The sequence below is a fragment of the Ixodes scapularis genome, unplaced genomic scaffold (assembly GCF_016920785.2).
Source record: "Ixodes scapularis isolate PalLabHiFi unplaced genomic scaffold, ASM1692078v2 PGA_scaffold6__148_contigs__length_123643588, whole genome shotgun sequence".
NCBI classification, from domain to species: Eukaryota; Metazoa; Arthropoda; class Arachnida; order Ixodida; family Ixodidae; genus Ixodes; species Ixodes scapularis.
Window position 1 is genome coordinate 3,529,768 of NW_024609881.1, and position 72,089 is coordinate 3,601,856.

General features: G+C 46.2%; 2 protein-coding genes across 2 annotated transcripts; one reads left to right on the forward strand and one right to left on the reverse strand.

Moving 5' to 3' along the window:
- Positions 1–4,606: 4,606 nt before the first annotated feature.
- On the forward strand, positions 4,607–6,695 carry LOC121838346. The gene is made up of 3 exons (XM_042294540.1): positions 4,607–4,782; positions 4,873–5,879; positions 6,688–6,695. Exons 1-3 carry the CDS (start codon positions 4,607–4,609, stop codon positions 6,693–6,695), a joined length of 1,191 nt encoding a protein of 396 aa, XP_042150474.1.
- An 18,592-nt stretch (positions 6,696–25,287) lies between these two features.
- Positions 25,288–57,526, reverse strand: LOC115308652 (myelin transcription factor 1-like protein). Its single transcript, XM_042294541.1, has 4 exons — positions 57,509–57,526; positions 57,180–57,399; positions 41,350–41,675; positions 25,288–25,891 (listed from the first exon to the last, which is right to left on the reverse strand). Exons 1-4 carry the CDS (start codon positions 57,524–57,526, stop codon positions 25,343–25,345), a joined length of 1,113 nt encoding a protein of 370 aa, XP_042150475.1. The 3' UTR covers positions 25,288–25,342.
- Between the last annotated feature and the right edge of the window lie 14,563 nt (positions 57,527–72,089).

Sequence of the window (72,089 nt, forward strand, 5' to 3'; positions counted from 1 at the left end):
ACGGGCTCGAGTGCAACGGAGTAGGAATCCTCTTAGGATTGGAGCACTACTGGGGATGCGTTACGGGAAGAGTCCGTCGACTGAGCGAGAACCTGACGGCAGTGGAGACCACCCTTGGTTGGGCAGTACATGGACGCTCCCAGGCGACTGCAGCTGTTGTCAACTGTTCCCAAGTGATCGTCCTCAGAGCTGCCGTGAGCGACCAGGAGAACACGGCTGTCCTGAGAGGATTTTGGGAGCTTGAGAGTGTGGGAGTTGTGGACGCAGAGGTCTAGGATCACTCCGATAGCGACATCATGCAGCGCTTTGAGAGAAGCATCACCAAATCTGATCGAAGATACGAAGTGAGCCTTCCTTGGAAACCTGATGTAAAGCTTGATTGCAACCGAGAGATGGCTTGGAAGAGACTCGAAAGCCAACGAAAGAGGCTGAGCAAGAATCCTGAGCTCATGCAGAGATATGATCAGGCAGTCCGGCTTTACGTCGAGAACGGAATGGCTGAGAGGGTCGAGAGAGAAGATATCTCGGGTGAACGCGTGTACTACATGCCCCACCAGGCTGTTCTGCGAGAAGGCAGCAGTACGACGAAGATGAGAATCGCATTCGACTCGTCTTCCCACAGACCGAACTGCAAGTCACTAAACGACAACCTGGAGAGCGGTCCGAACCTAAACCCAGACCTTGTTAGCCTGCTACTCAACTTCAGGCAACACCCGGTGGCACTGGTTGCGGACGTCGAAAAGGCCTTCCTCCAAATTGGAGTAAACCCGGAGGATCGCAATGCTCTGCGGTTCCTCTGGTACAAAGAACTTCCTCAACCGAACCAAACAACTCCGGAGGTGAAAGTCTGGCGTATGACGAGGGTCATTTTTGGAGCCACGTCCAGACCCTTTCTGTTGGCCGCGACCCTACGACATAATTTCAAAGAAATGGAGAGCGCATTCCCCAAGACAGCAGAGCGACTGGGTAGATCGGTCTATGTTGACAACCTCTTGACGGGCGCGGAAAGTGAAGAGGACGCGCGGACATTCTGCCACGAGGCGATCGAGATATTTGGAGCAGCGGGGATGAAGCTCCATAAGTGGGGCTCCAATAGCGCAGCCCTGTCGAAAATGCTTGAAGACAAGGGTCCCGATGAGAGACCATTGGGACAACAGACGGGTGTGTTGAAGGTATTCGGTCTGACGTGGAAGCCGAATGAAGACAGCCTTTCCTTTTCGGCAAAAGACGTGATTGAGTTTGCCCGCCAACGAAGAAACTCCAAGCGTTTCGTGCTCCAGACGACAGAAAGACTGTATTACCCCCTTGGTTTCCTCTCCCCCTTTGTGGTGCGAGCCAAGACCTTGTTTCAGGAAATCTGGAAGCTGAACCTGGCGGTGGGACGTTACACTGCCGGAAGAGCTGATGAGTGGCTGAAACAACTGGTGCGACGAGCTCACCACAGTTCAGCAAATTAACGTGCCCAGATTCTACGACAGCGAGCTGAAGGGCAGCGTTGTACATAGAACGTTGCACGTGTTCTCTGATGCCAGCACCTCCGCATACGGATCCATGACCTTCATCTGCTCAACGAATGACACCGGAGTAACGACCGCGACACTCTTACTTTCTAAGTGCCGCGTGTCACCCCTGAAGGAAATCTGCCTTGCTAGATTAGAGCTCATGGCATGCCTGATTGGATCGAGACTGTTTAAGTACGTAAGGACATACCTCGATATCAAAGTGGATGAAGTCTACTTCTGGACGGACTCCATGATCGCTCTGCATTGGATAAGGGGAGAGCCATGCAGGTGGAAGACGTTCGTGAAAAATAGAGTAGAAGAAATTCAAGCAAACAGCGAGAAGGCAATGTGGCACCACTGCCCGGGGGAAGAAAATCATGCCGACCTGAGGACACGAGGGCTGTCCGCAGATCGATTGTTGTCTGCACCGCTCTGGTGGAGCGGACCAACTTGGTTGCTACAGCCCGCGACAGAGTCGCCTGGGGAAAGTGACGAGGAGCTTTCCCACGACCGGCTCGAGGAAAGGACTCCAAGAGCAGAGCTTTTCGAGGTAACTGCAAATGTACCGGAAGAGTTGCTCGACATCTCAAGATTCAGCTCGGCCTTGAAACTTCACAGAACAACGGCCTGGATTTTACGGTTCATCTATAACCTCAGATCGTCAGAAAAAAGGATGGGACCACTGACAGCCGAGGAGATCCACGTAGCGCAAACACATTGGATAACGAGAGCACAAAGATCAGCGTTTGCCTCCGATATTGATTGTACAGCAAAGAGAATGTCGCCCCCACCTGGGTCGCTCTTGCGTGACTTTCGCACTTTCATCGATGAAGAGGGATTGCTGAGGATCAGCGGTCGACTCCAGTCATCGAACCTGACGCAGGAAGAACGCCGCCCCATTGTACTGCCTAAGGAGCATCGATACTCAACGTTGCTGACTGCCGACGCCCATCGCCAGGTACTGCACGCGGGAGCCAGGGACACTGTCGTGCAGCTGCGCGAGAAGTACTGGATCCTCCGCGGAAGACAGCTGGTAAAGAAAGTAATGCGGGCGTGTGCGACCTGCCAGCGATTCAACGCGACTCCTGCGAGTGCTCCAACGGGACCCTTGCCGGTGGATCGTACAACGCGAGCGGACCCGTTTGAAGTAGTGGGCACAGACTTTGCGGAACCCTTGTATGTTAAAGCGAACGACCTAACCAGCAAATGTTACATGCTGTTGTTTACATGTGCTGTCACCCGAGCGGTTCATTTAGAGTTAGTGCCAGACATGTCGACAAAGAGCTTTCTGTATGCCTCTTGCAGATTTGTGTTGCGGAGAGGGGTATGCCGCGTCATTTATTCAGATAACGCTTTGACATTTAAGCGGGCCTCAAAAGAGCTAAGTGAACTGTGGAAGACACTTCGACACCCTGATGTGATTCAGCATTTTGCCAATGCTGGCATAGGGTGGCGATTTATTGTCGAACGCGCGCCATGGTGGGGAGGTTTTTATGAGAGGCTCGTGCGCTCAGTATAGGTGTCATCGAGGAAGGTGATCGGAAAGAAATGCCTGGGCGCGGAGGAATGGGCCACGGTTCTCACCGAAATTGAAGCCGTGGTGAATTCGAGACCATTGACCTTTGTATACAACGAGGTTGGAGAGGGCGACCCTCTCACGCCGGCGAGTTTTCTAATGGGTAGACGGCTGACGGCGCTGCCGGCGGCCGGGGGAGAGCCGCTCGCTTCGACACCGGAAACACTTCGCGGTCTGTGGCGAAAGCGAAAACGGATCCTAAATTTATTTTGGGGGACGTGGGGGGCGGCATGCCTCCGAGAACTGAGGTCTGCTTATGCTAGTCACCAAAAGCAGTCCCCTCCGCCCCGATTGGGCCAGTTGGTCCTGTTGAAAGAGCCACTTCGACGACTGCTTTGGAAGATTGGAAAGGTTGAGAGGGTATTTCATGGACGCGATGCAAGGGTTCGTTCATGCGAGATTCGCGTACATCGCGGTACAATATTGCCAAGGCCAGTGCAACTAATCTACCCCCTAGAAATGACGGAACTCTAGAATGTGCTCGTGCCCATTCGGTGGGAAGCAGGGGGGTAAAGGTGGGTGAGGAGGAGTGGCATATCTCGTGCGCCGACATCCTGGGTCCCGAGTGAACGATCGCGAAAGAGAGCGACAGAACACGAGAGAAAGAAAGCAACGTTGCCAGCTGAAGGACGACAGTCGCAATGGTAAACGCGAAGACTGAAAACTCTCAGCAATATAAACAGTGATAATTTAATGTTTTAAACTAAATTCTGAGCTATTCTAACGCTTATAAAAAGCAATAAAGTCATTACGCTGCATTAACTTTCCTTCCGTCGAAATCTCCAAAGTCTGGTGGTTGCGCGGTTTCGTATTCCTCAACCGCGCCCCCCCCCCCCCCCCCCCCGCGCCCCACCGGCGAAGCCGGGTATCTGGTTTAGTTTAGCGTTGACTCTAGGCCGTACATGTGCGCGTTATGCAAAAAGAAAGCTTCGAAAGGAACGCGAATATCTTTCCACCGGTAAGTTTGTGGATTGTTGAAGTTCATGAAACTGCTCTGATGATATATTTATGAAATCGAAGGCAGTTGGTAACCATGTGGGACCCCGAGGGTCTGCCTGCATACTCCGCCGCTTGCGGCAGCCAGAATGCATGGGAAAATGGCGGACCTTTTCCTCTAGAGTTAGTATGCATGATCTCTATGGTAGGAAGTGTGTTGGAACTTTCGCGAGAACGGCATCGGATTCCCTCTGCGGAAAGGATGCACGAGAGGAGCGAGCTGAACCTTACACAACGGCTTGCCTCGGCGGAGACGATTTACGATCACGCGCGGGGGCGAGCTGTAAACTTTGTCGGCCCCACATGGGTGGGGCCGACACCAAACGGCTCCCTACGATGAACGGCATCCATTGAGACCACACAAGTCCACAAGTCCCGGTGAGCCCACCACTTTTAACATTATCAGACTCCTAAGACACAAACCGAAGCCCGCCCAGCTAAGCCAAACGACAAGCACGGCGGCCGGCTCCGCCCGCGCCATCAGAGCGCAGCTCTCGACCCGGCAACAGGCGGACGCTTGCCCCTAACCATCATGGAAAGTAGTCAAGCATTATCCCAGCGCCAACCGACCAACCGAGAGGAAAATGAACGCGCGGCCGATCTCAATGGGAACCCCAACCCAAACAACGACGAGTCACCCAGTAAAGATGCCTCGCATCAACAACAGGAGGAAACAAATAACTTCTCTTGGACGGACGTAGTCAGCAGGTGAGCCCGAAGACAACAACTTCAATCCGAGAGGGAAAAGGCCACTGCTGCCGAGAAAGCACCCAACCACTCCTCAAATCCCCGTCGGAGAGCAGGTGATCCCGGCTCCCCCTACACTCAGGAGAACCGGAGCCGCCGAGCACAAACACAAACGCTGCACCGAAAAAGGCTACCACCCCTCCCTATCGACGACTACAAAGTGGTCATCCGGCCGAGAGACGGTCTCAACCTCGGAGCCTGGAGTACGGACAAGCTCACACGAGCCATCCTCGTGGCATCTAAACTCTCGTCCACCGAAACGTCCGATATCACTATAAGAATCCGCCGTGACCAGAACCTGGCGATCATCAGCACCCCAAGACTAGAGACATCCTCCCGCATACAAGCAATCTCGGCGCTAACTCTCGAAACCAGGCAATACGAAGTCACAGCATACCTGGCAGTCCCCGACAATTCATGCAGAGGCATCATCTCCGGTGTAGACACCAGACCGACAGCCGAGACACTCACTGAGGAATTACGTGCCCCCGGGACCAACATCTTGTACGCCAGAATGATGGGACAGACTAACACTGCCATCATCACATTTGAGGGACTCAAGGTACCCTACTACGTGTACCCGTCGGGCGGTGAATACCCATGCAGACCCTACCAACCAAGAAAACAAATATGCGGCGTTTGCCTGGGCCTAGGACATCGCACCGACGTGTGCCCGCAACCGGAGAAGAGCCGATGCACCACCTGCGGAACACCTGGCGGTGCCATGGAAGATCACGAGTGCAAACCCTACTGCATAAATTGTGGCGGTGAACACCCAGCGGTCGACCCGCGCTGCCCGGCCCGACAGAGAGGACCATACAACAAGAAACACGTCCAACAACACCAACAAATGCAAGGACGACAGAAATCACCCCTACCACCGCCACCGCCCCCACCGCCCCCACCAAGAAGTGCAGACCCTCAATGGCCGAAACTACAAAGCAAAACCTGGGAAGATCCTAATCCCTTCATCTTCCTGGCCGACTCCACACCGCAAGATTGCCACGAGCCCAGCCCACCCACAGGACACCCGAAACACGTCGGCAGGAATAACGGCCGTATTCTTAAACGGGCCTCGACTCGACACTCTACCTCGACTCACTGGAGTGGAGGAAAGCAGCTCGCCCCCATTTGAGGAGCCATCGGGCTTCACAGACGCGCCTCGGCGTTTCCTCGGCTGAGGAGCTCCTCGAGAACACTTCCTCCACTCGAGGAAGCTCGAGGAGACGTGAAAGGCGTCTGGTTACGAGGTTGTAGTAAAAACGAAGTTGAAAACAGTATTTTGGTGTGAATTATGAACATATTAGTTCATTTTATTTGAAGGGACACATTTTACTAACATTGAATTGGGAGTCTGCAAGATTTCTGCTTCGCAGCGCGCATGTTTTATGCGTTGCTGCCGGTTTTCGGACAAACAGCCACAAGCGTTCTCCAGTCTGGCAACGGTGGCGGCCGCTCTCCAGCTTTTGCGTCGTAGAGGCAGCTGTAGCTCGCTACCGTCGTTCGTCTCTGCGTCTCGCCCGTTCTTCGCCGTCTCACCTCGTCGCACCGCTTATCTGCTTCGCTGTCCCCGCCTAGAACGAGCATTTTCACCCTTCCTCTTTTTTCAGAGTCCTACTAGAGTGCCTTGCCCTACAACGATGTCGTTCAACGAAGGTGACAAGAAGGGGCGAGTGGTTCCACAAAGGAGGGGAGCTTCTTCGTCGTTCTACTAACAACTCCCCGAAAGAAGCTAAAATTGACGCGTAGAAGAGTCTGCACCAAGTATAAGCGCCAGCCGCATGTCCGCCCACGAGTGTTGGGACAACGGTAAACCCAAGTGGAAGAAAACAGACGCCGAGAAGAATCAGGGAATCCACGCAACAGGTGTGTAAGCAATTTCTATATTCGGGCACAATAACGCAACGGGTTCGCAAGATCACATGACAGGACGTGTGTACTAAATAACTCTGCAAGGGACTTTGCTGTGGCCACCTGCAGCTAGTCAAGCACGTTACTGTCGAGGCCGTAGGTGGGCAGTGACGGTGAATTCTCGCTATCTTTGGTGATTCTTGTGCCGACATCGACATCTTACTTTGCGTGCTGTGCTATATCCAAGCGAAAATTACGCTGCGAACATTCTGGTTGCGCCACACTACCTTAGCCTCCGGCCCCTTTCTTGAGATTAGAGAGGCAACCTGGACGTATAAAGAAGAACGCGACGCACGAACTGACACTAGTGCACGTAGAAGTTACGCTAAGTAGGAGTTTCGACTATGTCAATTAGACCTAGCACCTCATCTCCTTGTGTGCTAATCTTTTGAAGAAAAAAAATCTTGTGCTGGTTTAATTAACCACCAGCTCTCATTTTTCAATTGTAACCTCCTAAGAAATGCCATTATGTGAACATGAGACTTGCTGGAGTCCTGTTGTTGACAGATGTCTTTTTTCAGGTGTCCATGTTAGTGTGCAACCATTGTCATTTATTTGCGAGGTTAACCAGCGCATTGTACTGGCATGATTAAGCTGGCACAAATTTAATATGGGTAGAAGTATACATTATTGATTTGAAAAGTTGTGTGTCTACAATATGACTGTTGTCGATGATCACATTAAGCTACTCCAGTATTTTCCATGCATATCAAGAAACAGCACAGGTATGACATCACTTGTTTCGCATTTATTTCTTCCAGTTAAGTGTCGAACAACAAATTGTACCGCATAAGTTGTAGTATGATTCGTTTTTCTTTTTGCGTTGTGCTCTGTACATCTCAACTCATGGATGCTGTCACAGGATATTCTTCGGCCTTTCATTGCAGGAGGGGGCACTGGTGTCGCACCCGCTGAACAATGAGCCCGTCCCTCCATCTTGTGGGGCACTGGTGTCCCACATGGCAATGCGGCTGCCAAGCCCGTACAACAGTGGCAGCGCCCGCGCTGGTTGGCCGGTGCTCTCAATGCTGCCAGCCGCCATTCCCGAAGGCACAGTGAACGAGCATGACGACTGGCATGATGCTTGTAAGTTTTCGATTGCATTTGCTACGCACCCATGATGGTTAGTTGCTACTTGATCACACAGCTTCCAATGTTTATTTATAAAAAAACCTGTCTATGCTCTTCCGTTTATTATTTCGATTTTGGCATGCTGTCTCGTAGGAACGCTAAAAACTGTCACAATGAGCCACATTTTCATGAATGCGACTTGTTAGGGGTGCCACGTAGGAACACAGTAAATTCCTTGGGTCTGAATAATGACATGTTTATTGACGAATACACCACACGTGTGCCTGAGGGCCCACAAGGTCCGAGATAACAGCGCTGTTTCTTTTGACGGTATCACCATTTGGAGTCTGCCCTGCCGCTACTGACAGTATCACGGAAAGGAAAGGGTCACAACAAGGAAGGAAGACTTTTATGTTTACCAACAGTTGGCATTTAACATTTCTGTAATGAGGTCGTTGTGAGTTTCTACCAGTTCTCCGGTGTCTTCACCGTGTTTGTAACACTCGGCGTCAATGTGTTGTGCTTGCCTAGATTCACCTGCCTCACCGCTGCTGGACTGGGGTGGCATCATGGAGGTTGCGGTTGCTGCGCCACCAACCAAGCCCCCGCCTCCTCTACCTCCTCAGCCGCCACGTGTGGTTGTCCGAGTGAAGACAACTAAAGGCCGCACCAACTGGAGGAGCTGCACCTGCTGCAGGTGTAGCTACGTCAGTGTCAGGTTGCCTATTAACAGACGCAGGCCCAGGTTTTCCATCAGCAGCAGCGTAACAAGCTGGTTCGAGCTTGAGCTGCTTCAGCTCAACAAACTAATCGCGCTGCAACAACTGCTTGTTCTCGGGGCCCAGCCACAGTCAGTAGGCTGATTTATTCGATTTGTTTCATCTTCCTCTTTAGTAATTACAGTGTTTTACATTCTCTTTTATTTTTAAGAATGCTTCATTTTGCTTGCTTCATTTTATCCCTGACCTGAAGTTGTTACAAGTATTGACCGTATCTCGTTCAGTAAAGCCTACCATTTTTCTAACTTGTTTCTCGATTGGCTATTTGTAGTGAACATTTTATGCAAAAGGGTAGTTACGTCAGCTTTAAATCTATTCTTCTAAAACTTATAAAGTAACCGAGTATTTCTTTTTCTTACTAATTACATTGTTTGTATGTTTAGACAATGGGAAGTTAGTCAGCCCCAGTGAGCAACTTATCTCCACTGTAGACGAGATATTCAGCCAGTGTCGTACCACAGCTATCCTGGGGTCTTTAACTTAAATCACAGTAGTGATACACAACTGCATGCTATTACAATGTTCATCCACATCGATACAGGCAGAGGCAGAGATTGAACTCAAGATTCCTATGTTCAGCTGTGCGAGCTTTCACTCCACGTGCTCCAAGCTGTGATCCGTTAATGCAGTCGACCACCGATCCCCTTGATGGAAATTAGGAATCTGTTTGAATGTACAGCCAGGTGTTTCCTAAACATTGCCACTGTTATTTATGTAATGTCCCTTTCATTATTGTGTAGTCCATGTGCAGCCTCGCTCATTAAATGCTGCTGTCCCAGAGTTTTGCCATAGTTTTCATTGAGTTAAGACGTCTCATTTCCTGTCCAGGGGTTTGTGCCTCGCAATCCTCTATGAACTTGCACCGCCTACCAGAGTAATGTCGACACCACATTGACGAGGCTTGCCCACTGCCTTTTCATTGCGGAGGTGGCGCCGTGTCACAGAGCTTTCGGTTGCTTGTCCAAAGATCCCCCAGGTGGTCAAAATTAATCCTCAGTTCTCTGCTGGGGCGTGCCAGACGCCCGTCGTTGGTTTGGCACGTAAAACCTCCAAATTTGACTTCACTGCCCTTTCACTGCACACTACTACAGTGCCGACGTAGCAATTGGGCCCAAGTTTGCAGCTGACCACACAGTGATACAGTAATTGAGCAGCGGTTCCAGCTAAACCCTGGTACGGTGCTCACCTCATGCATGCTCGCATTCAGTAATACGTAGTGTGATGCCGTCAGTTTGAGTGCATGGGCCCTGCATGCTTGTGTAAGTAACTGTTGGGTAGGACATCCTTGACTGCATAACATCCGAAGGTGTCCTCACAAGGAATTGCTGCGCTATTGTAATATTTATTCTAACCGAAAGCTCTTTATGTGGGGTCACAGCTGCAAGACATTATTTCAGACATTCTCATGTATAAGTTTATTTCGAACAAATGTGCACTGAACAACTCGCTGAAAAGTCTCGAGTCTGTCACGGCAAAATTTTGAGTTATTTTAATGTAATTACCTGAAGCTTCTTACTTTCTTTGTATCCTGCTACCCCCCTGCTTTGTGTGATGACAAATATTGAATTGTTCTCGAGCAATATGTTTCCACAACAAAGAGGGCAAGTTGGTCTTGCTTCTTTTGGAAGATTGATAAAACAGCAACCACCAGCATAGTTTCAAACACTGTCGTCCAGCGGAAACCTGAGCAGAACAAAGACATTGCAACAATCTGTGGTGACCAACTAGCTGAGAAACCGGCGGATTTGTTTCGGTTCAAATTAGAAAGTGTGTGGCCATAGTATTAGGTTGATTTGTTTCTGGCCCGATTGCATTCTGAGCTTTAACATGGCCAGTGACTTGATTCTTCGGTGACCTAAGCTAAAAAGGACATGCTCTGCATTCAGTTGCTACTGGAAACACCACACGAGTTGAGCCCGCACCCATGCCCCGTTGAATCTGTCCACGGGGTCTGGAGTCGATGGGAGATGAGACTGCCTTCAGCATCGTCAGTGGGGGGTGGGACTGGTAGAGTGGGAAGTGGCTCGTTCTGCAGGTGGGCCAAGTTTTGCAGTGCAAGTCCACCAGTGATCATCACAGCTGACCATTCAGGCTTGTGCTGCTAGCACATGTCGAGGCACGGAAAGTGCCTAGGCCTGCTGCTCTGAGTTCCTAGTCCAGAAGTGGGCCTTTTGGTACCTACATAAGACAAAAATGAAGAACAATACAGCACAATTATTGTTTGAATAGAAAATGTGGGACTAGTTTGTGGAGTAGTGTATGTCCGATTAATGCTCAGACTACTGTTTTCGATCGAAAGTGCTGTGTATGATAACACTCTTCTTCAGGTGTACACACACAGCTTTTTGTCGTGAGTGGATAATGTCCCTTCGCGCACATCTTAAGCTTCAGAAAGTATCTTTTAGATGGCTGCAGGCATTAGTCCGGTTCGGATGGTATGCTGTACGATATGGACTTTGGTACTATAGTTGTATTTTCAGTACACTCTGCTGCTTGCCGAAGGATGTCAAGCTGCGAATGGTGTGGTATTGGTGTATGTTTCCTACATTATTGTATATTTCTGTGGACTCGTAAGCTGCGGTCTCATTTAAGCAACAAATGCCAAGAACCAACAAACAACCAACCTCGATGAACAACAAATGTTATTGAGCAGTGGGTGTTCGCCGTGCAGTTTGGTTTACACGGCACAAGCACATGCAGACACAAAAACTGTTTACATATGGGATTGCTGTAGTTAACAATTGCACAGACAACTTAGTGAATGCCACCAAATGAATGCTTTCATGTGTATGTAGAAAGTAAACATTCGCTCATCATTTTCAGTTTTAATTTAATTTTATTTTACGTTTTCATGTCTGAGAATCTGACGATCAAAAAGGTTGATCTGGGATGAGGCTGTGTTACAACACACATTGGCTCATCCCACATTCACTGGAAATGTGCTTTGGTCATGATCATTCTTGCAAGGAGGGTGCGCTCGGGCCGCTACTATCATTGTGCTCGGTAACCCGATAGAGAGTTGGTTTTATTTTAACGTATTTCTGTGCTCTCACAAGAGTCGGCAACCGTTTATTGACATTTTTTTTTCTTCATAAGAAGGGGAGTACGTTCACGCTCGGTCGTGCAAATTGTCGCCGGATACAGATTTGTTTTAAAGTTTTGATTGATATCGTTACGTCAGAGTTTAGACCTACGATATCGCATCTCAGCGTACAGTTTGATTAATTAAGTTTGGGTAACGCAAACAACAGGGGTGAACTTACCTGCACGTTGATGGAGAAGTATCCATTTCTGTTTCGAGAGCACTTCCACATCGGGACCGCCGGGTCCTCTTATAAATGCACCCAGTCGCCCCTGGAAACTTCATTTCGCAGCAGCCCCGCACGAACGCATTAAAGTTCGCTGCGCCTTGCGGGAGCTTCACCGAGCGGGTGAAAATGGTCCGTGCGAGGAGCCGCGAAACTCGCTCCGCAATCCGGCACACAGTCGGCTGCGGCATGTTCACATGGTTCCCGTAACAACTTGGAACGTCCTGGTACCATAAAAGCTCAAAGCAACGAGGAGCTGCAGCATCGTTGAGGGCGGCAGGCCCTGAGTACTCGCGCTCCTGGCAGAGACAGCAGAGTGCTCGCCGGTCGCCTTCGTGAAGCGGAACCGCACAGGAAATCCGCAGTCACTGAAGTGTTCCAGCGGGTTCAGGCGTTCTCTGAAACTTCGTCTCGTCACACGTCTCGATTCGCTGTCGCCTGCGTCGTCGTAGAGGATCTCTTCTGCGCTTAAAACGAAGTGCACGAACTCCGCGAACGACTCGCCGGCCGCCATGACACCCCAAACTCAAGTCGAGGAGCGGCTCGAGGAAGCGACAGAGCTACCTTGAGATTCTCGAGGAAAGAGTCGAGTATTTCCTCGAGTCGAAGAGCGTTTGGAGTGGAGGTCGGTTTATGAAGCGAAAAACCGGCCTCGAGTGGAGTTTCGAGTCGAGTTTGAGTCGAGTTCGAGTCAAGGCCCGTTTATGAATTCGGCTGTAAGTCCCGTTCCAGCTCGAGGTCACAAAGTCGGCCCCGGACATACGGAAAGACGCAGCGAACGGACCAAAGGGGAAAACAGAAACCCACCCTCCCCGGGGATGACCGCAACGAAACGAAGGTAAGCTGGGCAGCGCAGCCTCCTAACCCTCCCTACGTCCCCACACTCGCAGACGCTCCCTCCCCCCACACACCAGTACCGGACCCTATACGGGATATCATCACAAAGCGAACAATCATGACAGCAACCGACACGCAGACGACAGCACAACCAGATTCAGACACGTTCGCAAAGACCAAGGAGCATTTTGCCCAATCCCTACAGAGTTTCCGAAGAGAAATTCAAGAGGAGTTAAGGAACTTCCGAGAAGAAATCAGGGCCCTTACCAGACAACCCATAGAAGAGCTCAAGGAAGCACTCCGACAGACACCACGCGAGGAGAAACTCGCACCCGCCGAAAAAATACGGCAGGAAATAACACAGGACATACAGGAAATGAAACAACAAATAATACAGCAGATTGCTCTACAACTCCCCCAACTCATCCACGCCGCTCTAACAGACCACCGAATCAAGCTCTCTCAGGCAGAGCCGAACCTCCCGTTGCACACGGACACACACGGTGAACGCGATCATCGTGAAGCGAGACGAGTACACTCTTACCACCGACCGACTACCGAAGCCTCCTGTGTCCCTGCTGTAGCGGCACAATCCGACGTCTCTCAACGCCAGCCCCAACACGAAGACAAACACTAGGAAACAAAACAAAAAGCACTCTCCCCCTACCGCCCCCGTGATCTCTACGCGAATCTGGCAATGGAACTGTAGAGGGTACCGACGCAAACGCGGAGCCCTCACACAATACCTCAGCACCCACACACAACGCCCCGACGCCATAGCCATACAAGAAACCAATTGCGCCCCCAACCTGTCCGGATACGAAACATATGTGCAGAATACAATCCACGGAGATACACCGCGAGTAGCGACTCTGGTCGCTACTCGCGGTGTATCTCTGTCATACACATCCCCGTCATAGACCATACCATGGACAGAAATGTAGACATCCCACATGTTCTTCTGGAGCTCCTCCCCCAGAAACGCCGAGGAACCAGCCTCTTCATACTGAATATTTATAGTCCCCCCAAGAGTGGCAAGAGAGACACCTTCGACAACATCTTCCTCGACGCGATTCAAATAGCCCGACCACGAGAAAACACCTTTCTTATAGTGGGGGATTTCAACGCGGCACACCCAGCCTGGGGCTACGAACATGAGACAGTAAAGGGACGGAAGTTAGCTACGACTATATCTAGGAACCAGCTAACCCTCCTGACCGAGCCTGACCAACCGACAAGGCTGGGTAACAGCGTAAACCACGACAAGAGCCCGGACCTAACGCTCGTGCGAGCAAAAAAGCCATGTACCTGGACAAACCTCCAAGAAAACCTGGGGAGCGACCATTACATTCTTGAGACTGAGATCCAGACCCAGATCGGCCGAGGCCACGGACGCACACAACGACTCATAAACTGGGACGCCTTCCGACAGCTAAGACCACCCCCGGAGGGGGAAACAGCAGAAGCACACCCACCCCTAGCGCAATGGATCCAGGAACTTAAAAATGACATTGACAAGGTGACTACGCAGGTGAAAACCACAAGTGCAGCCCCAGTTATAGACCCACATCTACTCCACCTGTGGGAAGCTCGCAGGGGACTCACCCGGAGATGGAGAACTCGCAAACACAACCGAAAACTCCGAAAACGGATAGCAGAGATCACCTTAGAGGCAGAACAGTATGCCGAGGAACTCACACAAACCAACTGGTACAAACTTTGTGATCAGCTCCAAGGAACCCTCGGAACCAAACGGGCCTGGACGCTTCTCCGAAGTCTCATAGACCCAACAAAAACCAAGGCGGCAACATCCCACGCAATCACCAAATTCACCGAGAAACACGAAAGGAAAATGAGCTATGGGACGCTCTCAGAGAACGTTACTTAGCAACTGGCCCTAAACCCAAATACTCCTCATACCCGCACAAAGAAGCCACGCATCCCCTTGACACAGACATCACCGAATCCGAAGTCCGAAGCCCACTTACAAACCTAACCCGGAGCACGACACCAGGTAAAGACGGCATTAGATACAAAATGCTTAAAAATCCCGACGACGGATCCATCACCGCCCTTACGGCTTATTATAACGAGGCTTGGAACACTGGTACGCTGCCACAAGATCGGCGACATGCAGACATAACCCTCATACCCAAGCGGGGCAAGCCACTCTCCCTCGAGAATCTTCGCCCCATATCTCTCACGTCATGCATAGGAAAACTCTTGGAGCACATAGTCCTTAAACGACTCCAACCACACCTGGAAGCCATCAACTTCTTCGCAGAGACCATGTTCGGCTTCAGGAAAAACCTATCCACCCAAGATATACTTCTCCAACTTAAAGAAGACATCCTCGACCACCCAGGACGGGCACAGACAAGGGCGGTTTTGGCTCTTGACCTCAAAGGAGCCTTTGACAACGTGACACATGACGCCATCCTGGAAGGCCTCGCCCGATCCCAATGCGGAAAGAAGACCTACGAATACATACGAGCTTTCTTATCCGACCGAACCGCCACCTTGGGGATCGGCGATCATCGATCCGACCCAATCCTGCTCACGGGAAAGGGCACTCCCCAAGGTTCAGTCCTCTCGCCAACACTTTTTAACATTGCCATTGCAGGGCTTCCTCATCTCCTCGCCAAAACACCCAACATCCAACACGCACCGTATGCCGACGACATCACCATATGAACCAGCAAGGGCTCGGACGGCCAGATACAAGACAACCTTCAGGAAGCAGTAGACACCACCCAGAAATTCGCTATAGCAGCAGGACTCAGCTGCGCAGCTGAAAAGTCTGAACTCCTGCTCATCCGAGGAGCACGCAAAACTAATGAACGGAACAAGACCACAGACGAAATCACCATACACCTTGAAGGCACCCCCATACCAAAAACCGACCGTCTAAGGATACTTGGCTTGCGCCTCCAAGCCAATGCAAAAGCCACCCATACCGTGCAGCTGCTAAAGAAGCAATGCATCCAAATAGCCCACCTCATACGCAGAGTCGCCAACAAAAGAGGCTGCCTCAAAGAAACCGATACCATTAGGGTTGTGCAAGCACTTCTCATCAGCCGAATAATATATCACGCCCCATACCACAAACTAAACCAAACGGAGCTAAATAGACTCAACATCATTCTCCGCACAGCGATTAAAACGGCCCTTGGACTCCCCCCGTACACCTCAACCCAACGATTACTCCAACTCGGCCTGCACAATACTATTGAGGAACTGATCGAAGCCCACACAACCGGACAACGCACCCGTATGAGCTACACAAAGACAGGACAACATGTCCTTCGCAGACCCGGCTATCACAGCTTCGAAATCCCAGAGCACACAATCAAAGTAGAGCCAGCTCCACCCGCAATCACTGCCAGGATACGGGTCATGCCACTCCCACGAACCATGCACCCAGAGCTCAATGCCGGAAGGAGAGCGGCAAGAGTGCGTGCTCTCCAACGACTACACGGAAACGACCCATGTACCTTTTACACCGACGCGGCAGAATATCCCGCACCACATAAGTATATGAGCATAGCCGTCTGCGATTCCAAAGGTCAGAACAGGACAACGGCCTCCCTTCGAGGCAAGCTCCCCACCACCACCTCGGAAGAGATAGCTATTGCATTGGCCTTAGCACACTTATATCACACAATCAAGGATCATGAGGTTCCATGCACTATCATCACCGACTCACAAGCGGCATGTAGAGCATATGCCAGAAACTCCCTCTCCCATTTAACATTACGAATTCTATCACCCCTTGACCCCTCCTTGCTACCACCGGTCCGCATTATATGGACACCTGGTCATGCTTCTCTTCCCGGTAATGAGAGCGCACACGCGCTCGCCCGAGAAATAACCCACCGGGCATTACACGAAGAGAGAGAGGAATTTAGCACCAGACACTACAGCACCAACCTTCCCCCAGCCCCCCTACTCACTTACAATAATGTCACAGAATACTACCACTCCCAGCGCAAAACCCTTCCTCCCCCACACAAGTCACTAACCCGGCAGGAGGAAATCGCATGGCGCCTACTACAGACCCACACCTACCCAAACCTATTCCATAAACAACGATTCTTTCCCACCAGGTACCCAGACATATGTTCGGGTTGCCAATCCCCACAACCCACCTTGTACCACTCCACGTGGACCTGCCCAACCCCATTGGGAAACGGCATCAAACCTATCCCCCATCCTACATTCTCGTCTTGGGAGGCTGCGCTGACCAGCACAGCGCCTGACGATCAGCGAAGGCTGATTGAACGGGCCAAGCGTATAGCAGAAGCCAACGGAGCCCTGGACTAAGGGCACCGCCCAAGAACGAAGCAACGACCTCACTTCTTAAATAAAGTTTTTTTCTCTCTCTCTCTTCCCCGAAGCGGCTCAACGTGGATAGGCAAGACAGTGAGAAATAAAGCTTTTCCAGCATGTGATCTTCATTGCCTAATTCAGCCATGGTTCCGTATTCTTTTGCTTCAGTCCAGTAACACTATAAGGAAGAAAAGCGTTTTGCGTCTTTCTTCAGTTCCCGTTTGAGAAGAAGTTTTTTTTATGCCATGCTCCAGCCGTGTTGCTACCTGTCAAAGGAAGGATTGTGGCTAGCTGATCTTTTAGTGGTACCAAAAGAAGTGTATCAAGATTCATCTATCTGCCTGCGCGTTGATGCTCGTGTCGTCTCCGTGACTTAGCCGCGGCAAGGCCTAGTGGTCCAATAGTCCAAAGCTTGGTTCACAAGTCTCTGGCTCGTTAAACTTTTGTTTGCTGGAATAAAGCCGACTATTTTCTCAATTTGCGCGTTTTACGTCCTTTTGCTGTTAAACACTAGATTGCCCCCACCAGACAGCGCCGTGCTAGGGGCATTTCTCGCGAGTTGAGACATCAAAGTTGGGCGTCAAACAGCGCATGCGATCTAGCCGATTGTTCAAAGCTCAGATTTCGCGATACCGGTGCTCATAAAGAAAAAAGCTCAATGCGTGAACCATGCAAAGAGGTGCGACTTGTACAAAACTGCGACTTATATACCAGCTTTTCCACAAAAACGGCTCAATATAACGGATGTGGAACTACATACAAGGGTGCGACTTATAATTCGAAAAATATGGTACTTTTATCAAAAGGTTTGTCCTGGACAGCACGGTTTTATGAAAGGAAAGTCAGTAAAAACAAATCTGTGCACATTTCTGGATTATATTGTGCCATATGTTCATGGTCACCATCAAGTTCACATAACATACTTTGACATGTCAAAAGCATTTGATAGGGTAAATCACAATATGCTTCTGCGTAAAATGAAAGATTGTGGGCTCTGTTCAACGTACCATTGTTCGCTTAGAAGTTATCTCTTCAGTGGTACGAATTTCGTTCGTGTTTCGGGGATTTATGTCCAAACCATTCTTTTAGACTTCAGGTGTGCCCCAGGGGAATAATTTAGGCCCTCTTCTTTTCTTTTCTTTTTTTTTTTGTACTTTTTTAATGACATTGTGTTTTCGGTTAAAAATTCTAAAGTGCTATTATTTGCAGATGATATAAAACTGTTTCGTCAAGTCCATTCGCATTCTCAGTGTGCACTTCTTCAAAATGATGTCTGTGAAGTGACTAAGTGGTGTCGCGATAATAACCTCCGGCTGAACGAATTTAAGACAAAAACAATTAGTCTTAGTGGAAAAACGAAGCCCACCCGCGTTTTGCTCTGTCTTCGACAGCGATGTTGTCACGCGTGTTAGGATCTTGATTTGTTATATATGCGGCATTGAACTTTAATCACCATGCGTTTGTCACTTGTAATGCCTTCCTTAGAACCTTGGGAGTGCTTTCTCGCTTTACCAGAAAATTTTCTTTCTGTTCATGTTACTTTCGCTTATTAAACTGTTTTGTTCTCTCAAAACTTCAGTTTGGATCCGTTGTTTTTTTTTTTTAATTCGTTAGGTAATACTGCATCATGTTCTATCGAGCGAGTTCAAAATCGTTGTATTGTTATTGTTTACGATTGATTTTTTAGTGTAAGTGGTACTATAGTTGCACAGCCGGCTTAAGAGCAGCAAGCGCCCTGGGCAAACTGCAGCCGTGGCGCCCCCCCCCCTTCCCCCCCCCCTCCCCTATTTTCGCACCCAATAGCACGTTGTTAGTAAACATGCCAGAGTGACCCAGCGCGAATGGTCGCGATTTTGTCGTTGTAAGTCGAGAACCACATCCTAAAAACAAACGACGTTCGCGAGTAGTGAGAGTTTTGTCGGCACTGTCACCAAATGGTTCAAAATACATTTATTTCTCAGATTAACCAAGTTTCAGCTGTGGGTCTCCCATAAAAATCGTCTGATAGAAAAAAAAAAGCACAAGCTAACCATGTCAAATACCCTAGAAAGCAACCTTCCGAGCCTTCAACATCGCAAATCGGGCTCCGGCTTGCACCATATCTAGGCTAGACGCTATCCTGTTTTCAATGGACAAAATTGAAAGTGACAATAACCTGTTATCTTCCATGGTTGATCTTAGGTATGTCTTAAGCTTTAATTTTGAGAAACTCCTCTCAGCGGTGGCCACTGAATTAAAATTAACTATTGGGCTAGTTGTTTACAAATCTTAATTACAAAGGCGTTTTGTAATTAAGGTGGCCACTGACACTGGCAAAGTGAGGAGAATCCTCAATGACACCCACGTATAAGGGAAGTTGTCACGTAGATGGTTGTGCAGAATGAACTGGAAGATGTCCTGGGGATCACTGGATCTAGGGGGCAGCAGGCTGCATGGGTATCAGCTTTTTGCAGTGATCTGTACCGTCGATGTCTGCACTTTCTAGGTGCCTCAGTGCATGGTCAAGGCCTTGGCACAGTTTAAGAAGTTCTGCTTTGTCGGGAAGTCGAGTTAGGTCCTAAAGAGACCCCCAGAGGCTCACGTGCTGCTCCATCTGCGTGAAGCGTTCTTCAATCGATATCTTTACGGTGCCAATCATCTCGTAGAACTCTTGCATGAATTTTGTCTCGACATCATCAACCTCGTATTGGCACTCATAACAACTCAATTGGCGCTTTTTACGCCGCACTCGAGGGGCCGGTTTCTTCACTCTGTCAACACCCGTGATCTCGGCACGACCGTTCGCAGTTGCCAGTGCAGTTTTGTACCCGACTTCGCAATAATTGTCGATGTAATCACTGCAGGCTTTCAGCAGCTGGGTGGTTACTACGTAAGGTCCGTGAGCTGCCCTGCAAGAGTTCGAGCTCTTTGTCGGACGCCAGGGTCTGCCTGCGGCGATTCGGCCACTCCTGTGCAACATTATCAATTTAGCGGTTTTTAGCTGTTTTCGGGATTCTTGCGGCGTGTTTCTGAATTTTGAGGTGGCAACACTCATCGGCATTGCGAGTCCGGAGTCGTCACTGGTCGCACACACACAAAGAAAGAGCTGCGGATCCAAAGTTCTTTACACATTATTTTCAGTCGGATTGAATCCTCTGGGCACAGAGGCTCACCGGATGCCGAGGAGGCATTGGTTAGTTTAGCTTAGAGATTCCAGAGCGACGGTTGCCCAAAGCACAGCTCGAACGCCGAGAGAAATCGGGTTCAATAGGCCCTTTCCGGAATTCAGTGCCATCTGGTGACTCAAATGGCAGTTTATCTTTTACTATACTAATGGCGGCAATGAACCTGTGGTCTGCAGTATTTTATGGGGCACCGTCACTTTTAAAGGTCAACGGTAAACGGGAATGTGCACTTCACTGCAATTACTTTTCAATCTCTTTTAGTGTCGATGGCAAAACAAATGCAGCCAGTCGGAACGAAGCGCCAACCCACATAGACGCCTTGATAGAGTTCTATACGTCAAGGGGCTTTGAAGCCGAGTGAGTGCTACTAACAGATTGACTGGCACCGAGTTTGAAATGAACGCTTACGCAGCTCTGGCGCCCAATTCCTGCTTCACGCCGCGCTAACATTTAGAATGTATAGGTCTCGAATCATCTGCTTAGGAGCATCTTAAACTTCTTCCTTCATCAGTAAACAGAAGGCCGCCATTAGTATAGCACATATGCCATTTTCAGATGATGATGATAATAGTGATCAAAGTGGCCAGACTGAATTCCGGAAAGGGTCTATTTACCCCCGGTCAAACCTCCTGGGCGAAGGCATGCTTCAGCTTAGAATAACTTGGCAAAAGGGCGAAGCTTACATTTTTTGCGAGCCAATCAGAACCTCCGAGCGAAGCACGTGATAACAAAGAGCAAAAATCCGTTCCAATAGTATTTTGTCACGTGACGCAACTGGTCCTCAATGATAGATGTGATATATCACGGTCAATTGGTACACTAAATAAAATCAGACACTTGTTACCAAACTGGCTTAAACTGCAGCTTTACTACACCCTTGTGTATTCCCGCCTACAGTATTGTCTTTTAGTTTGGAGAACCACGGCGAAAACAAACATTGAAAAAGTTTTTCTTTTACAAAAGAAAGCCGTTAGGTTCATACGATTATATTCAGCATACATCGCCCACATTCGAAAAATACAAGCTATTACCCATCGGACATGTTTTTTCTATTAAATTAGCGAACATTATATTTGACGAGATAAAGCGGGATGAGACCCCTCTCTTCAACGCCTACCTTCATAAGCCTGCCGCAGGCAAGTAGCCAGGATTTTGTTGCGGGGGGGGGGGGGGGGGGGGGGGGGGGGGGCACTCATGACGAAATGCTGTATGAGGGGGAAGGGGGAGAGGAGGTCCCAGCAAAATAAAAAATTTCGGGCGGGCCCCCCCCCCCCCCCCCCCCTGGCTACGTGCCTAGCCCGCCGATTACACTCTTAGACACATCTTTTACACTAAACAGAACGTTAGAACAAACTATGGTACTCAAACACTTTATTATCAAATTGCTGACTGACTAAATAATCACGCAAATATAGTTCAAACGGTACACAACTGTAGCAATCTCCAGATGTTTAAGAAAATGATCAAATTGTATTTTCTTTCAATCGAATAATATGCACCTGCCGCTTGTGCCGTTAGTTCAAATGTGCAAATGTGATCAATTATATTTTATGTAACAGTGTTTCTTCTTTTTTACCTAACTTTGTAACTCTTCAAAGGTTTTCATCCGTAAACTTATTTTGATGTGAATTAGGTAATTGATGTTCATTTTTTTTTCGGTACGTGCCGAGTGCTGTAATGGGGGCCGGTGGCCACGTCAGAGGACTTCGCGTCTTTTTTTGCCGCAGCCTCCCAGGCATATCATGTCGAAATAAACTTATTATTATATTATTATTATATATTAAAAAGGAGGGCCGATTCCAGAGGAGTGTCAGAAGCGTCAGGTGGTGCAGGGAGAGCGAAACAGTTTATTTCCGTTTTTTTTTTTTTAGCTCTCATTTAGAAATTGAGTATTTTGTCACGTGACTCGCTCCGGCACACTCATTTGCTCGCCGATGAGCTTGGCGCCACCGTTTGGTAAGTATCGCTAAGAGTGCGGCATGCTGACTCCATCGTTTTTTGCGAGTCAGGCTTTGCTCCGCTCGTAATTTGAGAGCTGTGCGGAAGTGATCGCTTCCCTAGTCGTTCATGATTCATTCCATGACGCTTTGAATCTCACGGAGGAGAGGTTCTCTATAGTAAAACATTTGCAGGTGACTGTGAGTCGATGAACGCCAGTTATAACAACAACCCATACTTGGTTTCAACTTCAGCTTAGGTCCGGGCGTGGCCGTTGTTATGAGCCGAAGGTCCAATCAAAGAGCGCAAAAAGTGCAACGTCATGGCGTTCTCCGCTCTTGATAGGACGAGCCGGCGGAGGAGCAGCATGCACTGAAAAACCACGAACACCACTGGTCCTTTCAACTGCGGAGAGCACGCCATGACAATGTGCCTTTTTCGCCGTTAGATTGGCCCTTCGGCTCGTAACATCGGCCACGCTCTGGCCTAAGGTGAAACAAAGTATAGTAGCTGGCTTTGCAGCCGAAATGCCAAAGAGCGAGCGCCATCAACTTTTTTTTTTTTTTTTTTTGGGGGGGGGGGGGCGTTTTTAGCGATCCGATTGTTTTTTGTTGTTGTTTTTATCCCCTCGAGATATGAGTCCTGCATGCCCTGGCGGACCTTTCGGCGCCTCTCTATGAATGGCGCCTTGTGCGGCTGCACAGGTCGCCCACCCCAAAGGCCGGCCCTGCGTAAAAGTCCTTCACGCCAAATACAACTGCTCGTCCTTTCTTGTCGACTTGAGCATAGTTGCATTTGCCTTTGCCCAACGTTCGCGAAGCGTAGGCGGTTGGTGCTTCGAAACCGTCATCGCTGAGCTGAAACAGAAATATACCTGAGCGCGCCGCCGGTTACTAGCAATATATATCAGCTTTCTTCGTCGTTCCCGTGGAAAGATCCTATGAAGATTTCATAGTCCAGACTTTCCCGTTGATGCTTGTGGACGCAATACCGGACTTGGACACTCAGTCGAATACCTTTTAATGATTGTTGAAGCCTGATAAGTGTCTGTTTCTCGTCTTCGATGAATCGTATACGTTCAAGCTTCCTACGTTTTTTTTCATAGTGATTGAGACGTGGAAGCTCCCGTGACGCCAAAAGTGGCCCGAAGCGAAAGGCGCAAACGAGTGAAACAAAACAAAACAAAAAAAAAACAAGCGCAATGAGTTACCGCCAAGGAGGTTGGCCACCGCTGACATGAACCAATTTTGTCAGACAGAAACGCGCATTTGACTAAAAACCCGAGCAACGTTAGTTTCTAAAACTGCGCATGAGCATCTTCCATGACTTGCGTTTCGTAATGATATGCTATAATTAAAATTTAAAGACGTAACTCCTTTTCAAACTCTGAAACAGTTTTTAAGAAAAGAATTGCAGCTCACTCTCGCTCCCCGGCGGGAAGCAGCACGACGGCGTGCAGCTTGAACGAGACTTTGTGAAAGAAGTTCGCGGGCGCGTCTATGAAACGCCAAAGCCAGCTTGGACGTTTTCAAGTCAAACTCGGTGTTGAGGCGGACTTCAGGAAGTCGAAGGTCGGCTACAGATCAAGTCACATCTATAAATTCGGGAGTAAATGATTGGTCTCCGTAGGTTCTGCGAGAAAGTTGACACGCAGTTTTGTTCATAAAAATGTGGACCTATTTTCAAATAAATACGGTAGGTCGAGCCACCTTTTGAACTCGCTTCATTTGTAATCTTTTGTATGTACATTTTGCACTTGTAAAGCCAAATAAAGAAGTACGTAGCTAAAAAAAATTATGCCTATAAGGCACATACACTAAAAAAAAATGGACATTGTGCAAGTCGTCGTGCCATTGTCCATTTACATAAACATGATCAAATCTCAGGAATCAAGTCATTTATTTTTAAATATTTCAGAATACTACCAGTGCTCTCCAGGTAGTACTGTACATTACCACAAGTAGATAAATTATCAAACGCTGCATACGCTGCAATTATCAAGCAGAGTAAATAAAAATGTAAGAAAACAATCCAATAACTGATTAACATAAAACCGTGGACTTACCATCAAATCGTTTCTGTAATATCACAGAAACATATATATTGCGTTATGAACATGTAAAATAAATTCTATATCCGAAACAATGCTTCTGAGTTTTCTCAAAATCATAAAAACAGTCAAGAAATATAATAGTAAATGGAAGCCAATCGCATTCATTTATTGCCCCACGCAATCCTTAGGCCCACGGACAAAAAAAAAAAGGAAAAACACACACCTCACAAACTCAGCTATATTTTACTTCATAATGTGTGCAAAAGCCGGTTGTGTCAATAAAGTTTTGCCGAGGTTTGTGATTTGCAATGTTTGCGATAAAGCTTAGCTTCAGGCTTGCTGTGTAGTTCGTTTTTCGTCTCCTCGCCTATTACAATTATGTATGACGTTGAAATCGTCTTGCCTGCTTGCTTAATTGGTCGTGTATCTATTGTCTGCATAAAAATATATTTAAATATATCTACCCAATCACCACGAGTAGTCACCACATTGAAACGATAGGGCTCTTTGAACAGAAATTGAATAAACTAGCATTCTTGTGCACCAAATGTGATATCTCCCAGCTCTTTCCATTAACTCGACTTGGTCACCGTGGAAGGGAATGTGGCTATTTGTTTAATGGCATATCACATTTCGCTGTATGTTTTACTTAATCTCTCCATGTGTGGCTAATCGTTTGTCACAAAACTTAAAAATTCCTTTTTCTCTTTTCGCAAGTAACAAATCCCGAAATAAAAAAGCAAGCTCTAAATTAAACTGAACGAAAGTAAGACAGGAGTTATCATCTTAGCTTTTAAACGGCGATTTAGCTATTTCACGATACTTGCGGTCTCTAGCAAAAGGTGAACATCTGTCTTCAATGAAAGTGTTATCGTTTAGCGGAGTTTCATGAGCGAATTTTCAGGAAAAGTGTAGTTTGTCCTTCTCAATGCACCGCGCCCTTTCAGTTAAATTTAGGATATCTACAAAAACAGAAGAAAAGCAAGCTTCTTCAAAATTTTAAGTGGGAGTTTGCAAGCCTGGGCATGGGACTTACAATTAGTTATCGTCTAAATGAAACACATGAGGCAATTCTATTTAAAGGGCCATGCGAGGACGTTCTGATCTTAAAGTTTATTCTTCATTACCATATCATTCATTCTTCATTGACGTCTCCTTCTTCTGCATCATCATCTCTATTTTCTGCATCATCTTCTCCATCTTTCGCATCATCTTCATCGTGTCTTTCTTGTTCGTCTTCACAGTGTTTTTCATCTCCAACATCTTGTTTTTCATCTTCAACACATGGTTTTTCATCTTCAACGTCCTGTTCATCATTACTCTCACTCTGCTATTCATCCTCTTCGCCTTCTCTCTTCTGCTTCTTAGCATGTCCATTATGTTCATCACATCATTTTCAAACTTTTCATCATCATCATCTTTTTCTTCTTTTTCGTCCTCATCATCATCAAAATCGTCATCCTCTTCATAATCATCATCATCATCTTCTTCTTCTTCTTCTTCTTCTTCTTCTTCTTCTTCTTCTTCTTCTTCTTCTTCTTCTTTTTCTTCTCCTTCTTCTTCGTGTTCTTCTCCTTTTTCTTCTGAGTGCTGGTTCTTGTCGTCGTTGTCGCCTTCGCCGCCGTTGTCGCGCCCACTGTCACTGTTGTCATCTTTGTTGTCTTCGTTGTTTTTTGTCACCTAGGGAGAGACAAAGACAAACATCATTTATTGAAGGACTATGTATTTAATAGCGCACGTTGGGGGCTGATTTGCTTTTTTTGCACAGGTGAGATGGGCGAGAGCGGAGTGACAACAAGTTCAAAATGCGTTCAGAAGTGCACTGAAAAATAAATCAATTAGCATAAACGCGAAATGTAATACTGTCGCAGAAGTAGCGGCATCCTGAAATTTACTTTTATTTAAACATAACGCGTTTTCGTTTCCGTAAACATTTGTTCTCTTCGTAGCCTGTATGTGTCAAGAACACGGGTACGAGCGCGGTTTTCATTCTGTTATAGCGAGTTCGTTTCACACGCACTGGCACCGTTCGAGTTCTCTCCCAGAATGCATCGCACTCGCAGAGTGTTGCACGAAGAACTGGACTCAAACGAACACGCCAAATGCACAGAATGCAGAAGACTGATGCTGCCGCCATCTATGTTGTAAAAAAGGTACCGACCTCAAACCGAAACTGGCGCCTTTCTGTTTGGATGATGGGTCTGAATGCAAGAGTGAAGTCGCTAATAACGTTTATCTGCAAACGTTGGTCGCTGCAATCTGTAGTTTATAATTGCGATGGCTTCAAGCAACTCGGCTGTCGTAGAGATAGTTACACACAGCGTAAATTTCCGCAACCAGCTGTCTACAAAGCAGCTGGTTGCGATCTCTTTATAGCCGCTTACACTGAAGAAAACTGATGAGGCTGTCTGAGAAGAAGCTTGATCCGTTTGAGCATGGTACTATGCGTGAAGCACTGAAAGGGTACGGCTTAAAACTAGACTATTGGAATATCCAGCAAAACTTTTCGTGGGACCTCCTGATTTCGATTGCCATTACAGGTGGATCAGATATCAGCCTTGGTGAGGGCGTCGAAAACGAGCTTTCTCGAACAAAATACGACGGGAAAAGTTAGCTGACGTAGGCAAATGTTAAACATGATGATGTTGCCCAAGCCTCGGGTAAAGTCAGTATGTTTACTTTAGCTTTCTCTGGTGCTTATTGGGCAGTCACAGGTTTCTGCTGGAAGAGTTTTGTCTACAAATGTTCAATTTTTCACCCGCACACGGATGGTGATAAACATCCCGGGTGCCGCTGATGCGTTTGTTCTGAGCATTTCTTTACACACTGGTATATTTCAGCATGCGTACGGCAACAGAGTGACTTAAAACCTCCGAATGAAGCACAGTTTGTCAATTGCTTCCTTCATGAAATAGCAGATGCTCACAGTTCAAGCTCGCGTTTGATTCCGTTGCCCGCGGGACGCGATTTCCATCAGAAAATCTACTTTTTTTTTTTTCCTTTCAGTTCCGCGATACCTCGTAGCAGACGAACTTTCGTCGTCTGCTCCCGCTCCTCGCCGGTCGCCGGCTTCGCCCGAGCGAGGCATGACGGGATTGCATTTTGGCGCGCTCTCGATTTTCTCGCTGCAGCGAGTGCATGCACGCGTGGGATGTCAGCGATGAAACGAACTCGGAGAGTACAAACACAAACACTCGTGGAGTGGCTGCCGAAACGAACCCGCTCCACGCTGCGAGTGGGCAACCGTGGGCACGAGTGCCGTGAAACGAACTCGCTATTAGTTTCTTCCTGGTTAGCTCAACCCCTGGCGGTGTGCGAGAGGGGGTGTACGTGCTGCTTGTTTTGTCTCTTTCTTACTTTTTCCAATCTCAATGTCGCCGCCCCCCCCCCCCCCCCCCCCCCCGCGTCCGAACTCTGAAAGGGGCCCTGCAACGACTTTACTGTTTTTTTTTTATTTGCACCGAACCTGAGCGCACTTTTCTCGAAATCCGCTTTATTTTAAAAGTTGTAGGCATAATAAAATTACAAAAACAAGCAAAAAAGAACCTCCTTCATGACGCCCTTGGTTCTCTGTCCCCCCTTTTCACGCGCCCGCGGACCGCGGTGGCTGAGGATTGTGGGGATGGAGGGGAAGACGGAGAAAGGAGGTGAGGCCGAAGAAAGAGAGCTGCCTGGGAACGGGGCAGCTCCCTCTCCTCGGCTGAGCAGGACCAACAACGTCACAATTTCGCCACATGCCGCGCGCTTTCGACACCACGGGGCGCCCCCGTTGGAGGAGGAAGTTTCTGCGTCATCCGGTTAAAATATGACGCACTGATATTGAGTTACTCTCTCCGTGCCCGCTGGGATGCCCGAACCACGAGATGTGGAAACCACAAAAAAGGTAGACGCTGAAATAGGAGTGCAGGGCCCCTTAAAGGGATACATCAACGAAATTTGAAATATACCCGTCGTGTTCAAAAATAAGTTGAATATGGTCCACAATATTTATAAATAACAATCGCACGTTTGATTTTAAGTGTGATGGCTGTATTTTTCGTTATAAACGGTCCACTCTGGCAAGCACTCGGAGAACAGCCAGCGGAGAACACGTGACATCCAACGCAATTGTGACGTAGTTCGATTGAATCGAATTACGTCACGATTTCAGTCGTATTTCGCCGTCGAGCCGTGCGAAATACGACGACGGCGTCCAGGTAAACCAGGCAGCTCTGCCATTTCCGTCCCGTTTGCACAGTATACAAGGCCCGCTGGAAAGTCGCCGACGCCATACAGAGTCCGAAGGGCATCACCTTGAACTCGTAGAGTCCATCAGGCGTGACGAAGGCAGTTTTCTCGCGGTCCCTTTCATCAACCTCAATCTGCCAGTAGCCACTCTTCAAGTCCATCGACGAAAAGTACCGGGTGCGGCGTAAACGGTCGAGGGTGTCATCTATGCGGGGAAGCGGATAGACGTCTTTCTTTGTAACAGCATTCAACCGCCTTTAGTCCACGCAGAACCTGAGTTACGTCCTTCTTCTTCACCAGCACGACTGGAGAGGCCCACAGAATGCTTGAAGGCTGGATAATAGCGTCGTCAAGCATTTCTTGGACTTGTTTCTGGATGGTTTCCCTCTCCTTCGCCGAAACTCGGTACGGCGACTGATGAATAGGGGGCACGTCATCGTAACTAACTATTCGATGCCTCGCCACCGCTGTTTGGCGTAGCCTTGACGATGTGGCGAAGCACTTACTGAATTCAGCGAGAACGTCAGTCAGCTGTCGTCGCTGTGGGGCTGGGTGGGACGGGTCGATGTCGAGTTCTGACGTCGGGGTTCTCTTGTGCTGCGTCGGAAAGGCGTCTTAAATCAAGGCGATCGCGTCTGAGTCCTAAATTTCCTCGACGTAGCCCACAGCTGTACCTTTTTTAAGGTGCTGTGACTTTTGCCGGAGGTTGGTGACAAAGGCTATGGTACACAAGTCCTCGAGCTCGGTTACGCCTCTTGCAAAGCCAATCCCGCGTCCAAGGAGAAGTTGGACGCTTTCTTCCGACAGTGCTACACCGGATGTGCCTTCTTCGGTCCCGACAGGCAGAAAGACACTCGACAGCGGCGGCAGGTTTACGTGGCTGGTAAGGACTTGCACTGCAGCTAACGTCGCTTTGGGATCTTCCGCCGATGGAACAGGTTTCCGAAGCGTCAGCTTGTTTTCCGCAAAGTCGATGATGGCGCCGTATTCACACAAAAAGTTCGTCCCGAGAATGACGTCCCTCGAACAGTCTTGCAGAACGACGAACTTTACAGGGCAGGTTTCACCTTGGTTGTCAATGCAAGCAGTGCACTTGCCGACAGGTGTGATGAGATGTCCGCGGCGGACCACTCAGAACAGAGTAGTCTGCTCCGGCGTCGACGAGTTCCGTCGAGTCGGGGCCGTTAATGATAACATTGAGGTTCTTTGACACAGTTACAAAACGTCGTTTCGGGGCGTGCTCCCATGATCTTGGAGAATCTTGGCATCGCTCGTCTTCGGCAACACCACCTCCCGGCATTGCTGCTCCTAGTTTTCCCTACGGAAAGTGATGGGTGACAGGCTCTCTCGGCGAGACCGGCGGAAGGGCGATGGCGAGCGTCGGGAGGACGGTGAGCGGAATCCTCGGCGGGGAGACGACTCAGGACATGAAAAGCGGAGGAGGTAGTCCTCGATGTCCCAAGGTCGCTCTCCAAGAAGTGGTCGAGAATCGTTGGGAGCAAACCCTCGTAGGCCCAGCTGGCGGTAGGGGTATCGTCTGCAGATGTGGTCCGCTTCACCGCAGTGGTAGCACAGCGGCCGTCAATCGGCCGTCCGCCGCACGTCGGTCTTCCTGGGCGCCGGTTGTTCTCGCCGGACGTACTGAGGTCGATCGCCGAGCCGTCGGAGGTACGGCTGTGCTGGTGCGCCCCGTCGTCGTGGCGCAGGAGGTTGACGGACAGCAGGTGGCGGTCGTCGGGCCATGGCGTCATAGCTCACCGTCGGTTGTTCCGGTGGTGGCAGGTCGACGGGAGCCCCCGGTTGGAAGGCTCGCTGCACCTCCTCTCGCACTACTTTTCTCATGGAGAGCGAGGCAGAGCGATCGGCAGTAGACCTCCCGAACGTCGTCGCGGATGATCTGGCGAAGGTTGTCGACACCGAGGCTGCCCAGGTCAAGTGGCGACGATTCAATCGCCGAAGCAGCATTGGCGCCGGCGAGTCGATTGTAGTGGCTAGATTGTGCTTGCAAAGCCCGCTCCATGTTCGTGGCTTCAGCGACGAATTCAGCTACTGTCGTCGGGAGATGAGGCACAAGGCCGCCGAAGATTTCGCTCTTCACGCCCCTCATCAGGACGCGCAGCTTCTTTTGCTCGCTGGCCATAGGGTCGGCGCGGGCACTTAGGCGTAGCATGTCCTCAACGAAGCTGGTGATGCTTTCGTTGTGGCCTTGGGTTCTTGTAGCAGAAGGTCCTCTGCCCGCTGTCGTCGATGCTGGCTCGCGAATGTTCGCTTAAGTTCAGCAATGCAGGTATCCCACGATGTAAGGGAAGCCTCGTGGTTCTCAAACCAGTCCCTCGCTGTGCCTTCCAGTGAAAAGCAGAGGTTCTGGAGGCACTGTTTTGTCGTCCATCCGTTATGTCGGGCGACGCGTTGGTAGTCCTGGATCCAGTCTTCCACGTTTTCGTAGACCTCGCCGTGGAAGGGAGTCGGACTTCGTGGAATAACGGGCAGGTAAACAACAGCGGGTGCTGCTATGGTCTGCACCGTCGATGAAGCCATCGCCGTTATCGTTTGCCTTGTCCTCGCCGGGAGTGGTCCGAGTTCAGGAGCTTGCCCCTGAAGACGGCTGCTGGCACGATGCTCCGAGTCTTCAACGGAAGGTCGTCGGGAAAGGGGGCTTGCTGAACGAGTTCTTGTAGGTGTTTCACTCTAAAAAGAAAGGGTATCACCTTACACCCTTTTGTCCCATATAATACACCCCAAAACTTCATTTCGACGTACAGCGCCCTATAATCGAGCAGACGGCACAAAATTTTACCAGGGGCTTGATAACGGTGCGATATAACTTATTGAATTGCTAAAGCACGTATCAAAGACCAAAGAAAGAAAATACGGAGCTTTTGCAGTACGGCCGAGAAAACTCCGATAACCTCTTTTGTAGTCATTAATACGTACATCAGCTATCTTAATAAGTTGTGCCACACGGCTATCAAGCCCCTCGTAAACTTTGGGGCCGCCTGTTCGATTACGGGGCGCTGTACGTCGAATTGAAGTTTTGGGGTGTATTATATGGGACAAGGGGTGTAATAAGACACCTTTTTTTCTGAGAGTGTGTTTGCTGCACGGGTTTCATACCCCGCACCTCCACAAAAATGTCATGAATGACAAGTGATGAAGCGACGAAAACTGAAGTAAACTAAATGTTTAATGGGGCGAGCTTGTGTCTAAAAACAAAATAGGAAAAAAAGGCTAGCGTCGCGAGCGTCGATCGCGGCGAAAAAGCAGGATAAAACATTGGAGCGAGACTGACTCAAAGATCGCGGGCGGCCTCTTATCTAGAGTGCGTCACTATCTCGAAGATTCGGCAAAGAAGACTCGAGCGTCGCGCGCTCGGGGCGAGAATGAAAACGCACTTTCTAGAACAAGAAAGCAGGAATAAATGATAGAAGTTACGTCCGGAGCAATAATAAACGAGAACCTCCTAGAAGTCAGTGACCAAGCGTTGCTATCTCGGCCCTGCACGCGGCAATATATCATACGTATTTGTATCCCTCATCTTGTCTATGTTCTTCGGTTTGTCATGTTCTTTTGCTCCCGAGGAATGAACCAACTCAATCCTAACGGTTGTTAAAACCGCATTATATCTACAAACAGCAGACCTGGTGTTGTCGCTGGCATTCCACTCCCCTAGCTGCTCCAGTTTTTTACACTCGAACTTAGGTGTGCCATGCTACGATAATGACTGCCGTTCACAGATTTGGCCGAGTCTCAATATATGATGGCCGACATAGAAAGTTGATATATCAGAATGAACGTTTTCCTCTTCTGAAACATCTCAACATGGATCGGCTGAGGTCAGCCTTGTAAGGGGCTTAGCGATTTTCAGTTCTTGCTTTGTAATTTCATCTTTGAGCGAGTGCAAAAAGAAAGACAGAAATCGGTACAGCACACGTAGGCACTTACTGAGTTGATATTTATTCACCTTAAACGGAGTGATTGAAATGTTGTAAACTCCGTTTTCGCTTGCAGAAACATCAGGTAGGTCTCCCATATAGACCTTATATTCTCATGACGACTTTCTTCTTGCAATTCTAAATTGCTGTCACGGGATGTTGCATTTTTGGAATTTAAATAAAACAATAACGATCGTCCTTGTGCAGAACTCAGTGACCAAGTCCAATACCTAGACGCTACGTACGGTAAAAATGTAACAATTTTCACTCACCAAAATGAGTCTGCAGTTGTGCTAATTTACACAGGTATTTTTATGCTTCGGGAATTAATCGAAAATTACTGTAGCCCGGACAGAAGTGCGTATCTGAAGCTGGCATCTTTCCCAACTGAGCAACGACATGACGAAAAATTGACGCATATTGAGCCACAACTCACCACACGCATAGCAGGAGCAATAAGCTGGGAAGTCTCAGCTGTTTGTTTTTGCCTAATATGCAGCAGCGAATTCACCAAAAAAATATTTCAACTGAATGCGACTTCCTGGTTTCTACTACTTTTTTCAGCACTGACTGTTAGAATTCTTTGTTCAACGCCGGGAATCTCCGTTACGTCGTGTTTCCGGCGCCACAAGTTTCTTCCTTAACGTCCCTCAGCATATGTCATGCTTGGAAACTACAGTTGGGTACAAACTTGGGCTCAACTTACTGGCAATTCTAGGAAATCACGTTATTATACCCCATCGCTCCAGCGCTGTGAGTGGGCAAGGTTCACCTCAACAGACCCACGTCGAGGTGCTCTTCCACAAAGCGAAAACGTTCGTTTCGATATACCTTTTCTTATGTCGACCATCGTTAGGAGGTTTGATGAAATCTGTGAACGACAGCCATTAATAAAACTGGCCACAAACAACTTAAAATGTAAAGAGCTTGAGCAGAGAACTGGAATGACAGCTACGACACAGACTGACGGTGGCAGATCTATTCTTATGGTTTTTAACTACACTCAATTGCGAACGAGAGATGATGATGATGATGATGGTGATGGTGATGATGATGATCTTGTAGCTGTTCCCTTTTAATCGGGCGGTTCCGAACCACCACCGCGCCCCGCTCTCTTTGTCTTCCGTCATGGATCCCACTGAGGTGACATCGGAAAGCGATTCCCCTGATTCTTCTTGGACGAAACAGCCTGGTGCAGCCTTACCGGCGACACCAAAGCGGTTCTTCAAGAAGCACAATCCAACGAAGCAGACGACGTCCGGCGTAGCTTCTCACCTCTCAGCAGTGCTAAGCCTCGCGCCCGCTTCGAAATTTTCGTTGGCGATAGCGTCGCTGGATTCTCACGTTGTCGCGCAAAAACTGCTGCAAACGCAAGCCGATACCATTAAGATTTCGGGGCGTAACCTCGGGCACGTAAAACACGGTGCAAAAAAGCAGAATAATTGTCACGAGAAACTAGCGTCGCGTTGCTAAGGCCAGCAGCCATGTTGAGCTTTTTTTTTTTTTTTTTCTTTTTTTCAAAAGAATTGCGATTGGTCCACGGAATCGTGACGTCATGAAAACGATTGGCTGGCGTTTCTCGGCGTAGGATTACATTTTCCTCTGAGAGGCATTTCCGGTTTTTTCTTAGCTTGCAACCGACTATAGTACCAAGCCAAAACAAATATTAAACAAAAACAAAAACACTTATTCCTTTCACTGTCTCCATGTCCTTCGCGTTCACTTTGCTTCACTTCACTTCGCCACCAGTCCTCCAGTCTCCTTTTCGTTCTTTCGGTTACTTCCCAGCTCCGTCCAAACGGCTTCGTGGACGCTGCGGCGCGCGTTTTAACCTCACTTTTAGGGATAGCAGCAGCATCTCTGTCTAGACACGCGTTTTGCACTGACCCCGTCACAGGTGATTGGAAGCCGAGTGCTTCCGCCAGCAATTGGGCCTGTGGAACGGCCTGGCCTGGTGTCTGTACATTTTCAGGAGCGTGATACCACCGTACCGGATGCCTTGGTTGCAGGCTTGAGCGTGAGAGTACGATGTGTTCGATGGCTTCATCCTCTTCTTCACAAGCCCGGCATGTTCTTTGTATCCACCATCCGATTATATCTCTGTTGATACACCAGCGTTCTCAGCCCTCCTGCACGTGCCTCAAAAAGCAAGCGGCTGCCCAGGCTGTTAGAGTATAACTCAGCCTCCGCTTATATTGTAGTTTTGCTGAGGTTTTACACCCGCAGCGTTGACTTACTCTTACCCGCTTCCGCCCACAGTAGGGCCTCCTCCTCACGCACTCTCTCCCGCACCTCCGTTTCCCACTTTGTATTGGCACTCACGGGAACTGTGAAGAAACCAATTTTTTTTTTCTTGTTGATATAGTCGTTTCCTCCATCTTGTTTGTATACTTGTAGGGTGGATGTATACAAAGAGTCGCTTTGACCCCCGACTTCGGTCCATGAATCGCAGCCACCCGTCGTAGCCGATTTCGCTCGTCGCTTCTCTGGCTTCGAAGGATGACCAACCGAGGTCTCCTTCGACATCCTCGTTGGCCACTATACAATGGCATCCTACATATCAAGTCTTACTGCTTTCAAAAGAGAGTTAGAGAAATATCGAATCAAACAAGAAGGAAGAAAACTAAAACGCAAGCTAAAAAAATGTTATGATAAAGAGGTTAAGGCAGCAACATCGAGACGCCAAGCGGCATCTAGAGAACAGAGATGGGCAAAGAAAAAGGGGGCCAAAAGGGGGCCACACCAGCTGAAGTAGAATCGAAAAGGGAGGATTTTCAGGAAAGAAGGCGGGAGGCATCAGCATTAATACGGGCCAAAATCTGGAGGGCAGGGGTCCAGTGGATGACAGAGATAAACCAGAAGGATAGGAATGCGGCAAATAGGTTCTGGGAACACATCAGTGCACAGGGGAAAAAAGAGTGAGGGGTACCAGCAGACACTAGCAACGCAGGAAGGGAGAAAGTAGAGAGGAAAAAGGACAAGAGAATACATTATAGACATATGATCGAAGCAGCGTTTTCGGAGTTAGAACCAGGTCAGGCCGTAGGAAACGGTACCGTCTACACAGCACAAGAGGAGGATCATACTGAAGAAGAAGAAATAACCACAGGAGAATGGAAAAAAACAGAAGAAAAGGCGCCGGCTGGAACTGCGGCAGGTCCAGACTGCATACCAATCAGACTGATAAAGGTTCTAGGCAAAACGAGCAAATGGAAACAAAAGGGTGATTGACGAGATACTTATGGGAGGGGAGGTATCCAGTGACTGTAAATTGAGCAGGATGAGATTATTACATAAAGGCAAGGGAGATTAGACAGTATCAAATCATACCGACCAATCACAGTAACTTCAGTAATATACAGACTAGCTATACAAATTGTAAAAAGAAGAATGGAAAAATGGGCAAGGAAAAAGCAGATTCTGGGGGAGCTTCAAAACGGTTTCAGGAAGGATATACAACTAGATGATACCTTAATCGTAATAACTCAGTGCATAGAGATAGAACTGACAAGTCAAAGGCCATTATCTGTAGCATTTTTGGACTTCAAAGGAGCATATGGCAATGTGAATCAGGAAAACTCTGGGACCAACTGAAGAGGTAAGTGCTAGGCGGAACCATGGTTAAGTTTCTAGTGCGGGTTTATATGGATAATAGGGTGGTTATAACATGGGAAGCCGAAGCTATAAGACCAGCAGGGTTGCCCATTGTCTCCCTGCTCTTTATGATATACCTCAGTGATATGGAAAAAAATATTAGAGCAGTGCAACCTAGGTTTTGACCTGGCTTACATGAAGGAAGGACATAAAGTAAATCAAGTATTGTCATTGTTAATGTATGCAGACGAATATTGTACTCGTATCAGAAAGTCGTTAGACACTACAGGAGCTGTTTAGGATATGTAGCAGGGAAGGGGACAGTTTAGGACTAAACTTTAGCAGGGATAAGTCGGGTATAATAGTTTTCAACAACGAGAAGGGGGAACCCCTGGAGATGCAGGACACAGTGGTAGAACACGTGGAAAAGTACAAATATCCGGGAGTATGGTTAAGTGAGGGAAGAAAGTATATAAAAGACCATGGAGATATCGTAATAAAGAAGGGGAAACGAGATTCAGTTATTATGAAATGCAGGGCACTATAAACATATAACAGATATGAAGTCGTTAGGGGTGTATGGAAGGGGGTCATGGTAACAGGACTGTCGTTTGGGAATGCGGCATTGCATATAAGGTCAAAAATTCAGGCAGGTTTAGAGATACAGTAAAGGAGTGTGGGTAGGTTGGCATTGGAGGCGCATAGAAATACACCAAATGAGGGAGTACAGTGGGATATGGGTTCGGCATCTTTTGAGAGTAGAGAAGCGATCAGTATAGTAGAATTTAAACAAAGACTAGCTGAAACTGAGGATACACGGTGGGCAAGGAAAGTGTACAAGTATCTATACATGAAGAGTCTAAACACAAAGTGTACAAACCAAACCCGCGAGCAGCTGAGAACTAAATACATTCAACGAGATGGGACCGATCAGAGCATATCAGTAGAAAAGGGAGTAAAGGAAACAGAGAGGAAATTGTGGGAAGAGAGAATGCAGAAGAAATCAGCTTTAACAATGTACAGGGCACAAAAACAAGAAATGAAGAAGGGACAGTTGTATGATAATTCATTGGGGAGCTCATAACTGTTTGAAGCTAGAACGGGGGTGCTACGAACGAAACCATATAGGGCTAAATTCCAGGAATTAGACACTCTATGCAACATATGCAACCGCGGGAAAGGGAAACTATAGAACATGTAATTTTAAGGTGCACGGGGCTTCGCTCCACCCGCCTGGGGGGGGGGGGGGATGACTACGGATTTGGAGCGAGCACTGGGGGGATTTGCAGAGATGGATGGACGAATGGATCGGGAAAGAATTGCGGTAACTACCTAAGAGCAGACTGGAAGATTGGGGGAAAGTTCTGGGGAGGGGTAAAAATGCAGATAAAAATAGGCAATGGAATCACTTTAAAAAGGGGGAGGTTGGGGGGTTTGTTAGAACAGAATTTATACAAATTAAAAAAAAAAAAAGAAGGGATGACGAAATGTTAAGCCAGGTGGCGCAAGCTGTCACCCGTTACAAAGGATATAGCCATTTCCATCCATCCATCCAGCCTGCCTACCGACGTCTCGCCAACGGCCCGCTGATGACGTACAATGGCGCCATCTAGTGTCGATCTTCTGATAACAACTTTAAAAGAACAATCGTCCAGAAACGAGTGTAATTTTTGGTGTTTTAGGATGCTCAGAGCCCATAGATTGCACTGTGACAGTAAATAGGCTATCGCAGAAAGTAAGCTAGTGCCACTTTAAAGCACTACATTCCTCGACAAAAAAAAAAAACATTTTGGCTCAAATAACTGTGCGACCTGGGTAGGTCCCCAATAAACAATACTCTTTTGACTATCAAAGTAATAGGAAAATCAATTCGCCCTCCTTTACGGTTCTTATTGTTTCGGTATTGGTCCAGTTCAAAAGCGACAGCATGATTATAACCAGTGCTTAAAGTCTCCATAAATTTAGGGGGCCTTAAAGACTGATAACAAAAAGGGGGGGGGGGGGGGGGGGGTTGTGTTACTTAAATTGAAATTCAATTCAATCTTTTTTTTTCATACAGGAAAGGGAGGAGGAAAAAAAACAAACAAGAACTGCTTGACAAAATCACCTCCTCTGTCAAGGTAGACACAAAACCAATTTGGCTACAGTGTGCAATTGCAACCCAGAACGTTCCGTAGGAAACGAATGCGCCTAACAACTTGATAAGGCCGTCCGATTATCTTTCTCGATTGAAGAGCAGTTTTCATAAAACAATGAGTTGAAACACCCGCCATTTTTAAAGCGATAGCTTTACACGTGACACTTTGCTGGGATTTCGGTGTCGGCGTTTGTTGTCTGTCGTCGCAGCAGAGTTGGAAAAAAAACATTTTTCCCTTTATGCAGCGAGAAGAGGGGGGAGAGGAGAGCCAAGACGACCCGCCAGTAACGGTGCGGCAACAAGGAGACGTCAGCAAAGCGTCTTCACCTGTCCTCTGCTAACGAGAACTTCAAGACAGGTGTTTTCAAACGTTACTCGAAATACACGAAATCGCAGTTTGACAGTATCCAACTGCTACGCGTAATGTAGAGTGTTTTCAAAATTTCCACCGCGTTCGATTTTGCTGAACATCTCTACTTCTCTGACCCAACTCGAGACGTGCAATAAGTTCTGCTGAAACTCGTCACCTTCCAGCCACCTTCAGCGCGGCGCTTCGGCTACTTTCTTTGGATGCGTCCCCCTCTCCGCTCATCGCTAAACGTCAATATTACCCCTCCCTTCAACCCTCAACAACACCTAAAAGACCTGCACCTCCGCTTTTGCCGTCACCGCAGCACTATCGCAGCTCTTCCTGAGGGCGCAGCCACACTGACAACCAACGACAGGCTTCACGTGCCGTGCGTACACTGCGACGTGGGGATGCCGAAGTACGACAGCGCGAGGCGGAGGCGCGTACATGGCTTCGCTTTTACTTCTTCGCACATTGTGGACAAAAAATACACCTTTTTTCTTTGCTAAAATAGTTCTGGAGAGCTGGCGAACGTTCGTACCATAAGATCTTGATAACATTACTCACAATGTAATGCGACATTGCCTCACGAGGTTCGTAGGACGGTCGCAGTGCTAGGCATCGCCTACATATTCTCAATCTCAAATCCATGGAAATCCACGCTCAACGGCAAGGCACAAGTCAAAGCTGCGAAAGTATACCTTACCGGTCGTGCTGCTTTGATTATTTTTACTTTTAGTTTTTGATAACTAGTATAAGGAAACTTATTTAAATAGGACGATTACCGTTGTTTTAATATTTAACTTATTGTGAAAATCGTTTAAAATGGGTAAAGGGTTCGGTTCTCTAGATTCGCAACGTTCGGACATCTAAGGTGCTTTACCCCGTAGCGACAAGCAGCGCATACTCTGCTTCCCACAAAATCTACCCATAGTTCCTTTGTAATAATGTGGTGTGTAATTGGCCCATCTGGGGTATCCTCGTCTGCAATAAAGCCACTCTTTAGGTACGCTTACTGCGACATTTCGGCGTACTTATGCCACGTTCAGATATACATTTAAGTCGTATGCTTTGGCTGCGTTACCGCCATGATTCCAGTGAAATAGAAATAAGTGCATCGGATATACTGAACGTGCTCTAAGGTACGCATCAATTTAGAATATCCCGAAATGAAAATAGGAAAGAAAGATTAATATTAGGTAAAAAAAAGAAGAAGAGCAAAGTGGCAATGCAGGCGAGTTGGTTCATGATACAACTGGAGACAACGCACAAATAACAAAGAAGAGAAAGGTGTAGGCGGGACAACCTTTGCCCTCCTTCCTCGTCTTTGTTATTTGCGCACTGTTTCCAGTTTTATATAAAAAAGATCATATATGAGAAAGAAAAAATCATGCATGATTTCTCCAATCAACATATCAGAATTTATATAACATATAATGCGCATGCCAGGCTTGTACAAATTCTCATTGTACCTTCTATGTTCTCATATCTTTTAGGACAGATTAATATCTAATGTTTCACCCCAAGGGGAGAACTGCAAAAACAACTGCAAGCTGTGGGACACAAACCAATAGCCTCTTGAGTACTGGTAATCAAGAGGGATTTGTGTAACTTCTGGCAACTTGTTGTGATGTTTCCTTTAATAAGATTTCTTCGCATGCACCCCCGAAACCGCGCAAAATCCGACCGATGGCAGAAGCTACATTGCACAGAGAGCTAAGTGTGCATGATGCCGACGTATTTTAATACCGACAAAATATTAGGAGGAAAAGTTTAGTCCACGTTTTGAAGTAATGACAATAAAAACTATATTACTCTCGTAGTGCCTTCCATAATCAGGAATCAGGCATAGCCGAAGCTAAAAGTGTATGGACGTTGGCTCGAGCTGAGCTTCCACTGGTACGAGTGCGCGTTCTCGGCTTGACAGCACCCAATGACTTGACTCTCGCAGGCGTATCTATTGGTTTAGTTGCAGGCTTGGTGAAACCAAGGTATGAGTCTGATTCCCCATCGTGGTTACTACAGGGTGATTCAAGGAGACGCCAGGCTCTTTAAATCCACCGCAAGATTCGGTTTCTTAACCTATCACGCTACGACTTTGTGCAGCGTTGCCCACAGATGGTGCATTTTTTTTATGTAAAAATTTGCAAAGAGCGAACTTACCTGAGGAAAAATTAAAGAAAGAAAAAGGCTTAGCTCCTATGGAAACGCAGCGAAGCCATCGGTCTTCAAACAACACGGCGCCGTTTCGCATGGAAGACAAAAGATGGCGCAAGCGGTCGCGACGCCAACTGCCGCAACGAACGAGCATATGACGCTGAGAGCCGGCGTCGTTAGCAGACGAGGAACTGCAGTTCCTTGTTGTTACCGCGCCTGTTTCTGTTTCTGCGACTGTCGCCACCTGCGGAACGCGCGCCGCTTTTGAGTCGAAAAGATTGTCTGCTAAAAACGCCGGCTCTCGGCGCCATATATGCTCGTTCGTTGGTGGCGTTCGTTGCGCCATATCTTGTCTCCCGTGCGAAACGGCGCCGTTGTTTGAAGACCGGTGGCGTCGCTGCATTTCCATAGGAGCTAAGCCTTTTTTGTTCTTTACTTTTTCCTCAGGTAAGTTCGCTCTTTGCAAATTTTACAAAAGAAAATGCACCGTCTGTGGGGAACGCTGCATGCACAAAGTCGTAGCATGATAGGTTAAGAAACAGAATTTTGTGGTCGATTTAAAGAGCCTGGCGTCTCCTTGAATATCCCTATATATAGTAGATATAAATGGCAAAAACCCTATAGCTTTTTTAGCACTGGCAGCACACGTAAAATAGTTTCCCGGTGCAAGGATGTCAACCAAGAGCTACTGAATTCCTGCTGCTTATTATGATTCACAAAGAAATATGACATCAGTGCTCACCCGGCGCTTTTCGAGGGAACCCTCTGAAATGCCGGGTTGGACGCAGTCATCGTTGCCGAAGGACTCTACGTCGATAGGACAGGTCCTCCCTTCCGGAGAGCACTCCTCATGGCACTCTGAGCAGAGCATGTGGCCACAGGACAGCCTGGTGTCTTTGAGGGGCACCATTCCACAGAGTGCGCATGCGCCCTGAGCGATGATTGGCTCCTGGAAGAGGGTCCTCCAGTCCAGGGCGTCCGAGAATCCGGAAATGCAGAAGGACCTCATCTTGGTTGCGCAACCGTCGAACCCGGCCTCCGGTCTCTTTTCGATGATGGGGATCGAACCTACGGAATGGAAGGTTCTCGTCATATGAGTATAACAAGTGGGTCAATCTTTCACGCCTCGCTAAAACATACATGTGTATAGCCGGATTTATTTGGCGTAATTAAATAACGATACATCCTGATTTTTTTAAAGGACACATGTAAAGGAAAATAACCTTTTTTTAAACAATAGATGGAAAAAGGATATTATAAAACAAATTTACGACGAAGAAAAAAAATTTAGAGCTATATTTACGGCGCAAAACAGATTTGTAGTTGGCAGCCGCGGGAGCCGCCGCTGATCACGTGGTATGCCTGTGCGCCGGCGCGCTGCGTCGCCGCCTTCGCAAAGTCACGCCGCCTCCGCATGCTGCGCGTTTTGCGACGCCGCTTCAAAGCGTTTCTCCACGCCGCCGTCGCCGCCGTCGTACAAGTTTGTCTGCTTCGAGGCGCCGCCGCCGTCATCTGACCGGCACACAAGTCTATGACGTCTGCTTACGCTTTTTCAGGAAGAAGAAGAAAATAAATGGTGCTATGGAGAATTTGGCAGCCTTGAAATGGCGCCGGCTAATCCAACGCTTTCTCATGAGTTTCCTTTAGGATCTAAAAGTTACTTATTAATCTTAGTTTTTTTTTGTTTTTTTTTTTTTTTGTTATACGTTAAACAATGATGAATAGGTTACTTTTGGGGGTCATAGGAAGCTTCCGAAAGAGCGCAAGCACCACGTGACAAATATGGATCGGTCACGTGACAAATAGAGACCACTTTTCCGCAGCCACCCGCGGGCGCAAACTACAAATTCGTATCGCGCCGTAAATATAGCTCTAAACATTTTTCCTTTTTCGTTGTAAATTCGTTTTATGACATCCTTCTCCCAACCAGGATGTTAAAAAATGTTTTTTTTTCCTTTGTATGCGTCCTTTAAGGCGTTCAAAGAATCTCGGTGTTGTACTTTGCTCCAACATGTTGTGGGAAAATCACGTTTAACCAGTTACAAACAAAAATAGCTCAAATTACTGGCGTAGTTGGTCGTATTAGACAGCTTATTTCCACGCGAATTAAGTTTCTTCTTTATAATTCACTTTTACTCACAATTAAATTATTGCCAACTCGTGTGGGGGACGACATTAACAAACATAGAGCGTGGTCACTTAATGCAAAAGAAATACGTAAGGCACATTGTAACGCGCCGTATGGTATACCAAGTGCAATTTTCTTTTATTGCTCCCGTGTGTTTAGAGCTGCATTCTATATATATATATATATATATATATATATATATATATATATATACCGTTTCCGTGTTTGCTAAAAATCAGAAACAAAAAACAATATAAATTGTGTCGTAATCAAGCTTAATTACAAAAAAAAAAAAAATCTTATTTTCGAAGGCACAAAAAAGAACAGTACAGTATCTACAACTCGCCTAAACTCCGGAAAAGAGTGCCTCTGTCGTTCATTGCCATCTCTATTAATTATCTATCACCTTGTTTTTGATATTCAATCCCTGCCCTTGCTCGTTTCGATCTGGATGAACATCGTACCGGCGTGCGGTCGTGTACCACTACTGCGTGGTGCGCGTTAAAGACCCCAGGCTGGCGGTTGTACCGTACTGGCTAAATTGCTCATCTACAGCTGAGACACCAGACGCCCACTGAGGCAGACTAACTTCCGGCTGTATAAAAATACACACAACAATTTGCTTGGTTTTGTTTTTATATATACACTTGCAGGCACACCGAACTTCGCGCAATGTACAAAAACATGGAAAGCTAATTTATTTATTTATTGTGCTACTGAGATAGGCTATAATAAACTTCTTAATTTTTTTTTTGTGTTCAGCTTTTTAATTACTGTGCATTTGAAGCGACGGAGCAGCTGCATACTGGAGGAAATGCTGCGAGTTCTGGCGCGGCAATTGGGCCTCAAAACCTCTTATATATGCAGGAATAGGCTGGTGTGGTACTTTGTCCACCGATCTCAGAGTACCATTGCAATATTACAGGACAGGTACACCGTACAGGGCTGAAATGGCAACAGATTTAAAAACAAAGGTGTCAACCTGAGCTAATCGCGATTTGCCCATATTTGCTCGAGCCACAATGCGCATCATCTTTCCGGTTGCAAAACTCCGGTCTGTTTTGCTAGTTCTCGCATGTGGCGCACAAATGTCCAGAAAATCATTGGGGTGTTAGCAACTTTCATCTGGAAATCAAGCTGGGAAAGAATGTGAAGGGACAACCTTTTCCGTTGTGTAAACTCTGGTGGACTGGGACTCGCGCATCTCTGTGAGGTTCGCGATTCTTTTTCTTGCATGACCACCATTTCCTTCTTCTTCTTTTTTTTTCTTCCTTTTTACGCACAGCAATCAAAGCTAAACTGGGGAACTCCGGAACTGCTATGTTGGTCATGAGGGATTGTACTGAGACTCGAAGTATCTTTGAATTTTCGAAAGTAAAAGATACTACCACGTTTTTACAAGCGCTGGTTTTAATGTCGGCGAAGTCACGAAAAAAAAAAAAAAAAAAGATGGCCGCCGATCTGGTGCAGCTTCTTTTGCCCTGCGCCTTTATATTGTTCACTTTGCAGCCTAGGACAAGATCTATGTCGAGTGAAGAAATGTGCGTCCCGCCGGTTGTTAAGTCTTCCTTTTTAAGCTGCACAGTGGCACATTGCCGGTTGAACCATGATTCAAGGAGAAGGGGATTTGTGCCACGATCTGTTTATTGCTTCCTATGCAAGACGGCTGAAAAAATTGAACATATTTTCATCTACTGTCGAGACGCAATGTTTTTCTCGGACCTTTTGCAACGAAGATTGAAGAAAGGTATGTACGTAACCAGCGTGACAACTCGTTACCTGGCAGACGAGAAAAACGACACTGTCCCTTATGACCCATTCATAGCACTTGGTTTATTCAGCATATGGAAAGCGCGACTGGAGTTCCGATATGCCGACCCGCATATCCAACCTGTAAGTAAACACTTCATTGATGTCTCTCGAGTCTGTGTATACTCTAGGCCTGCCGACACTGCACCCGACTGGGACCATTCGTTCCACGAAATCAGACACACGAGAGTTTTAGCAGACCCAGAAGTGCTTGGGTGATGTGTCCATACTGACATTGCGTTTCATGCTGCAATTCTTGTGTCCAATAAAGAAAATAAAAATTTTACGGCCCGGTTACAAGGTGACTCCGCATCAAGAACGGCTTGGTAGAGCGAAGGAGGGAACCGCATCTCGTGTGCGCTCAGTGACCACAGGTCACCAAAGCCGGCGGCGGGATCTCCCATGGGCGTCCAGAGCGCGCACACAGGACGGGTTTGTTAACGCTGTAAATTAGCGTTTTCTTCTTTTTTTTTTAGATTGAACGCTTTTGCTTCGCACGCAGCGGACCGAGGTTCGCGGGCGGCGGGCGATCTTTTTTAATGATTTAGTAACATTGGCGACGGACGTCTTACGTCGCCAACTACAACATAAACTACTATAACGTCAACGACTACAGCCACTACAACTTCAACGACGGGCGTCATTTTCAGTGGTCGGAAGAGCCCAAAACACTTAACCCTGTAAAAAGGAACAATAACGTTTGGAAAACAAAATGGTCAGATGTCTATTTTTGTACCGAACTGTTTTGCTCACGTACCCAACGGTGCATGAAGATGACGCTGATTCTTAAGGATTTCTCCGTGCCTTGTCGCAGATATCGCCGTGGTTGTAATGTGGATTAACGCAGGACTGCTCAATTCTCGTGGAACAATCGTATGATTCTAGAGTAGTGCCCGCAAGATGGCCAAAGTTGCTGTGACGTCGCGATGAAAAATTCTACGTCATTCTTAATTAATTCTAACTTTAATGGGAGTGAAGTGTTGAAATCAATAGCCTCGGCTAGGTGACGCAAGCTGCCGCCCCACTAAAAGGGTTCAGCCGTATCCATTCATCCAATACTCCCTATAAAAAGGGCCTGTGTACGCGCTGAAGCTCGACGCGTTGGAACGCGACGAGAGGACGAGGCAAAGCGGCAGACGTGGGCTTGCTGGCTTCGCGCCGCGCTACATTCTAAGGGAAAAACAGGAAAGAGGTAGCAACGGCGCGTGTTTTTCCCTTCTATTGCCGCGCCCCCAAGCGGACACGAGAAGAAGGGAGGAACGAGACTTTTTTCTCCTGCCCCAGGCAGACGGGACAAAGGTTCCGCCCTTTCGCCTAATCTTTCGGATTCGTTTTTCTAGCACATCGCGCGCGTTGTTTAATAAACGTTGTTGAGTTGACTGACATTTAGCAACAGCGAAGGCCGGCTGTAATTCCGTCTCCCAGTTGAGACATGCGGAACATCTCGGTTGCATTGACCTTTTTAACGCTAATTTTGCAAAACAAGCAAACGAAGCCGTTAGAAACAGCGAAGTTCCGGTGCAGTGCCAGCAGCGCTACGTACTCTGGGCTAAGATGGCCGCCTCCGAATTGCGGAACGACGTGTGAACGTTGAGGACGTTATGGAAACCGCGGAAACGTATCCAAGACAGGCAGATTTTGCGGGGGTGCCTGGGTACCTTCTGTGCCGAGTTCGGTTCTGTTTTCCGCGATGCCGAGTGCCAACCGACAATCAACCTGGTTCTGTATTTCTGTGTTAGCAACATAGCAGCAACATCGCGATGGCAGTGTTTTGCGTTGTGAACGGAAGACTGGAATTATCGCCGATGTGACCGTGTGTTTGCGTATCAGCGCACTATAAAAAATAAGCGTCAAATTTACGGCGGTATATGCGTAATAAAAACTGCGAGTACCCCGTGAAAAGAAATTACCTGAAATGCACCGTAAACGAGCAAAAAGGAGCGAGAGAGAAACGCAAAACTTCACGGAGCAAAAAAGACGAGCATCGCTAATTGGTCACCGCGCTTGACCTCCCGAAGCAGCCACGGGTGCTGCGGGAACCCAGAGAGGCTCCTCTCGCCCCTTCACCTCCTTTCTTTGTCCTTCCTTTCAACATCCGACGCCGCGCCAGCCGCCGCGCCAACCAGAAAAAAAAAATTAAAAAAAAAAAAATGCGTGGGGGAAAGAGGGCGCTTTTGGGACAACGCGGGTAAAGTGGGAAGAAATGGAAGCAGTGGACGCTGGGTTCATTTTCCCGCCTGTCTCCGCGCCATTTTGTCGTGGTTCGTTCGTCGCATTCGCGGCTTTTCGTGCACCTGAAAACTTGGAGCGGAAGGCAACTGGATACTCGAGACAGGTATTTAACTATCAATCTGCTGCTTGCTTGGCAAGGATAGTGTAACGGTGGCATAACTACAACACCATAATAAGATGTTTACTTGCAGAATTTTTAGTTTCTGTTCAAGCACGCTTGCTGGTTGCGCAAGACACTTGGATGAGCACGCTTTCAGCTCTCGAATTCTTCGGTGTTTGGGCGAAGGATGCTGTCGCCAGTTTGTTACGTATGATGCTCTCGGGTGTCATATTTTGAGAAGACATAGGTATTCGAACGCCTAAGGGTAAGTTCGGTTTGCTTCGAGGATTTAGGAAAGCTTTCAGTGCACTTTGCCAGCATGCTTAGTCGAGTGCCGCACAAGGAAGGTTTTGCTAAAACATCTAAATGGCCACATCACACGCGGTAATTTGGTTTCGTGTCCGTGCTCCAACTGTCAGAAAGTATTCGGTGTGAAATCATAGTTCACGGTACATTTGAACAGGGCGCATTCACGAGTGACGGGTTTCTTAGGTGACAGCACATCGCCTGCAGAGGTTGAGGACCCTTCGACTCAGCTGGCTAGTGCGGATTCTAATGAAGGCGGTGCTGTTAATGCATTCGCCTGATTAGAGCCACTAAATAAGCTGCGCTTAGAGTATCGGCACTCCGTTCCCCGACATTGTTGTGGGCGCCGCCATTTTGGCTCGTATGCAGAACAGACGCAACAGCCGATCGTCATGATTCAAAAGTGCGACTTCCTCAGCAATAGATTCGGCGTTAGGAAGGTAACGTAATATTGCTTTGCTCTGACGCGAACGGTTTAAACATTTGTGGAGGGCGGAAAAGCATTTCCTGTGATTGCAGATAAAGCTTCAGATAACTAGCAACCATGATTTTAAGCCACAATATGGCCAAGTGTCCTTACTCTGAAGCGTACCTTATTTAGTGGCACTACGCCTGATGATAACCACGACGTGTTTAATGTCTCTGTCTGCAAAAGAAAAAAGCAAAACCGTAAAATACGATCTTGTTTGTGGTTTTTTTTTTATTTTTTTTACCTAAAGTGGAACTGAAAGCTTCTTATGCCGGTATCAACAGTTAAAAAAAATGAAAGCCGTTTACAACTCCCTGTAACGCCGAATTAGAGCGCAGCTCTTGAGGAGGAGGAGGGGAAGGTACGTTGAGGAAGCTATATCCAAAATGGTATATCCTTCCTCCCTCCTCCTTATCCTGTCTGCTAATCCTCCCTCCGAGCGGCGTCGCCGTCGCCTCACGAGAGTCACGTAACGATGACGCCATCAGTGACGTCATCAGTGACGATGACGTCATCAGTAACGATGCGGATGCCAATGACGTCGTCAGTGACGATGCGGGTGCCGATGACGTCACTGATGATATCATCAGTGACGTCACGCGTCCCATAATGCACGGCGCGATTACGCCGACGGCGACGCCGCTCAAGTCGGAAACGGGCGCCTAAGAGCTGCGCTCTAAAAACCATTGATGAATTTCAACATTGGCATCTCTTGCACAAACAATGCATGTTCGACAAACTTGCTGAAACCCTTCAAAACGTGCTTGGTTCAGTCGAGGCTACCCGAGTTATGCGTGACATTGAGTACAATGATGTTATGAACCTGAATGCTACCGTCTTCCAGAACACGAAGTCTGTATACAGTATTTGAGAAAGTCCTATCCTTATGTGGAAACGATGAGTATGTACATGAGACGTAGTCGTGGTCAAAAGGACCGGTTTGCTCCGCATGTCCCCGTTAAAGAGAAATTAAAATACCCCCTGGAAAACAAATCTGTGGGCCAGGTATTTACCGAGCCTCAAAACGAGTCCTACTTACCCGGTCTTTCGGAGGAATTTTGTGGCGTTGCCTGTCAGTAAGGCCAGTCAGTAACTGACATGAATCAAGATGCGCAATCCATCTCATGCATTGTAGCTCCAAGGTGAGCATTCACTGATCACTTTTTAAATCCCAAGTCATCAATATTACCTATAATGTTGTAATGATTTTGAACTGCAATAATAGTTCTGCGATTTACTACATCTTATATATACCTTCACGCCCTCTGTTTTATCCTTACTTTTTTTATTTCTAGGGCAAAGCATACATTCAGCCAGCAGGTACTCGATCTCCATTGATGGAATAACTGTGATGGACGAAATTCCCAAATTCGACCACGCACTGGCGGTACTATTCAGCACGTACTACGTTTTCAACATTGCGTACACAGAAGAGATTTGCACCACCATGGAGGTCATTCAAAGGTGTGAACCTATTTATTCTTCTTGGCATCATTTTTTTTTTGTTCCTTTGTCTGATCTAACATACATTTCAGCAATGGCTCTAGACGTGAGCTCCTTGTTTTAGAATGTATATTGCTTGCATGAAAACTTGTGCAGCGAGAGTTCTTATCAATGCTAGAGGCATGCTATGGTGAGATAGTGTAGAATAACAAGCAAGTCTGATCATTTTATTTCGTATTCAGTGATGGAAGTGCTGCGCCAATTGCGCCAAGGACGCAATCCTGCTACATGTAGCGCCAAATTGGCATTTTACCGAAGAATTGCGCCATGCCTGCGCCGAGATGAGATGTAGCAATAAAAAATAAAAATTGAAGTCTTATCGGAGCGCGTGGTGGTACCGCGATATTTTCCGCGCCGCAACTGTTACGCAAACCGAAACTGCGATGGCGCATTATCATCATCATAATTGAAAGGAACAACGTTTGCAACATCTGAGACCAAAGCCGCAGAGGCTAAGCGAAGAACCATCCCACTGAACAGCCTATTTATATAAAAAAAAAGGCAGAGCTTGTGGATGTTTTCAATGTTGGCCCGCCCTGTTCCCATGCGCTAGCTATCAGCGAAGTCAAAGCTAGCGCGAGCCCATTACTCTGTGCATTCCTGACTCGCGCGTGGGCTCGTGCAGTGTGGGCACCGTTAGGGCTCCATGCGCGCGCTTGTAGCTTCGGCTGCGCTCGCACCGAAGCTCAAACAAAGTATAGTTGAGTTGCACCAAACTTTGGATGTAGTGCTGGTAACGCCTCACCGTCCTGTTCGGAGCACAAAACACTGCGCGACTCGCGCGACTGCGGTGTCTGCTCCGCGGGTGTCGCTTCTCTGCAGCGCGTCGGTGCATGCCAAGGAGCGCACTCAACGGGTTAACTCGCTGTGATCCGATCGTGACTTCGCCAGCACATCGAAAATGTATCGGAATTTTTGAAGCGAATATCAGATACCGCAATATTTGAAGCTGCTGCCCGAAAGACAACTCTAATCTGAACTAAAAGATTCCACAACATTGAGGGTCGTTAGATGCTGCTGCAGATACCTTAAAAGAAGTGCAGGCTGATAAAAATAAATATCCTGTACCATCAGAACTCAGTGTGACATATTTAATTGTATTTTGTTATCTGACGAGCAGATAAACTTTATTTTAAAAAAATTTTTTTTTTTTTTTTTGTGTTTACTTTGTTGAATTTTATATATCCTGTCTTAAAAGGCGACAGGCGCTGTGTTCCAATAATAGAGATGGGCTTTATATAGCAATTTAGCATTATTTCATTTTCAAGTAATATGCCAACATATGCCGGACCCTGCTCCAAAAGGGCCACTACCTGCTCCAAAACAACATTTTGCCTGCTACAAGGCCTGCTCCAAAAGGTCAAATGGCAGTTCCATCACTGCGTATTCCCTGTCCTTCGCTGAGGGGCGCAAACCCCCGCGGTTGTCGCCGCGTGGTAAGTCAACCTTCACCTGCTCGTGGTGCGCCCTGCCAGCTTCATTGCTGCAACGGAGGCTCTGGCAAACCCCCCCCCCCCCCCCCCCTGGGGTGTGGAACCCTAGCAATGGGGTTCCTCATGTGGACGGGGGGGCCAAGGAGGGCCTAGCCAACCCTAGCTTTCCCCGCTGGAGGACGGAGCCCCTGAGGCGGGGAATGCGGCGTGTAACGATCATGGCGTGAGACGTGGGGACGGCGTGAGGCCGCATGACGTGAAACGCGTGCATGTGAAAACATGTGGGGCGTATGACGTGGAGCGCAACACGTGAGATCGTGACGCGGGACGTGGCGTCGCGTGAAGATCCGGTCGGGGCATCCCTATAAGGGGAAGGTTGACATAAAGGTGGTGCCTCGAATCTCTCCAAGGTGGGAGGCGCCCCCACATGATGGCGGAGGTGGTCTCCCGGGGAGCCAAGAGATATAAAACTGACCACTGCGACGGGGCAGTTTGGTTCATGGTTGCCAAACAGTGACCGTCGGACCCGCTGTGAGGCACGCTCGTGTCTTAGTAGCGGAGCTGGACAGTGAGTCGAGCATGTGGGTACTTTAAGTACCGGTTGGTTTTCCCGGGCCGTTCCACTGGCTGTTCCGATAGTTGGTTTCATTTATCCCCACTCAATTCCAATTGGCTTTTTCCGGAAAATTTCCACTTGATCGCACGATCCAATTCATTTTTATTACAGTTGGTGTAAGCCTGCAGTGCTAACGCGGGAACGGGCAGGGGACCAGTTATTTTTCAATCTTTTACAAAGAGCCCCGACTTCAAAAGTTGTCCTTCGCTGACTCAAATATATTTGGTACTGTGCGAATACACGCTACCAAACGATATTTTTGATGTGTGGTACTTTTCGTTGAAAATTAAACATAATTATGTCTCATAGCATTGTCTCCGTTATAACTTAGGATCCGCTAAATACTTTAAGCTGCCTCACGACGCCGCCGGCGACTAGTCTTTGTTCAAAAGACTTAGAAGGTTTATTCAAAATAACAAGGTTTTTAGTTCCATTTTTAATTTCTACAAAACAAAAAAGATAAATCAGTTCCAAGGGCTGCTGTTGCAGCTTCAGATCCAGTAGAGATATATTTTCTGAACTTTAGCATATTCAATATACCGAAGATGTGGAGGTCTTGTTAGAAGAGGTTCAATTGAATATGGTTCTTACATAATAACAGCAGTGTGTCCATTCCAGGGTGGGCAAGTTACTTAACATAAAGACAACTAATTTCAGAGCAATTTATTAGTGCAGAACGAGAAAAAAAAGAAAAGATCGAGGTACACCTAAGCACTTCTTATGAGTTGTGAATGCGAAAGCATGTACATTATTATTATAATGCAATTAAATGCGAAGGTGCATGCGAGTAGGACAAGCATGACGGGAATAACCCCTCGAGCAGGGGAACAAGAAGTTGTTGTTGGCGTGCTGTTGGCGTTGTTGGCGTGCTGACGGACACCCAGCGCCATTAGGTGGCCGGTCGTTGAAACTGACGCGCAGCGTCAATTTCAACGGCCGGACATGGCGCGGCGTGTCCGGCGAATGGAAGCCGGTGTAAAAGGTGCCGTGGCTAACCGGCGAATGGGAGCTGGCTTGACTTGGAGAAGGATTTAAGAGCCGTTTGGCGTGGTTTCAAAGCTGATGACGTCGGCTCGCTCCATGAGACAGTTAAGGCTTTCGCATTAAAAGCAGTAATCTATTTAACCGTTCTAAATGTGATACAGTGGCTTGCCACTAAGTTACAACTGCCAGTGCCAACTGCCGATGACATCGAAGCGGCCCATAGACTGGGCCTCCGTGAAGGAAAAATCCCGCCTATCATCCTTAGGTTTAAGGACCGCGCTGTAAGAGACCTCTGGATTACTAAACGTGTGGTATTTAGGCAGGAGGGCATTTTCGTTAACGAGGACCTCACCAAGCCTCTTAGACAACTGTTTTGGAGCGCTAAGCTCCAAAACAAAGGAGAAACATTATAAATATGTCTGGTGCACAAACGGAAAATCTTTTGTCCGTCATAGCGAGCAGAAGCCCGCTATTCGTATCAATAACGATCAAGTTCTGTTGAAAATTCTTTAAAAATGTCTGCTACCTTGCAATCATTCCTAGAATGGGATGCCCACCTTAAAAATGAGCTAGGTGTCTCTACTAAAGGTAAAATGAAACTTTATTTACTTCATATTAATATAGGAAGCATACAAAAAAATTGGGATCATTTACTAGTTGACCTAAACGATCGAGTTGATTGTATCGATGTTTTAGTTTTAACTGAAATAAATGTTGACAAAAAAACTAGCACTTTGTTTACGTTAAAAGATTTTCATTGTTTTTCATTGTGTAGAAAGGGGCAACGGGGCGATAAAATTGTGTTTATTAAGTCTGGCTGGTTTTCCGAGAAAGTAATAACATCTTGTAGTCATGCTGAAGTGTTGGTCATTACAATCTCTAATCAGTTTACGTATTTTACTACCTGCTCTGTTTACAGGCCACTTAGTTCTAATCTTCCGTTATTTTTCGATGAAATGACGCAGCTTTTGAATGCGTTTGACAATAGACAACTGACACTTGCGGGTGACTTCAATATTGATGTACTGGATACGTCCAAATACGGAATCGCGGATTACCTTAACTTGTTATCGAGTTTTGGACTAGAAAACGTGATATCAAACTTCACAAGAGAAGAGCGTCTCGGAAACCGAATTACGAGCACATGTATCGATCATATTATTGTCAGGCTAAGCGAACTAAGATTCTTTTCCGGTGTAATTAAACAAAAAGAGGCCGACCACTATTTTGTAGCGCTTGTTGTGTATGGGGACGTCCTGAACAGCAAGCCTGATAGTCTCTGCAAGCTGATTATTGATAACAAAAAAGTAGATAAATTAATTAATGAATATGACTGGGATAGTTTACTCATTTTAGATCATATTGCAGCCTACCAAAGAATGACCGAATGGTTTGCGAATATTTACTGTACATGTGAAAGGAAAATTAAGCTTAAACAATGAAAATGTGAGAATGTATGGATCACTTCAGAAATAATGGAGCTGTGCAGTGAAAAGGACAAACTGTGGCACAGATGTAAAACCAACCCTGGAAATATCACATTGAAAGAAGAATTTAGAAGTCTCCGTAATAGGGTAACTGCAAAAAATAAGATTAGCAAAGAAAAGACATTACGTTGCCCGTTTGCAGACTCATCAGAGTAACCCGAGAAAAACTTGGGATGTTGTTCACGAGTTAATAGGGGGTAAAGACAAAGAAAATACTGATCAAACGGTGTTAACAGCTTTTGGAGACTCCGATGTAGAGTCCTTGTGCAATAAGTTCAATTCCTCGTTCATACAAGGTGCAACAGATTTGCAATACCAGGGTCATGGCTCTTCTACCGTTTTCACCACATGCGAAGAAAGGTGTCGAAATTCCGCCTACTTGCCACAGATGTTAGAAGAAGACTTAAAAATAGTTATCAAAAGTATGTCGGTGGCCAAACCACCTGGGCATGATAGAATTCGTTTAAGGGACCATTGTAGTTAATTTCGAAAAACTAAAACATCTCTTATTAAAAATAGTGAATTCATCTTTTTCTGAGGGAAAGATTCCGAATGGTCTTAAAATTGCTGTGGTGAGGTTTTAAGAACGGAAGTAGAAAAGAGATGATAAACTATAGACCCATTTCTATTTTGCCCGTACTATCGCTAATTATGGAAAAGTTTGTATTTGGTCCATTACCTCCTTTTGTGATAAGCATTTTTTACTATGTCACTCACAGTACGGGTTTCGACAAAATAGAGGAACAATTACATTGCTGGAAGATTTGTCCGACCACATTCATGATAATATTGATAGAAATAATTTTTTTCCTTTCTTTATTTCTAGACTTAATAAAAGCGTTCGATTCAATTGATCACAGGTTACTGATAGACAAACTTGAGCACCTGGGCTTTAGAGGCACATATATAAAAGTTTTAACCAGCTACCTTCCAGAACGGGGTCAATTAGTAAAGATTGGTGATTTTAGAAGTAATTTACTGATAATTCCTTCTGGTGCCCCCCAATGATCTATTTTGGGTCCCTTTCTTTTTAACATCTGTGTGAATGAAATACGTAAATTGAACTTTTTTCACGCGTTTTTCAATACACCGATGACACAGCTCTTGTTCTCGCGGAAGACAATGAATCGGAATCTCTGTCGTCCCTTCAAGCCGATATCTACGAGCTAATGGCATGGTTCAAAAACAATCGTATCTGCGTTAACATAGATAAAACGTAATCCTCATAAAACAATAACATTTAATATACCGTTGGTTCTACATCGATCTAACTGCGAGATATGCAATTGTATGCCGCTTGAATATGTATCTTCAATAAAATATCTGGGTGCTTTTTTTTTTTTTTTTTTGGGAGGGGGGGGGGGGGATGAACATCTTTCTTGGAATAGTCCCATTGAGTATCTTGCGAAACGACTTCGCGCAGTATTTGCATTTTTATACCGTTTGCGAGTTGTAACCAACCTGACTTTGAGAATGAGTGTTTTTCAAGCTCTGGGAGAGTCGGGGCTTCGGTATGATGTCACACTTTATGGTTCTTGTTCGAACTCTAGAAAAAGTAAATTAGATATTATTTTGCATAACATTTGTAGAAATTTAGCACATGGAACCAAATTGGATGAATTAAGAACAGAGTCAAAAATGCGTTCGCTACATCTTTTGCCAACTGAAAGACTATATATCTATGAAATACTAGTTAAGAATTATTTTAATAGTACGTTTAAGAAACCTGTAAGAAAAGAAAATGTTTTGAGAAAAATAGAGCGGTTCGCCTTCCCTAGGGTATACACAAATTACGGATAGCGGGGGTTCGGTCTTTTTACGTTCCTCATTACTTTAATTTGTTGCTAATGAACTTTTACATCTACAGTCGTTGAAAGTGATAAAAAAAGAGCTTAAAAATTGGTGCTGTAACTACTATTTTTAAATTGTTGTACGAGTCAAGAGTATTTTGTTTTTCTGTTTATTTTGTGCATCGCATTATTTGACGTTAGTGGTTTTTCTGCTGGTTGCCAGATCACGCCTACAAGCACTCACGAGCTTTTGTGGACCTCTTTGGAATGATGTATATTTCTTCGTGCAATAAAGACATTATTATTATTATTATTATTATTATTATTATTATTATTATTATTATTATTATTATTATTATTATTATTATTCAGAGTGTCGCTGCACTCAAGCGGAACGTCAGGTGGTGCGCTCTCGGTGCTCGATTGGCTAGATGGCTGATCGACTGCAAGTACGGCCCTTCTTGAGGTCAAACATTCGCGGACGCGTAGGCCTCCGTGCCTACAGTGGCGCAGTCCGCTCGGACACTTGGACATTTCGTAGCCAAGCGGCCAAGCGGTGCTTTGAAATCACCGCCGCCGCTACCGCGACGCCAGGGTCAATCCAAGAAGCAAAGGAAAGTTGAAGCTCTCCAGACGATGTATTTTTCATTACATGCGCAATAAAAAACGAAATGTAAAACTATCTCACAGTATGTAGGATTAGTCTTGGCAACATAAGAAAAATATACGCCCACAACTTTTCTCATTTAGACCAATTATTGACACAACTGGCCCTGTACCGTTTTCGTTGACGGTAACCGCCACATCAGATTATGGTTTTGTTCCGGTTCGGGTTCAATATTAGGCATTCGATTTCAACTTTGTTCCGGTTCGGTCAAAAATGACGGTTTTGGTTCGGTTTGGCGTTCGGTTACACACCCTAATTTTTTTCATACTGAGGAGAAACGTTGCAATTTTCGGGTGAGTTTCCTCGTGTGTATGTCAATGAGAGAAGTCTACTTCACACTATTCCTAACTTGTATGAATTTGTTAAATCATTATTATAAATAACCTATATCTTCCCTTCGCCCTCACCACGAACCGGGTCCTCCATCATCTCCGCCGATCCACAAGGGCGCCGCGAAACATGAAAGGTTGACAACCACTGCGCTGAAACATCGTGAGTGCCTCCCCGCCCCGACCGGATGACGTGAGCGGTCCCCGACTGGCTAGACCTCGACCCCCCATGCCGGCATTTTGCCGTGGGAATGGAAAAGGAAAAACACCCCTAGAACTCCACAGTAACCCTGAGACGTAGGAACAATAAAAAAATATATTAATAAAATAAAAAAATTAAACGGACTAAACAACAAATTCGTTGTTCTGTCCGTTTTTTTATCTTTTTTTTATTGTTTCTGCGTCTCAGGGTTACAATGGATATCATTCACCAGCTCACCTGCGTTTTTTTTTTTTTTTTAATTTCACCCCTAGAACGCTTAGAAACACGAGCAACAGGAAGCGAACGAGACGAAGAGACCGATTCAACTCCGCCAGGAACAAAAACGGACGCGAATATAGCCCTCTTGTATCAAATTATTTCTTTAAATCGATTTACAGTCAACAAAACCGTTCATACCGTTCTAATGGATCGCCAGTCGCCAAGATGATGTTCGATAACATATTTTTTTCAATCCGGTGTCCGACGAAAATAGCAATGAGCCAAAAGAAAGACTTACCACGAGCGTGTGACCGGCTCTTCGTACGAAATTGAAAGAACTTTCGACGATATGCGAGGAACGAGGATTCCGAAACTATGCAGACATTTGTTCGCGCCAGGTGTCGCAGGGGGAGAGTCGGAGAGTCGGTGTCGAGTGAGGAGGGAATAGATATGATAGATAGCGGTGGCGGCGGAGGGCGTGGGAAGGGGGGGAGGGGGGGGCAGCGGTGACTTGCCGTCTGAGCGAGCGAAGTAAGAAAAAGAGCGACCGACGAGCAAAAGCAAAAAAATACAAAAAGTGGCAAGAGGCGATGGCCTTGACTGTAGTTACTAGAGGAGTCAGGAAACTCGCTTCCCCGGCGACATGGCCTCCGAGATCCCGAAGCGCGGGCGTTCGCGCGCTTACTTCGGGGATCTCGGAGGCATTGTTGCCGCACTGCTACTTCGGTTTTTCTTAGGGTGACCTCCCGTCCCGCGACTCGCGGGACTGTCCCGCATTGAGGGCTCGTGTCCCGCGTCCCGCAAGAAATACCAAAATCTTTAAAATGTCCCGCATTTCACATTGTCGTAGCATTCGGCTACGCAAATTATGGCGCTTCCGAAGCACGGGCCACGGGGGTAGCACTGAGGTTACTGGTAAACGTGTGAATCTCGGTGGTATGCCATTTTCTATTCAAGCACTGCTGGAAGCGACTGTCGTTCTTGCAGGAGTGTGACGCGTATGTGCTGTTGTGCCTCTACCTTTGATGGCGAAATATCGCGAGCAAACATTTCTCGCCAAAAGGTGAAAAATAAACTGTTGTAATTATTTGCAAATCATACTCTGTCATGCCAAAGGGTTGTTATGGAAAGTTTTTTAGTGAAGACGGTCGCACAAGCCAAAAAAAAACTGCAACTCACAAGGGTCGTAAAAACAACAACATAAGGTTCTAATTTTGTGCAAGGGTGTATAAGAGTAAGTATCGACAGGAAACAATAAGTCGAGAAAGATTTACTGTTTCTTATTTCCCTTTCGTGCAGTGGGGTCTGCTGTAGTCGATTTATGTTTTCAACTTAGGCTTTCATAATAAAATATTTATCATTACAATTACAAAAAAATATATCACTGTGAGTGAAAATTATTCCAGCTTACTTGCCGCCACAGAATTTTCAGGTGTGTAATATGCTTTCGGAGTGCACAGAATATCGGGGTGTGCGTGATGTTGAATTTTTTATACTTTTTTCTTGAGTCATGAAAATACCGTACTCTTACCCCATTCCCTCACGCAGCAATTTCAAACTACCCACAATGCTCACGCGAAACGTGACATCACGCGTGGAATGAAAGTGATTAAAACATGACATGTAATGCAAATTAAATGATTTCACTTCTTAAAGAAAATTCCTTTGCCTAAAAAAATTAGAATCTTAGGTGGGATCCGAACCCACGATCCTTCGGTTGCGAGTCAGACATGCTCCTGACTAGGCCACACGAGGTACGCTTGCACGGCTAATGAGAAGGCGATGCGAACGAGGCCCGTTAACGCTATCACGTTCCACTTTAAGCGTCCTCCAAGATTTTTTTTGTTGTTTAGTAATACGAAGTAGTATTTCATGTTCTACTCGACATGGCAGGTACTTAATTGGACACTTTCTGACGGTTTGCGTGCGTAATCGTCATAGTTCCGCCGAATGCCCCTGTGTACTTTGTTTTTGAACAGCCCAAAGACACATAAAGGTCATGTTCACCACATAAAAGAGACAATAACATACTTCTATATGTTTGAGAAGTTATATGTGTGAGGAAAACATAGTTATTTAAATTAGCTTCAAAAACAGAAATGTGTGTAAGGCTGTCCAAAATCACTTACAACGTGCCTGTCGAGGATAAAAAATGCCGGAAAAGATTAGCAAAGCACCTTTCAGATAATTGAAAAGGGGGGGGGGGGGGGGGGGGGGGGGGCATTGCTTTAGGGTGGTCGGCCCTTTATTTATGTTGTCAAATCTTCAGTTAGTAATTAATTATATTTTTAATAATGATCAATAAATTTTACTTTATAAAGTTCACATGACCGCATGAGACCGACGCGGAAGGACGATACTGAAACGACGCGAGCTGTTGAGTCTGCGTAAACGTGTTTTTTGTTCGCTGATTGGCAGTGTGAAACATCAGGTTGCAGGGTATGCCAAGAAGGAGTCTGTGCTCACATGATAGATGAGAAGGCAAATACACGAAATGTGCCCAAAAAAAAGGAGAGAGAGATAATTAATAGTATTTCTCTAAATAGCCCCTTACAGGATGCCTTACTGCAAAAAGCGATGCATAAAGATGCCTGCAATGAAATTTCTGATAAATAGCGCGAGGTACAGACAAAGATTCTTAAATCCTAATTTAAATCATATTTCATCAGCTTGCATGAGCTCGAAACTACGCGAAATACTACCTCGGGAGGCTAATGTTATATTCGATTTTACCTGCACTTGTTTGGGTCCTCACTTTAGAACACTATGCTTCAACAGTCACGGTCTCTAACATTTCTCTAGGGTGTCGCATATCATCGCGAGACTGCTGTAAATACTGCACAACTTTATAATTAGGACATCTATTGCTAGTGTTGCGAACATCGCATTTCGCCAGGGCCCGTTTGCTCGAAAGCGCTAACCGCGGCTAAAATTAGCCGCAGTACTTAGGAGAGGGGTTCGGAAATCACGTGACTGGCTCGGTAGTAGGGATGCCGCGAACTTTTTTCGAATCGAAGTTTCGATGATCGAATCAAGCGGTTCGAAAGGTCGAAAGATTTCGATTTTTCAAATTGTCTTTATCGTGAAATTCGACGGAGGTCGAATTTTCGACCTTGTTAAACTAAGAAGTTCGACGCTTTTCGAACCGTCGACCTTATTACGCTAAAAAATTCGATCTTTTTCGAACTTTCGACTTATTGCGCTGCAAGGTTCGATGCTTGTCGAACTTTCGAACTTGACTGACCAAAAAATTCGATTAATTTCGAACTTTCAAACTTATTTATCAAGAAAATCGAAAAGTTTCGAACTTTCGAATTCTGAAAAGTCAGAAGTTCGACGAACTTCGAACTTTTAGGGTAAAAGTTCGACGTTCGTCGAACTTCGAAAGACCGGCGGACGGTTTCATTTGATTTCAAGTAGTGGGGTACATTCGTAATTTTTTTTTTCTCGAACTTTTACACGCGGTGCTGCGTTTCTTACGAAAGACAATGTCATTTATTTCAATGTTCTGGCATGCTTAGGTTTAAAGAAATAAATCCACGAAGGGGCGAGGACGGACGACGGGTTTTTTACGATTATCGTTTGTGCCAGATTTGAAGCACGCTGCAGCCGGAGCTATTTATGGCAGATATGTTATACTTTTTTAAGAATGATCTATGTATAGCCTAGGTAAGTGCCGTCTTAAGATGTGATTATTGTTATTCAACGTGAGTTTCGAAGAAATGTCCAAACATGTATCTGCATGCAATTATGACCTAAACTTGATATTTATTTTCGTCTAAGTTGTTTGAGGTATCGCATTTAAATTAACACCACAGACAGTACATATCATTGCCATCTGCAGAATACAAAATAATATATTTATTGTTTTTTCACGTTAAGGAATAAATTAACTCATTGCAGAAGATTTCTAGTAGTGTTCAAGTTCAGCACGTCATTAAAAGAAAACGTTTTTTTTTTTTTCGCTTCACATTCCTGGGACGTGTTTCTTTTAGCCTGTACACATTTCAATAAAAGAAACTTGTTTCGAAGTTCTGAACCTCTGAATATGCAAGAATAGAACACGTCCGACGAATTCTTGATAGTTTTTTTTTTCTCCTGCTTTTTTATTCCCGCATTTATTTATTTTTTTTTTTTTTTTTTTTTTTTACTATCGGCACAGGTGTTTAGGTCGAAAAGACATAGCTTTGAACTTCCGAACCACTAAGCATGTGACGAGCAGTGCCTTCTGACAACGAGTTTCTAACAGTGACCATCTACGCAACCTTTTATGCAGTGAAGAGCGACAGTAGCTATACATATGCATAAATAATTTCAGATTAAAATAAGCTCGACCACGCTCTCTTTCCCCGTATTGTTTTCTTTAACAGTCCGAAATACCTGCAAGGAGGAAAAAGAAGCTGAAGCCCCCCCCCCCCCCCCCCCCCCCCCCCCCCCCCCCCGCTACCCTCTTTCCCCCCGTTTTTCCTCTTCCGACGCCACTTGTATGGTAGAACGCTCCTCGACCTCGAGTTGTGTCGGCTTTTGTGCTTTTTTGCGAGGCGATTCCTCCGTCCCAGAAAATAAACCTCCAGGACAATTATAAACTTCACCGGATCGGATTACTACCAGCGTGCAAGGGGTGGCGAGGTAGTTTGCCAGGTCGCTTCCAGGTTTTTCTGAGCCTCAACCTCCTGCTCGCCCCTGGCCGTTTCGAACTGGATGAGTCTCGTAAAACAGTGTGTTCGTGCAATCACTACTGCGTGATGCAGGTTAAAGAGTAAAACAAGAGAGATAAAAACGTTACCATTTTCAAAGTGCTCGCAATGAGCTGACACACAAAACGAGTGGCTGAGATGCGGATAACGTTGGCTGGAATTTACAAATAAAGTGAGTTAATTCTAGAAGTTGGACTACAAAGAAGTAAGTAGCTTTTAAAACTTGGTCGAGTAAGCTGAAAAGAAGCAAAATATTATATAACTTGTTTTCTAAGAAAAGATGAGGAGTGTTTTAATACATTTTGTGCAGCAGCGAGTGAGGAGTCTTGCGGCTAAACACTTTCACTTTTTTTCACACCGCTTTTAGTGGATTTTAGGTTAGACGATGCGTCCTCTCCTTTTGTGACATTATGAAACTGGTCGTAGACAATATAAACCGAGAAGGACATTGTTAATTCTTGTCTGCAAAGGTTCGGCGTTGTAAAGAGAGGTAACGGGCAAAAAGCTCATCGGACAAGAGCTCCTCCGTTTTTCCCCAGACACGGACAAAAGCTTACCTCTTTCTTTGACTACCCGGGGGAAACACGAGATGGGGCTGAAGTGCGGACGTAATGGACATTGCCCCATTTTTAGGAGGCCGCTTTTTCCACTTCTGCTAAAGCGCGAAGAAAGGTAAGCCAACAGAAGCTGTTCTACCATAGTGAAAAGGAACGTGTTGTTAAGAAAAATTTAGCGCCATCACGTTTACTAGATATCGCAGTGGAGGATCGCCTTTTCACTTCAGCCAACTGGAATGCTGTTGGGCCTCCGGGGACAATTTGCTAAGAAAAAAGCTAAACGAACAGGGTTAGGCACAACGTCTTTTCATTACTAATGCATATGTTTTCTTGGGGTTGAGGGAAATACTTGAAGTAAATGGTTAAGAAAATAAAATTGTTTCCATCATTTTGCTTCGTAAATATATTTGAAACCAAGGATTATCTCAAGGTAATGTCAAATAGAAACTGAAGGAAAACTGTATTATACAAACCACTGAGTTGCGATTACAGTTCGGTCTGGTCCCGATAGCCCGTGGTCCCTATCGAGCGGCCTGTGCGCCTGGCGACCCTCAACGTGCGAGGGCTAGCGGACCACCGACGGCAGGGACAAGTATACCGCCTCGTCGTTGAGCACGACCTCGACGTTGTAGCCTTAAGGCCCGTTCACACTCTTGCGACCGAGTACGACTGAGAGAGACGAGATCTCTTACAACTTCTTAAATGTTTCTAGAATGAGGGAACACACTGACATTGTGGCGCCATCTATGCGGTGACCCTAGAACTGCATTTCACAAACGCGAAAGTTTTGCGGGATTTCCGAGGTCAAATGTGCGTAAAACCCATAGAAAGGCTCGTTTATAACATTGACAAAAGTTTTTCGAGCCAAAAAAGAAAGGATATTGCGCGAGAAATAAAAAAAAAATATGCCGAACCGCCGAGTTTACACTGCTTCCCAATAGATGGCGCCAGTGTGTTCTCTGGTTTAAGAAGTTTTAAGGAACCCAGGTTTAAGAGGTCGCAAGCAGTCGCAAGAGTGTGAACGGGCCTTTACAGGAGACCAAGGTCGAGGGGGCGGATCGGACCGAGTGCATGGTGAGGCCTTTATGCGCACGCTATGACGTGTGCGTTTGCCAAGCTGTAGGGACGTCGGCAGGGTGCGTCTTGCTTCTGCGGCAGAGTTTAGGGGCAGTGGTGCAGGCAGTTACGACCAGTGATGCGGGGCGGTTGATTGTCTGCGACCTTGCTTTTTCATACCTAGAGTGGCGCATAATTTGTGTTTATGCGCATAACAACGCTGAAGAGCGGAAAGTATTTTTCAAGTTTATTCCTTCTTATTTTGACACTGACCGTATGACACTATGCCTTGGTGATTTCAACTGCGTGTGTTCCGCGCGAGATAAATCCTATGTAACGCCTTTCAGAGACTCGAGTACCAGCATTTTAAATGAAATTGTTAATGAGTATGGGTTGGAGGACGTTGGGGAAGTTTTGGGGGATGCTTTGAACTGTCGCTTTACTAACTTTCAAGGATTTAGTCACGCCCGTTTGGATAGTTTTTATATTTCCGAAGAGCTGATGCCTCTGAGTTCCAGCTACTTGTAACGCCGGTTTCATTTAGTGATCATTGTCTGGTTTCTTTGATTCTTGCTAAAGTCAAGGGAAAGGGAAAGAAGTTTTCTTGGGAGCTGTGGAAGTTAAATAGTAAACTTTTGGACGATAAAACTCTTGTAAAGGCTGTCAAAGATAACATCGAAAAGTTAATGAAACAATATGAAAATATTTATGCTGCAAAATGGGATTCTTTCAAACAAGAAGTTAAAATGATAGCAATGGAGCGAGGAAGCGCTATTCATAATAGTGCAAGAAAACGGGAGGATCTTCTGCGCAGCACACTTAAGATTCTGATTGGTGAGGAAAGCCGTACGGCTTGGCGTATTCAATGATATCGCACCGACAAAGCCCAGCATGAAATATTGGATAAAGAACGATATCATGGAGCACTATACTTCGTTTCAGTTTCGGTCCGAGCGCGGCCGATGCTGTGAGCCGAAGAGCCAATCAAATAGCGAAAGAGGCACAACGTCAGGGCTAGCTCTCTGCAGTTGATAGGACCAGCCGGTATTCGCCGTCTCTCTGTGCGTGCTCCTCCGCCGGCTAGTCTTATCAAGCGCAGAGAGCACGCCATGACGCTGCGCTTTTTGCGCTCTTTAATTGGCCCTTCGGCTCATAACATCGGCCGCGCTCGGACCGAGAAGCGCCAACAAAGAGAGCACTCGGGATGGAACAGAAATATGCTTCCCGCAATGGGACAACGGAAATTGAGAGTAAGGGGGTGGTGACGAATGAACTCGCGGAAATAGAACGCGCTTTTTGTGATTTTTATAAAAACTTGTTTTCTTATCGTCCTGCAGACTTAGATAATTTCAAAAAAGATTTCTTGTGCTTTTTACCGCGTTTGGATGACGATGTAGTGTCAAGGTTAGAAGAATCAATTACTGTGGGTGAGATTGAGAGGGCAATAGACGAATTAAATGCGGGGAAATCGCCTGGCACAGATGACCTCAGTGCATCCTTCTACAAGGTGTTTAAGCGTGAGATAAGCCCTGTGATAAGTCAGGTATTTAACGAAGCGTACAACCAAGAAATGCTTCCACCCTCGTTTTCTCGCTCTCACACAGTGTACATCCCGAACACTGACGATACAATTAAATTGAAACAAGTATCAGCCTATCGCCCGATTTGTCTAACAAATGTCGATTACAAAATTTTAATGGAAATCCTGGCCAGGCGATTACAGTCAGTTGTCCAGGATGTGGTTGGACCGCACCAGACGTGTGGAATAAAAGGGCGGTCAATTCTATCGAATATACATGCCGCTAGGAGTGTGCTGGAATGCTGTGCTAGTATGTCTCGTGTGGTCGCAATACTCCAGGTCGACTTGGAAAAAACTTTTGACCAGGGTCGCTAAACTCGTGAAACTCAAAGTTGTGGCCAAAGTTAACGGAGCGCACCGATTGGCCTATCACGATGATGACTTTGCGCTTTTTTCGCCGACGTCCAATCGGCGCGCTCCGCGAACTTCCCGCTCAAACTTTGTGTTTCACGAGTTTAGGGCCCCAGGAGTCGCACGAGCCTCTTTTTAATCTCCTGGAAGATGTAAATGTAGGCTCTGTCATTCTGGAGGGCGGGCGTATGGCGAATAAAGGGTGCACTACTAATCTTATTGTAAACAAAGCTCTGTGTGAACGTATTCCAGTCCATCGCGCTGTGCACCAGGGGTGCCCTTTGTCCCCCATTTATGCATTTTATTAAATATTTTTGTAGGTATATTCTTAATAGCCAAGGCATTCATGGGTTTCAACTACTGTCGAGTGAAGTGCGTGTATTGTCATATGCTGACGACATTGCCATTTTTTGTGTAGATAAAGGCAGCATAAGCGAGTCAGTGACAGCTATTAAACTTTTCTGTAAATATAGCGACAGTTCGGTAAACTGGCAGGAATGTCTTGGCCTCTGGCATGGTGAATGGGACTCGGCACCCAGTGTATTTGAAAACATAAAGTTGGTTACAAAGCCTCCGAAGTGCCTAGGAGTACCTTTAGAAAATTATCGTGATAGTGAACTTTACTGGAGAAGTCAGGCTGTAGAGCTGGGCGACAAAGCCGGGGGATGGAAGGGAAGGGATTTGTCAATGTTTGCACGTGCTACGGTGTGCACCTTATTTTTTGTCAGCAAATTGTGATATGTACTTCAGGTGTTACACTGCTCGCGCGTCAACGTACAGAAAATACATAGAGTTTTTGCCGTTTTCAATTGGGGATCGACCTGGGAGCGGACTAGCCGAACGAATCTTTTTCGGCGCGTCCGATCCGGGGGCTTGTCATTAGGGAGTTTTAGTAGACCGTGTTTCCCGCTCTGCTAGCCCTCCGCTACGAAGAGACCGCCATTGCGCCTGCGCGCCGATGACCTTGGCTGTAGTGTTCCGGGTAGCGGAGGGGCTTAGCGGAGCGGGAAACACGGTCTACTAAAACTCACTATTAGCGCACTTATTCCTGAGGCAAGTGGTAAACCGATTTATTTTTGTTCGCGATGTGAAGGATGGGTTTCTTCGTACTATGTGTCAGCTGCGCTTAGGCAAAGCTTTGCCTCAGTTTGTTGCTTCTTCCGCGTGTGCTCCTGCCGGAGGAATCCGTGGCTACTGGCGAGAGGTTGCTCAAGCAACACAGTTTTTGAGCACTCGTTTTTCTAAGGAGTATTTAAGTGAAGTGTCGCGGAAAAGATTGTAGAGAGATATTGTTGATGTTGCTCTCCCTGTTCCCTTATACAGATCACTGTATTGTGCGGGCCAAGTTCAAAACGTGCTTCAGCGCGTGAAGAGAATGGCAGTGCCCTCCGTGTGTAAAATCTTTTTTCTTTAAAGGGATACTGAACCAAGGAATTTAGTGTCCATAATAAGTGGCGCACGTTTTTTCCACGAGCCAGCAGCCGCCGGTGTGCGCGAGCACACGCAACAAAAATGACGTCACAGACCTCCATTCGCGGTTAAGGTGACAGAGAAATGTGTGGACTTCGGGCCAAAGGAGAATAAAGACAGGCTTTTCATCTGTACAAGTGAAAGCTACGTATTTGTTAGACCAATTCATCGCTTACCTTTTACACGAGACACCACTGTGTAGATGAAAAACTTGTCTTTATTCTCCTTTGGTCCGTAGCCCATACAATTCACTGTCATGTCAACCGCGAATGGAGGTCTGTGACGTCATTTTTGTTGCGTGTGCTCGCGCACACCGGCGGCTGCTGGCTCGTGGAAAAAACGTGCGCCACTTATTATGGGCACTAAATTCCTTGGTTCAGTATCCCTTTAAACTGCACACCGGAGTGCTGCCGGTTAAGACATGGTTGGAGGAGAAGGGTTTGTATGTTGCATGTAGGAAAATTTGTTAAAACGGGCTTTTTTTCTTTTCTCTTCTTTTTTTGGGTGGGACATTTTTTAACGTACGTTGAAGGAGGATTTACCTTTGATCCCACTAGGCATTCGGTGCTTAGCCGTTGAAAACGACGATAACGTACCGTTCGATCTCGTTTTTCTTGTGGGGCTTCATAGCATTTGGAAATCACGCATGGCCGTGCGCCATGCAGAAATTGACGCAAAACAGGTTCACGAGTACTATTGCGAAATGATGCTGCAAATTGTAGAGGTGGGGAAGTCTCAAAGTTGTGTACCTGACCGGCTACCCGTGCTGGAAAGTGTGACGAATTTGAGTTCATTTTAACCTTGCCATGTTGGCCGCTATAGGGCCAACATAGTGTAGATGGTTGAGCGTGTTGGTTATTAATTTACGATAAGGAAAGAGGAACATTTTTCTGTTTGTCTTAAATGTTCCTTTTTCCTTATCGCAAAGGCCAACATAGTTTTTATCATTTTACAGAGCTTTGTTCTGTTTTTGTCAAAACCCAGCAATAAAGAAAAAAAGTCGTGGCCGAGTGGTTAAGGCGATGGGCAGAAATCCATTCGGGTCTCCCCGCACAGGTTCGAATCCTGTCGACTGCGCAAACATGTTTTCTTTCTTTCTTTTTTTTTTTAAGAAGACAGACGGGATGGCAATTGATGTGAGCACGGACACCGGACAAGACTTGACCCCAAGGAGCTTCGCCCTTAAAGAGTCGGCGACGGGGCTATCTGCAGGTCGGACGCTTACCACATCACTTTGCAGATTCTGACACCCATCATCGGAAGCTGCGTAATCAAGGCCGGCAGCGCTGAACTTGGGCGACCAATCAAGGGCAAGCCAAGAACACGATCAGCAAGTGTCAGCAGTATCGGCCTCGGCAGCGACTGAGACGCCACCAGCACGCTACACGCTACAAAAGAACCAGGCGCGGCATCGACAGGCGCAGTCGGCGACGGGGCTATCTGCAGGTCGGACGCTTACCACATCACTTTGCAGGTAGGAAAATACCATAACCTTCTTTGAAGACCGGAGTCCCTGTCGCCGACTGCTGCCTAGCGTTTATTGAGATGACCAAAGCGATAAATGACGGCGATCTGTGCTTTCACTGCAAAACAACTATCGGCGAGGACGACGATACTCTGAAATGTAATGAATGCCATCTTAGTTACCACCTCGGAACCTGTGCCGGTGTGACTGAGACCGCTCTTCGGGGGAAAAAGCCAGGTTTTGTAGAAACATGGAAGTGCCAAACATGTCGGGGGGCAAAGCCGAAAATTCGGAGCAACGCGGGCGATAAACTGTCTAAAGAAGATAAGCAGGGTAAAGAATCGCAGGACGTGCAAAGCCAACTGGCTCATATAATGAGCATGTTGACGGTGCTTGCACCACTGAAAGTCCAGGTTGATGAGCTGGTAACCATGAAAGACACGGTGATGCAGATTGAAAAGTCAGTTCAAAACATGTCTGACCAATACGACGAAGTTTTAAAAAAAATGAAGGAACACGACAGTGAAATCAAGATTCTAAAGAAGAGGGTAAATGAACTGGAAAACGAGCAAAAAAATGACGAAACTGCCCAACTTAAGAGAGAGCTTAATAAGCTGGAGCAATACGGGCGAGCAAATAATCTTGAGGTGCACGGACTCGTTAAAACCTTGAATGAAAACCTGCTGGACAAGCTCAATGAAATCGCTGATCGAATAGAAGTGCCAAAACTGACTAGAGATAGTGTAGAGGCGGTCCACCGTCTTCCTGCCAAATCAAACAAGACGCCCGTGGTAATCGTCCGCTTTATCAACCGAAACGAACGTAACGTGTGGCTTGAAAACAAGCAGAAGCTGAGAACTGGTGCAGGAGCAGAAAACGTTTACTTGCAAGAGAACATGACGGCATCAAACAGGAAGTTGTTCTATGATGCCAGGACGAAGGCCAAAAATCTTGGTTACAAGTTCGCTTGGCACAAGGAGGGATTATCATACGTAAGAAAGAAAGAAGGCGACCCAAGTATCCGAATCGAGCATGACGATGACCTTGTCAAAATCGAATAAGATTAGATCTTCTGTGGCTGTTCGTTGTTTTTTTTTGTTGTTTTTTTTGCAATGGCTAATGACGCTTTTGTACTCCCGCAAAACCTGAAAGGCCACCTTGGTAAAGAATATATCTCAAGTATGACATGCTTTCACCTAAATGTACAGTCAGCCAAAAATAAAGCTGTCGACCTTGAGTTACTTTTTAGTCAATTTGATTTTTTATTCGAGGTTATAATGCTATCTGAGACTTGGTATACGGATGAAGAGGATGTCTTAAGATTGCCTTTGTATCGATCCTTTTACATTAATCGTACAACTAAACGTGGTGGTGGTTTGTCTATCCTAACAAAAGACCCTGCGTGTGAACTTGTTAGCGATTTTAGCTGTATCACTCCTGATTACGAAGCGCTATGTCTACGTAGCAATCAAAATATTTATGCTGTCATGTACCGACCACCTAAGGGTGACCTCGAAGTGTTTTTTAAGTTTTTTTTAATTATTTTTGTCGTTTGTTAATAAGGAAAAGTGCACAGTTGTTTGCGGCGGAGATTTTAACATTGATATGTCAATAGATACAAATACGAAAAGAACGCTAGACTTGTTAATCAACACAAATGGTTGTACAAACGCTATCACTAGACCTACACGTGTTACATGCCGATCTCAGACACTCATAGATTTGTTTATTTCGAATTACTCAACCGACTTTATAAAAGCTGGTGTCATTGGATGTGCCTTGAGTGACCACCTCCCAGTATTTATCGCTCTAAAAGGTGTTCCGAGAAAAGCCAGTAAATCGCAACGAACAATGATTCAAAAAATAACTCCCGATGAACTTGACCGTTTTCGAGTCGCCATTTCAAACGCAAACTGGGATAGGGTATTACAAGAAAATACTGCCGACGGGGCTTACAATGTATTTATGGAGTTATTTCATGAACTGTATAACGCGTATTTTCCTTTTAAGACCATTAGAATATCAAAACAGATAAGGAAGCCTTGGATAACACGAGACTTGCTAGGTAAGATTCGTACAAAAAATGTTCTGTATGGTCGGTTCGCCAAATCTAGAGACCAGAATGATCTGAAGCAATTTAAGAAGTACCGCAATGATTTAACCAAGGAATTAAGGCGCGCCAGAGAGAGATATTATTTTGAAGTGTTTAAAGCAGCACAAGGACGTACGGACGCCATGTGGAAAGAGTTAAATTCCCTTCTCAATCGTAAACGACCCTCAAACTCTATCGACAACATCTTTTTCAACGGTACTGAACTTACCGGATGTTCTTTAGCAAATACCTTTAACGAGCATTTTATCAATATTGCAAGTAATGATGACACTCTATATTCTTCTGCTTTTAGCGACAAAAGAAACAATGACTCCATATTTTTAGAGCCGGTGGTCGAACCAGAAGTAATTTCCATAATTTTACAACTAAACAATAGTGGAAGCTGTGACGTGGATGGCATTCAGATAAGACCCGTCAAGTACGTTGTTCACTTGATAGCGCCGGCGTTATCTCATGTTTTTAACCTCTCTTTATCCACGAGCGTATTTCCGAAGAAAATGCAGATAGCTAAGGTGTTAGTATTGCATAAAAAAGGAAGCGTAAACGAAATGGGGAATTATCGGCCTGTTTCTATACTCCCAGTTTTCTCTAAAGCTCTCGAAAAAATCATTTATACTCGAATAATGGCGTTTTCAAACAAACATAACTTAATAAATACCTCACAGTTTGGATTTATGAAAAATAGGTCTACCGAGGCTGCCTTATTATCTATAAAAGAATTTATTCTCCAAAACTTCGAAGAAAGAAGACTGGTTCTCGGTGTGTTTGTCGACTTCTCAAAGGCGTTTGACTGCCTTAATCATAAAATACTTCTAGCAAAATTAGACACTTACGGTTTCCGAGGGCATGCCTTGCAGCTTATAAAGTCATATCTGGAGCATCGATCGCAATACGTCTCTATCAATGGAATCTCCTCTGTTACCAAGCCTATTCACTCTGGTGTACCACAAGGTAGTATATTGGGTCCCTTTCTCTTTAATATATACATAAATGACATAATAAATATAGATTCAGAAGCGAAATTTGTAAATTATGCTGACGACACAAGTATATTTTTCTCTGCAGAAAATACCGACTTATTATTTGATAAGGCGAACCGAATGCTCTCCGGGTTGAATTTGTGGAGAACATATAATTCACTTCAAATAAACACAGAAAAATCAAAAGCAGTGCTTTTTCGCCCTAAAAATAAAATAATCAACACTACGAGAGATCTTAGTTTAGACTCAACCAAGATTGAGATTGTAAATTCCTTCAAAATTCTAGGCGTAATTTTTTCGGATAATATGTCGTGGGATGAACATGTTAACTACCTTATTACAAAACTGTCTAGAACTGTCGGCATGTTAAACCGCCATCGTTATACCTTACCGATACACGTCAAGTTACTAGTTTATAATTCCTTGTTCTACTCGCATTTAAATTATTGTAATTTAGTTTGGGGTACCACCATTTCAACGAATCTTGAAAGGATACATTTGTTACAAAAAAAAGCAATAAGAGCCATAGCCGATGTCCCATTTCAATCGCATACATCCGACCTATTCAAAAAGTTCCGCATTATCAATGTACACACTTTGTATGCTTACAGGCTCAGTACAAGCCTTAAGATAGAACTAATTAGGAACACAAACTTTCTAGTAACCCTTGGCCGCCTCTCAAAAAATATTATTACTTATCCTACTCGTGGCGCTGAATGTTGGGGGGTGGTCACGCCAAGAACAAATTATGGCACTCAAATGCTGAGGCACAATATTCCTAATTTATTAAATCTTTACGAATCGAAAAACTTGGACTGGAATAAAATGTCAATAGGGGAAATCCGTTCATTATATATTATGGGTGGTCATGATACCTAGTTAAAACACTGTTCTCGTATTTGATTATATTGCTTTATCTGCCATGGTGAATTTTTGCGTG

What these genes read in the sequence shown, in the direction of transcription:
- LOC121838346 (XM_042294540.1), top strand. Translation starts at nt 4,607, where the DNA reads ATGGAAAGTAGTCAAGCATTATCCCAGCGCCAACCGACCAACCGAGAG. An exon ending in TGGACGGACGTAGTCAGCAG is followed by an intron (nt 4,783 to 4,872) that starts GTGAGCCCGAAG and finishes TCCCCGTCGGAG; the next exon opens with AGCAGGTGATCCCGGCTCCC.
- LOC115308652 (XM_042294541.1), bottom strand. An exon ending in GAGCCGGTCACACGCTCGTG is followed by an intron (nt 41,676 to 57,179) that starts GTAAGTCTTTCT and finishes TCCATTCCGTAG; the next exon opens with GTTCGATCCCCATCATCGAA. An exon ending in GTTCCCTCGAAAAGCGCCGG is followed by an intron (nt 25,892 to 41,349) that starts GTGAGCACTGAT and finishes GTCTCTCCCTAG; the next exon opens with GTGACAAAAAACAACGAAGA.